General features: G+C 36.0%; 3 protein-coding genes across 11 annotated transcripts; 1 reads left to right on the top strand and 2 right to left on the bottom strand.

Annotated features, from left to right (window-relative positions):
• Positions 1 to 2,088: 2,088 nt before the first annotated feature.
• On the top strand, positions 2,089 to 8,978 carry LOC114314149 (uncharacterized). 5 transcript variants are annotated; one of them, XM_028260608.2, is made up of 5 exons: positions 2,089 to 2,394; positions 2,522 to 2,589; positions 7,342 to 7,445; positions 8,440 to 8,494; positions 8,587 to 8,978. In XM_028260608.2, exons 1-5 carry the CDS (start codon positions 2,290 to 2,292, stop codon positions 8,714 to 8,716), a joined length of 462 nt encoding a protein of 153 aa, XP_028116409.2. In that variant the 5' UTR covers positions 2,089 to 2,289; the 3' UTR covers positions 8,717 to 8,978. The 5 variants fall into 5 exon arrangements, with proteins under 5 accessions (XP_028116409.2, XP_028116408.2, XP_028116410.1 ...); XM_028260607.2 differs by having other exon boundaries at positions 2,108 to 2,394; positions 2,510 to 2,589; XM_028260609.2 differs by having other exon boundaries at positions 2,156 to 2,394; positions 2,510 to 2,589; positions 7,342 to 7,525.
• Positions 8,979 to 15,363: 6,385 nt separating this feature from the next.
• LOC114314148 (uncharacterized) lies at positions 15,364 to 21,108 on the bottom strand. 5 transcript variants are annotated; one of them, XM_028260604.2, is made up of 3 exons: positions 19,643 to 21,108; positions 15,645 to 15,672; positions 15,364 to 15,518 (listed from the first exon to the last, which is right to left on the bottom strand). In XM_028260604.2, exon 1 carries the CDS (start codon positions 20,985 to 20,987, stop codon positions 19,662 to 19,664), a length of 1,326 nt encoding a protein of 441 aa, XP_028116405.2. In that variant the 5' UTR covers positions 20,988 to 21,108; the 3' UTR covers positions 15,364 to 15,518; positions 15,645 to 15,672; positions 19,643 to 19,661. The 5 variants fall into 5 exon arrangements, with proteins under 5 accessions (XP_028116405.2, XP_028116404.2, XP_082722830.1 ...); XM_028260603.2 differs by having other exon boundaries at positions 19,648 to 21,108; XM_082866704.1 differs by having other exon boundaries at positions 15,364 to 15,672.
• A 36,490-nt stretch (positions 21,109 to 57,598) lies between these two features.
• On the bottom strand, positions 57,599 to 64,858 carry LOC114314147 (transducin family protein / WD-40 repeat family protein). Its single transcript, XM_028260602.2, has 12 exons — positions 64,372 to 64,858; positions 61,641 to 62,749; positions 60,854 to 61,030; positions 60,573 to 60,686; positions 60,248 to 60,352; positions 59,777 to 59,911; positions 59,639 to 59,694; positions 59,441 to 59,543; positions 59,223 to 59,339; positions 58,927 to 59,053; positions 58,377 to 58,507; positions 57,599 to 58,257 (listed from the first exon to the last, which is right to left on the bottom strand). Exons 1-12 carry the CDS (start codon positions 64,643 to 64,645, stop codon positions 57,820 to 57,822), a joined length of 2,886 nt encoding a protein of 961 aa, XP_028116403.2. The 5' UTR covers positions 64,646 to 64,858; the 3' UTR covers positions 57,599 to 57,819.
• Between the last annotated feature and the right edge of the window lie 7,231 nt (positions 64,859 to 72,089).

Genomic DNA, 72,089 nt, shown 5'->3' with positions numbered 1-72,089 from the left:
AAACATGTTTTCCACGTCCACGTCAGTACTCATCATGAATTGGTTCTCCGACACGGTAATTTGTAAGATATGGAAATCAATGATGGTGTCACGTCCGCCCACCTCTCATATAAATTATTAACCAACTGTGTGAATGTCAATCCATTAACACCCCTGACAGCAATAGTGGGTGAACTGAACATGCACAATAGCATGATGTCCATATCCCGAGCAACAAAATAAATGAAAATAACCGTGTCACTACATTCTGCAACTAAACAAAAAAATAAGGCATGCAACATATGTAATGTATAATCAAATGTGAGCACAGTAACTTCGACATCATACAACAGGGTTTAACCCACATTCAATCACAAGCCATCATAAGAAAGTTTACAGATAAACAATATAAATTTGAATTGAATAATATATAATGAAAACTAAGAGTAACATTCACATACATTCCAATACTTTCCATGAACCAGCAACATTTTCACATTCAATTGGAAAAATCAAAAACCCAATAAGTTTGCGCAACATAATGTGACACGTATGTCCACACTGAATACAACGTCACAACACAAATTAAATAGAATCGAATGTAACACACACCAAAAAATAACAATATTACAGATGTGGTTTAGCATTACAACCTAAATGTAACATCCTTTGAGACTAACGAAAGTGTGTCAATGTATGGTTGTACCATTTTGCATAACCCAGCAATATTTTCACATTCAAATAAAAATTAATAACCCAGTGCTTTTGCGATACGTAATGTGACAAGTATGTAAACACTGAATATAATAACGTCACAACACAAATTCAAAGACAAATACAACCGAACGTAACATACACAAGACATAACAACATTATAGATGTTGGTTAACATTACAACCTAAGTGTAACTTCAATAGAGGCTAATGAAAGTGTGCCAATAGATGGCTATACCAGATTGTGATCAGATAAGATGACATTGAAAACAGAACAATCGGCAATCACACAACAACACTCACCAATTGCAGAAGCAAATAACCTTATCTCCCCCTCTCAAACACTTGGAGTCCAAATCGGCAAAAGCAAACAACAAAACCCCTAACCTTGATGACAGCATCACCTATATCTACATCCAAACCAACAACATTTTCAAAATCCACTAGAATCCGTGATCAATGTGCAATTCACGCCCATGGACGAAGCCTACACAATACACTTTCCTAGAAGTCTCCAAACCTTAATAGGCTAAATGATAGAATAACCTATAGTATGGAAACATATAAAAGGTATAATAGTATACTAATACCATTTACTCACAACTCATAGGACCTTATGAAACACCTTCTAATCTAAATAGGACTTGAAACTCTATAAAAAACTACAAAGGACTTTACATTAAATAAGTCTCCCTAATAGAACTTATAAATAATTTTCTTAAGAATATAGAATTATGTCATTTTATTATGTAATTATAAGATGCATATTTTTTCTTTTAATTTAAAAAACTTTTGGAAGTGTGATTCTTAACCTTGTAATTTTAGAATAAAATTTGACCACAAACTATTATTTATTTATAAATTTTAAATTTTAAATTAAAAAAAAAAGAAAAAAAAATTAAAGAGTCATTATTCGAATATAGGGGTGAGCATGGTCCGGATTAGTCTGGATTGGTGTAAAATCAGGATCAATCTGTTATCTTCGGTTCTTGAAAAATTAGAACTAATCCAATCCGTAACCAATTCATTTAAACACGGATTTGATCGGTTTAGGATCACAGATTCACATAATTAAATAATATATATATATATATATATATATAGAACATTTTAATTTCATAAAAATATAAATATAGTATCATATTAGTTCCACAATAGTAACATGTCTTTCCACAATAACGATATACTATTCTAAAATTTAAATAATTATAACAAAACTAGTTCCATCATAAGTATTTAGACCATTACAAATTAAAATTAAGAATTAACAAAACAAAACAACAAAAGAAAATACTAAGTAAATTTAAATTTTATATGAAATAAAAGAAAATATTATAAGTGAGGGTATATTATATAAATATAAAATATTTATATATCGTCCTAATCGGTTCAATTCAAAACCACAACGTTCAATTCAAAACCGATCCATAAATTGTAAATTTTTAACTTTCTAATCTAGCATCGAATCACGAGTTTAAAAAATCAATTCAAATCTATCAGATTAAACTAACCGGATCGAATTACGGAATTTACATATTCTTGCTCCGCCCTATTCGAATCTAAACATTTTTCCCCAACTCTCTCAACTCTCACTGCCATGGCGTCGCTCACTTCTTCGTTCTCTCCTTCCTCACCTCCCTCCGCCTCCAACTCCGAGCTTTCCGCTTCCCAACCCACCCCTCCTACTCCATCGCACCACCAGGTTCTCTCTCTCTCTCTCTCTCTCTCTCTCTCTCTCTCTATATATATATATATATGTGTGTGTGTGTGTTTGTATATGTGCTTTGGTTGGTGTTCTGCTAACTAATTCGAGTTAGGGTTCTGTGAAGGATGGTGCAACTGACAATGGCGTCCCTGATGCCCTCCGGCAAAATCCTCTCTCACTCGATCTGTACGCGTGAGTGAGCCTCCTCAATTTCTAATCATTTTTTTTTTTAAAAATCTCATTCGTTTTCTTCATCCAATTCCATGGCTCGGCCTAAATAGTGTTTTATCTGTTTGTTACCTAATTTTTTATGACCTATTACTTGATGCTTGTGTATTGGTCAATTGGTCCCAATTTAATCGAAAACTAACAAAATGTTGATATAAAGAGTTTATTTGTAGCTCTGTTGCCTGTTCTCTAGCATTTTCCTTTTCTTTTTGAAATCCAAGAGGGGTATCCGGTTTTGGTTTTGGCAACCACTTGACTAATCGGGAGGGGGAATTACGAATCATAGTCGAGAGTTGATTTTTGATTGTGCGGGAAACCTGTGTTACATGGATTCTTCTATACCCACACCTATGAAGCATGGATACTCTGAAATAGCCCCCGTACGCGTATCGGATACCTATCGGATACGGATATGCGCCCGATACGGCGGGATACGTATCAGATACAGGAAATGAAGTATCTAATTTTTTTTTAAAATTTTTGAATTTCGGATACGCGAGGATACGGTAAGGATACGGTCAAGATACGGTATGGATACGGCGGGGCAAAAAAATAATTTAAAAACTTTAAGTAAGGGTCAAATTGTAAAATATGAAAAAAATGTAAAATAAAACACAAAAAAGAGAGTTCTTCGTACAACAGCTAGGTCGAACCAAACACAAGAAAAATAATAAACCAAACTCTCTCTTACCTAGGTCGAACAGCAACCGCGAAGGAGGAGGAGAAGGAGTTCTTCGTCGTCGTCTCGGACAGTAGCTCGCCGATCGTCGATCAGGTTCGCGAACAGGAGCTCCACGATCGTCTTTCAGGTTCGTCCCTCTCTCTCTCCCTTTCACTCCCTCTGTCTGCCTCTCACAACACTCGATCTCACGAACTCTCTCTCTCTCCCTCTCCCTCTCCCTCTCGCTCTCGCTCGATCTGTCTGTCTGGTTGGAGATCGCGACTCGATCTCATCCCCCCCCTCTCGACTCGATCTCATCTGTCTTTATTTATTTTTATTTATTTATTTTTTTTAATTTGTTGTATGTATACTCTGCGATTTGCAAATCAAATAAGATATTAAAAAAAAAAAAAAAAACTTATATGTATTATTCGGTTTAAATAAATAAAACAAATAAAACAAATAAATAAATAAACAAATAAGGTAAAAAAACAAATAAATAAAACAAATAAATAAATAAACTTATTAATAAATAAATAAAATAAGGTAAAAAAACTTATTAGTAAATAAATAAATAAATAAACTTATTAAAAATAAAATTTGTCAACTTATAAAATTATAAACTTTGTAAACTTATTAATAAATCAAATAAGGTAAAAAAAACTTATTAATAAATACATAAATAAACTTATTGATAAATAAATGAACTTTGTAAATTTTTTCCCCCTTAATTTGGGATTGAATTGCATTATTGTTGTTATAGGTGATGCTATATTGTTAAAATTGTTGAAATTTAATTGAATTGATGAATTTTTTATTATGGATGATGCATTATGGTTGTTATCAAGTTGTCTTTTGTTTTAAGTTTTATTTTTATGTATGCTACATTACTGAAAATTGTTGAAGTTTTATTTTATGTATGTTACATTACTAAAAATTGTTGAAGTTTTATTTTTGTGTATGCTACATTACTAAAAATTGTGAAAAAAAATATTTTTTATGAACGTATCCCCGCCGTATCCGTATCCTACTTTTTCGAATTTTGCCGTATCGCCGTATCCGTATCGTATCGTACCCGTAAGTTTTATTTTTATGTATGCTACATTACTAAAAATTGTTGAAGTTTTATTTTATGTATGTTACATTACTAAAAATTGTTGAAGTTTTATTTTTGTGTATGCTACATTACTAAAAATTGTGAAAAAAAATATTTTTTATGAACGTATCCCCGCCGTATCCGTATCTTACTTTTTCGAATTTTGCCGTATCTATATCGTATCGTACCCGTATCCCGTATCCGTATCAGTATCCGTGCTTCCTAAACCCCCACACTTCAAGCTTGTTTATTAAGAATTAGTCGAGCTTGCTCCTCAAGTATTTGAACTTGAGCTCGCTTGATTACGTAAATGAGTCGAGTTATAGCTCGAGCTTGAAAAGAAAATTAAACTTAAATTAATTTACTTATTAAGATTAAAAAAAAAATACAAAATTATTAGTAAAATATATAATAATTTTTATATTAATAATAAATTTTATCAATCAAATATGTAAATTTACACAAACATCAAAAATAAATAGAAAAATAAAATAGATTATTGAAAATTTATTTGATGTATTATTAAAAATAAATATTTATTTATTTATTTTTATGTTCACGAGCCTTATGGAGACAAACTTAGGGTTGCTCAAGCTCAGTTCGATTAATAAACAAGCTTAAAAATCGAGCTTGAGCTCGTCCATTTAGTGAACTAGCTGAGCTCAAACTAGTTATAAACAAACTAAGCTCGAATTATTCATGAACAACTTGGTTCGTTTGTAGCCTTAGTGCCCGTGTTCACCGGATATGACATGAGTAAGGGTGTGATATATGTGTCCGACACTCGTATTCAATTTAGACACTCGGATCCTTTAATTTGTTACAATATATGAGAAGAAGAAACCCACACTTGCTAGTAAAACAATATTTTTAACCTCCCACGTGAATTAGATATAAAAAATTTATATTTTTCTTGAATCATATTCAATTTCAATTCCTATATAATTTACAACATTTCATTCAAGAATATTATATGAGGGCTGCTATTAGCACTTACCTCTTTACTTTGAACTCCCCACTCTCCTATGTTTTTTTTTAATTACAATTTTGTCCTAACACCAATTTCCATTTTTGACCCCATCTCTATCCTTTCAACCCCAACCCCAACCCCAACCCCAACCCCCCTAGCTCCACCAACCTCGCAGCACTGTCATGAGTTGCAGCTTTTTTGGATACCAAAAAAGTCCACTCCCATTTTTTCTCTCTCCTCACTCCCCATTTTTTCTTTCTCTAAAACCTCAATCACAGTGACTGAAATCGATCTAGAGAGAGAGAGATTCAGTGACAATCTAGTTTGTTTTACTATGAATGCTCAGTTGGGTATTGAGAATCTCTGTAATTCGGTCAAAATGGCACCAGCAAATCCTCTCTTCATCTCTCTTCTTTTACTTCCAGTTACAACCCAACTCATTTTGAGCTCAAATTCAACTTCAACAATGGCGAAAACCTGCATTGAAGCAAACCCAAAGCTCAGTTTCAGAACAAAGCGTTCTGGGCCTGTTGTAGTGAGAGGAAACGTTTTGATTCTAATTCTAGGTTTGTCACGTCACCATCTCCGCCATAATCACCGTCGCCGTTACCGTCGCCTCACTCTCTCTCTCGCTCGATCTCCGCCTTGCTCTCTCTGAAAACCCTAGGTCTAGGGTTAGGGTTTGGTGAAAATGTCCAGAGACAATGGAGCGGTGAGGAGGATCAATGGTGAGAAAGAGGAGCCGACGGGAGAAGGTGGTTGTTGTAGTTGGCCACAAGAGATAGCGGTGGTGGTTGCCGAAGTTGGTGGGGATGAGATTAGGATTAGGGGCTAGGGTTTCGGTTTAGGTTGGGATTTGGATTTGGGGTTAGAAGTGTAGTTCGTATTACGGTGGGGGTTCAAAAATAAAATGGGAGGGACTCATTTTTCTGGATGGGGGTTCAAAGAAGTGGAGGGGCCAAAGTAAAAAAGTGGAGAAAAATACCAGCCCTTTATTATATATTATTTAATATATGTGTATATAACGCATCCCTACGCCTGTATCTAATTTTGGGTACGCATCCCAAGATCTTAAGATTTAAATTTATGAAAGTTTGATGCTTGGATACACACCCGCACTCGATACTTGTATCCTAGTCCATGTAACATAATGGGAAACACAAAGTACATCTTATAGTTGTTTAATGAATGCAAGTCATGAACTCTATTGTATTGTTAAATTAGTACATATTTTTGTTTGAACCAATTGAAAATCGATGAAGTATGAAAATGAAACCCAAAATTAAATAAGCCAAAGACTCAATGATTGTTTCTCCTAGGAGCACCATGGGAAACAAGTATAACTCTTCTTCATTGGAGTGGGCAGACCATGGGCCCTTATGGGAATCATGGTAGGACTAAGATAATGCCAGACTACTAGAGATGGAGAGGGAGAGAGCTAAGGCAACCGTAGAGTTTTCAAAGCATTTCTGCGATATGCATAGAGGTGAGGCACCCCAACAAATCCACTGATTTGTTGAAATTTAAGTGATGTACCAATTATGCTTATGCATTTTAACCAAGGATCGAACGAAGAATTTTGCCGAGTCTCGTACCCATAAAGTTAATTTTTGATGGGTTCGACTTTTAGATACGTATCCTCCCCCAACATCCGTACCCTAGTCCATGTAACATAGACAAACACATTGCTGATCATCTACAAGCTTATTGTTCTACAATTGAAAAAGGTCATGTGTTTTCCTTCCCTCTTTTCAAATGAAATTCATTTCTTGGTGAAACTTCTTTAAGTACGCTGCTAAGCAAGCTATTGCAATTTCAGCTTTCCCATATACTTGGTATATTCATCACGTTATGGTTAATGCAACTTATTTTTAAGATGCTTACATAACCTCTTTAAATTTGAGATTGATTTCATAGGGTTTACTTGATTAATATTTGTCTCTACTTGCCAGTCAAATCCAACACTTACTTTGTTTTTGGTTTGTCTAGGGATATGAATAGCAAGGAGTACATCGAAAAGCTCAACAAATATGAGGCTGACCACATTTGTCGAGTGATGGCCAAATACTTCTCAGATAAGGATATTTATGGGGGTAAACATTTATTTGGAGTTTCCATACAAGGTCTAAACTTGTGTTTTACGTGTAAAACGGGATACAACCAGTGCCAACAGGTACAAAATGTGTACGAGTTTTTTGGAAAAGAAGTATATCTAGACCTAGTCACCTAGTAATTGTCAAATAATTTAGATGAATGCAGGTAACGTGTAATCTTATTTCTAAAAGTAAAAATCTGGAAGTGTGCTTTTAAACCCGCTCTTGTCAGGATAAATGAATAAAAATTATCACCATGAATCCTGATAGGATATACTTGGGCCTATTGTAAGTTGCCAGCATGGTTTTAAATTGATATCGGTACACGTAGTGGTAACAGTTGTAGTGTAACGTTATTGGGAGTATCGAATGATATGCATTGAAATCCGGTGAAGCGGTCATGAATTTTTCAAAATCATGAACAAGCCTTCTAAAACTCAATGATACACATGTTTGGACTATTTTAATCTTGCCTTGGAACATATCAATTTTAATCACGACATCAATTAGTTGTTTACCAGTGTACCACCAATTTTTTTTGAAACAAAATTGCAATTTTATATTTTACACCCATTCAACACTAGTTCATGAGGCAGGTAGCTGACTTTTTCCAACAAGCGCACTGTTTTCTATTGCACTTGAATGTCTGTGTAATTCTTAGCACTAGTGTAGTATATAAAATGAATTTCATTAGATGATCCCAATATTGTTGTGCCTTTCAATTTTTGTGCTAACGTGATTTTGCAACACTAACTTGCATCCATCAATATCTACATCACCATAAATAGAACAAGTAGATTTTATTTTATTTTTTTATATTCCAATTGAATGTCTTTTTTTATTTATAGAATGGATGTCAATACTATTGTTGATACTATTGTGGTTTTGCGGTAATGTAATGTTGTAGCACAACTTGTGTGCCAAATGCGGACTTCATTCTTTGTAATTTGCATGGAAGTTTTTTCCATTATTTTACATTATTTGTCACTTGTAGGCAACGTATTTGATAAAAGTGTGACAATAGATGGAGAAACTATAAAGGCAAGCAGGTAAAATAAAATTGAAGAACGCATATGTTGATTAACCATGGTCATTATATATCTAATCAGAAGCTAACCTTTATTGTGGAATGTCTTTCTAGGTGGCACTTTTTTCATTCATATGCAGACCCAGTACAATTTCTCGAAGACGAGAGCAGCTTTAGTTCAACTTCTCCTGCAGACTCCTCAACTGTAATTTCAAACGGGACGTTCTTGATGCGTGATGGGTGATCTACCAATACCTTCTTCACTCTTATGAAACCAAAAGCGATGCTGATCGAGATAACAGAGTAAAGGAACCAAAACTTCCCTGCTGTATTTTACATGGTGCTTAGAAATGTTTATTCTATAATTATCAATGTTGTGTGAACATGAAAACAGTATTGAGCCATAGCTAATGTAAATTAAGCTTGAGGCTTACCAATGAAAAATTTAGCCAAGGGACAAACTGGCGTACCCAGTCCACGTGGAATATCAAAATGCCATTTTATTAGTAGTTGGTGCAGAACTCAAATATTTGGGGAAAAGGGACCAGAAACATTTAATATACTCAATTTTTGTCGTAGTTACTTGAACTGATTAATTACTTAGAAGCTCAATTAAGTACTAATCTGGCAACTATGAGCCTAATAAATTGAGGTGAAGTTTGAATCTTAAATTTGTGCAGGGAAAAGAAAAGTAAAAGTAAATGAAGTAGAAAGACTTTTTTCATAAATCATTTCCCCATTTTTTGCTCCACAAACCCAAAACCCAAATGTAGCATAAAGGGTCTTTGGAAACAAAATGGGAGAAAGAATGAGTTGAAAACTACATAAAAATAAATAAATAATTGTTGCTTCTTGTGGATGAATATCTTGCATTATAACTATAAAAAAAAAAAAATGTTTAGAATTTGAATTTATTATGTAGATTGAAACCTACATAATAAATTGGGGAAATGATTGGGGAAAATAAATAAATAATTGTTGCTTCTTGTGGAAAATGTTTAGAATTTGAATTTATTATGTAGATTGAAACCTAATATGGTGCAGGTCATACTCAAAATGAATCTCGTTTTACACATTTCAAAATTTTTAGGTTTTTTTTCCCCTGGTTATGTAGCATTGGTCATCTGTATTACCTATTTTGTCAATTACCCTTTTACATATTCTATGCTTCCTCTTGAAGTATAGTGCCTACATTTCAAGTGATCTCTTCATTGAACACTGTCCTTTCCAATTCTAGTCATTATGTTCATTTCGAGGGCTTTGCACCGTCCACCATTGGATTTAACCACCCTCTTTGTATAGGCATGTTTCTTAATCCTCCTTCACTGGTGACACCAAAGTCTTCTCCTACTTCAACCCTAAACTGTTTATGGGACCCACCCATCTTTTTATGTGAAACCCATCTGAATCATATGGGATTTCATCAAAGCATGAGCACTTTTCAACAAACAAAGTTGCCTGCAAATCAGTCGAAAAAAGGTTTCGTGGTTGCCAAGTAAACAGCATGCTGAACTTTATGAGGAATCTGATCTTTTATTATCCAATCTTTCTTTTAGTGATATTTTTCCAGCAATATTATTATTATATGATGATCGTAACAACTCCTTGAACTCTTGGGTTCTGTTTAGATCTTGAATTTGATTTTTTACAGTTATATATATTCATGCTTTTATTTTCCCATTCCAGCCAAAAGAGAAAACAAATATTTATTAGCTTCTCATTCATTTTCATTTCCACGGACAATTGTGGATCGAAACACAGGCTACCTAAATATAATATCATTGAGTTGCTAGTTGAACATAATTACCAAAGATGCAACATGACATCATCAAGAATACATTCCCTACCGACCAATTAATTTAGGCTTCAGTCCACAAACATCATCAAAGTTTAGAAATGTTTTTGACTACCCACAGGCACCATAATTTCAACAGAGTTGAACCAAGTTCCATTTTTCTTAGATTTTGTTGATGAATTCTCTACTAGTATTTTGGATCTTGGATGTTTTTACGAAATTAAAATTATTTGTTACATATTGCAGACAATTTCTTATATCTTCTCTTTTTTCCCCTTCCCTTTTCCTTGACAAACACCAGACCCAAAATAGTGCAAAAGAAAAAAAAGACTACCCAGAAAAGCCAGCATCATTTTTGTATGCTTCTTGCCCCCAACCCATACATGTAATGAAAAGATAGGATACTAGATATGATATATGCATCGATTTAACTACAAAGATGTTCCATCAAAATCTGTATAAACATCATATTAGAGAGCTAATACTTGATAACATGTTAGAAAATCCCATTATCATTAACACTTTGGAGGAGATTAATATCCTCTTTGAGTTGGGCATTCTCCTGGAAGAGTGAGTTGATGCACTGTGACATATTGATGAGCTGTTCCGTGAGCTTCTGGTTTGCGGCCATGAGCTCGTTTTTCTGCTACTGAAGCTCTTCAATCTTGTTCTTCCTTTGCAGCCGTGTCCTTCTGGCCGATTCTCAGTTTGACACCAACCTCTTACGCCTCAACTCACCGGCCATGCCTTCTTTGCCCAGTGTGGCCACCATGGAATTTGAGTTGTTACTGTAAGACGACGTGTTTGAAGAGGGCTCGTGGGGGAGAGGATATGTATGGTAGTCCGGGAACGATGTGTTTATGTAGAATGTGCTGAAATGGGACGGGTCTTGAGTAGGGTTTGGAGGTGGGAGAGTGGTATGGGTTGTGAAGATTTCAGTTGACTTCATTTTCTGGTGGTTACTTGTGGAGGGATTGTTTTGGTATGCATGAGAGAGAGTGTAGAGAGGTTGTGATGGGTTTGGAGGTAGGCTATAGAGTTCTTCACAATCTTCACCGGAGTGCATGGCTTGAATTTTGGAGAGAGCGAGAGAGAGAGAGACTTGGGGATGAGGTGAAAGAGGAGGGAAGAGAAGGCAGCATGGAAGGGAAGGTGTATATATAGAGATACAGTTGGATATATGAATACATCCATTGAGGTAAATATGGGGGGAGTAAATAAATTGCAACTAGTGTCATAATTTTTATATAATTACATTATATTTTTTTTGGATATATGAATACATCCATTGAGGTAAATATGGGGGGAGTAAATAAATTGCAACTAGTGTCATAATTTTTATATAATTACATTATATTTTTTTAAAAAAAATATAAATTTCATCATATCATTAGTGAAACTAATGAAAAATTATCAAAATTATCAATTTTTACCTAAAAAGTATATTTTACCTTTCATTATTCGTATGTCCAAATGTCACTTAACATCACCAGCAATCAAACACTTGAATTCCATGTTTGAAAAATACACACCATGATGAGGATAATTAGGTAAATTTATTAATTTTATTAAAGAAAATTAGGAAAATGTTACTTGCGCCTATGGTTATTTTATTTTATTTTTAAATTTACCCATTAATGTTTTGTAAAAAAATATTACATTACATATAGTTTTAAATTATCTTTTGATTTGCCACCTCTTGATTTATTTTTTTCCTCTTTTGGAAAATTCCAATTAATTTTACTATTCCTCATAAAAAAATCCTAGCTTGCCCATGTTGTCAATTAATTTTTTACTTATTTATTTATTTTTATTTTTTTTGAGAAAAAACAAACATATAAATATTAACATTAACTTGAAAATTATTTACAGACTAAACCAAGTCATGAGCTGGCTTAACGTTCTCCTATTGACCTTAGAGACTAATATAACTAAAATACTTACAAGACAACCAAATATATGCCACTAAAGATGCGAAAATCCAAAAAGGTTGGACTCGTTTACACAAAACATTAACCAAAAGCTATGAGTCCGTCCATATGTAAATGTTTAGAAGTCTCTATTCCTTTGCCCATTGAATAGCTCGTTGACAAACAGTGACCTCGGCCGCAAAAGCTGGAGGAAGATGAAGTTGAGCAGCTCTTTGAGCTATGGGTTCCTCATTAGCATTGTGGGAGCCAAATAAAATTAACCTATAATCGGCAAACAGGGCCCAACCAAGCTCGTCCTTGATGGGCAAGATTCAGTCAGCCCATTGGACTTTGACAAGTCATTGCCAACTAAATATAAGTGGGCTGAGAAACATGCCGAGTTGAAGGTATCTAGACCGAGCATCAAAGCCGAGTATGTCAGGTAAGTCAGCATGCTCTTATTACATGGACCCAGGCTGTCCCTTACCAAAATAATATAGTAGGAAGGTGAGCCCTGACAGAATGATGATAAAAGGCTAAGTTACAGGAGAAAATATCTAAGCAGAATGACTATAAAATGAGGAAGAGGTTAGAGACAAAGGTATGTTCTAAAAAACTTGTACCCTAAGAAATCAAAAACTATTCTTTCAAGAGAAATCATCTTACTCGTCGGAGTAATAATTCCAACACCACCAACTAGAGCTTTTCTTCCTTTCTGGTGACAACTGAAAAATCTTTCAAGAACTTGTTTGAATTAAAAGAATATTCTAAAATCGCTTCCTCACAAGCATCATAAGCTATGCCTGCACTTCCGTCGTCTTTCCTCCATGATCCATCAATAATCAATCTGTGTTCTTGCAAATCAACATCATGAGGCGCATCATTCGCAAGTACACGTGGCATGTAAAACCCCTGGAGAATATGTTTCATTTTCCTCATTTATCCATCATACCCTCATTCTGCCTCTGTGCCCTGTTTACAAAGGCTGAGGGACGAAATAAATCTTGGGCTACAGCAATAGTTTGTTGACAAGTGAACAAATTTCCTTGCAAAACCACACTATTTCTTTGTTTCCAAATTGCCCGCAACAGTGTAATAAGCCGTCGGTCAGCATCCGAATCATGGATCTCATTCCTCCAGTGAGTTAACCAAGAGAAAAAGGACACATGTTGAAAAATCAAGACCTACTGGACGAATCTGGATCCCTTCCTTAAATTTTTTACTTTTGCTTGTTAGGTTATTGGTACTACTTTTAGGACTAATTTTGATGATTCGAACCGTTCATATTTTAAAATTTATTGAGTATATCATACCTGTAAAAAATCAAGTTGATTGAATATCAGAAAGTATGTGTTCGGATCATCAAACTGAAAACCATTTTTAAAAAAATAATAATAAACAGGTTTCCGAACACATGTTTTCTGATATCCGATCAACTTGATTTTTAATAAGTATCATATACTCAACAAATCTTAAAATGTGAACGGTTTATATTATCAAAATTGAGTCTAAAAATAGACTCAATAATTCAACAAGTCAGAAGTCAAGTAAAAATCTCAAGAAGACTTTTTCATAAAATAATAATAATAACAACAATGATTCATTCCCCCTTTTTCCCCCGCCCCCTTTGACCCCCTCTCTCTCTCATTGGTTACATTTTCTTTTTCTTTTTCTTTTTTTTCCTGCTCCTCCAATCACCACCCGCCACGTGGCAAAGGAGGGTGAAGGAGTTACCCCAAAAAAGGGTCCCAAACATTATTCTAATAATAATAAGCACAACGGCAAAGGAGTGAATTATATTGGTACTAAAAAAAAAAAAAAGGCATAATGGAGATGGTGAGGGACAGCAAATATGTAAAAGTTCATTTGATAAACTTTTTGACACAAAATTCTCTTTTTTTCATTTTTCTCTTATCCTCTTGTTTTATTGTATTTGTAATTATTGAATTACATCTTAAAATTATCATATAATTCAATAATTAAAAATACATTAAGTTAGAAAGATGGAAAAATTAAAGAAAGAAGATCATATTGTTAAGAATAATATCAAAGAACTCGGACTCAAATGTTCAAAAAACAAAAAATGTGATTTGCATTCAATGTGAGTTTCACTGTACAAGTATTGAATTTAGGTCACATATTATTATTTATTTAAAATGTGAAATATTTTAACCCTTAGCATTATTGTGTTTTTTTTTTTTTTTTGAATAAATTATTGTGTTGTTAATCACATTTTTTATCGTGTCAGTTCAAAATTGGAAAATAAAAAAGGATGATGAGTAGGAGGAAAGACAGAACGGAAACAAGAAAGTAAACATCACAAATGTGAACGAGATTATATATTACTAAAGAAATGCACGTAATTCTAACTATAGTTAAAAAAGATTTTACTAGATTCAATTGGCTAAAGAGTGACACCCCTACTAAGTAGGTACTATAATTGAAGCTCATAATAATTTTTTTTTAATTTAAAAAAAGCTACCTATCATAAGGGTAAATTACAATGTATGGCAAAATTATAGATAATCCCATACTTTTGACATAATAGTTAACTTTTGTATTTATTTGATGCATTTGCCACCAAAAATAAAAATAAAATAAAGAAAAAAAAATTTCAATTTTTCATTTTTGTGTTAAATAAGTTTTTTTTTTTTAAAGAAAAGGCGAGTGAATGAGACACATCTTTACCAATCGTGATGCTCAAGTTCGAGTTCTATAGTTGCAAGTATAATTTTGGACTTGTTTGGTACAGTTAAAAACAAAAGTCAAGAGCATATTTTTTCAAATTTTTTTGACTTATTTAAATTATTTTTATTTAATAAGATATAAATAGATATTACACTTAAATAACCTGACACAAATTTTCATAATAAAATAAGTTATAAGCAATTTCCTTTATATCCCTTATATAAAAAATATATATAGAAATACGACTTATCAATCAGTCCTATTAATTAGACTTGTTTACCTACAAGTCCTAACTGATAAATTTATTCATAAAAACAATATAAACTAAAAAATTTAATAGATAATAAGTCCCAAAAGTAAAACCTATTGGTAATTTATCCTCATTTTTATGCATAGTGAATTAACCAATTTGATATGTAGAGGGGGAGGGGGAGAATGAAGTTCAAACTAATTCACAACACACACCCCATTTCTCCTCTATAAATCCAACACCAAACATAACTGAAATGATTGAATTTGGAAATTACTATCCAAAAATCTACAGAAAAATTTACTCTCAGATTCATGATGGAAAAAGACTTTTCACAGCAATTGAGCCATATGTGAAGCCCCCCCTATTTCCCCTCATAAATCCAAGACCAAACACAGCATAACTGAAATGATTGAATTTGGAAATTACTATCCAAAAGTCTACAGAAAAATTTACTCTCAGATTCGTGATGGAAAAAGACTTTTCACAGCAATCGAGCCGTATGTGCTTCACATATAGAACTTCATACCTTTCTCCACAACACACGACATATGTACCTGTTTTATGCATAGTTAGGCTAAGTTTGGGAACTCCCAAATAAGCCAAAAAGCCAAAAAGTTACTCAAAAAGTTAAAAAGTTAACACTATTCACCAAAAGTCAACAATTACGGCTGCACAACTCCCAATTCAAATTTTTCTCTACAAATCAATTTTTACAATTTTTTATTACACATTTTTCAATAAAAAGTCAAAAAGTTAACCCAAACATCCATATTTTCAACCTCAATTTTTTAGTCCAAAAAGACAAAAAGTGCACTTTTTTAGTCTTCCCAAACTTAGCCTTAGTACTCACTAGGACTTCACAGGCATAGAAAACAAACCCAAAAGTGTGTGTGTGTGTTTTGAGAATAAAAAAACCCAGAAGTCATGAGGCCACGAAAATTATAACAATTTGCGTAAACGAAGGCAAAAACCGAAAAAAGTTCTTCTGATAAGCAGTTAAGATAAAAGTTGGACCAGATAACTACTACAAAGATGTTCATCAATTGAAGGATGGAAAATCCAGAGCTCTCTCTGATATCTTTATCAAGGATGGTTCTGGCAATTGCATTTGCTTGAAAATATTTCAATGGCATTTAAAACTCTATAATTCTAAGCATGTGAAATCGAAAACAAACAACAGCATCCATACATGAGGAAAGACACAACACAAATTTAACTAGGAAAAACCGACAGTGGTGGGTGCAAACCCGATGAACATGATGCAATGCTGGTGGCACAACACCTCCCTGAAACCATGTGACTATATATATACATACACACAGAGATTACCTAACCATACACTATAAATTAATCCACAAACACAACCCCCAAAAAAGAGGGAAATCACAAATTATTGCCTCAACCAGTAATGATTCAGACGCCCACAGAACATCACCCCCACTCACTTGTGATTGGTCCAAGTAAGAAAGAGACAAAAAAAACAACAACTTCAACAACAATACAAACACATCATTGGTCCACATCACTGTGGAGGTAGTGGGGGTCTCCCCAAAAAGGGGTCCCAAACATTATTCATAAACCAATTTCGCGCAAGTGCACTTTTATTGAGGAAATCACTTGTCAAGATGCTTATCTATATAAAACGGGTTTTGAACTCTAAAATAAAGCAGTGTTTCTTTAGCATAATATACAATCAAGAATGCTTTCAAAACAGCACAACATAAATGTTGAATTATGATGCATAAACATTTCTGCCTAGTCGCATATAAACTAGGATTTATTATGTTTTAGAAATTTATAGAACTCAACTGAACAAGTTCCTGGACTTCCTTGTTTGACCATGTCCTTCTAGTAACTTCAACTTCTTAATTACTATTGAAAATTAAAAATAAAACTTAAAATAGCTGATATACTATTTAAAAAAATTCCATCAATGATTGTGAGTAATTCCAAAAAGTTCTTACCCAGCTACCTGCTATGTTTTGTGACCACTAAAACCTAAGATTTCATTTACTTACCAATTCGTCACAAAATTAACTTGTACTTGATAAATTACCAGGCTTAACTCAAATGACACACATTCATGTTTCTAAGCTCCACCAGACTAAAACTTACTAGAAGCACCCAACAGTGAAGTGCAAGAGCAAATCAAGATCCATTCGTGCATATTCAAATAAGGAAATAACTAAGCATAAAAAAAAGACAATCCAATGCACAAGGCTCCTGCTAAAACAAGGGTCTAGGGGGGCAAAATGTACACAACCTCACCCCCATTTCTAGAGAGGTTATTTCCGTGACTTAAACTTGTGCCAACAAGACCGCTAATGGCAAGTCTTACCGTTAGGCCCAAGGTTTTAAAAAGCGGCCGCAACCGTTACATAACGGTTTTGGCGGTTACCGCCACCCGTTACGGCCACTGTTGCAGTGTGATTGAGATTCACAGGTGTGTAGGCCGTAGCAGCTGCCGTAGCGGTCATAACGGTGCCGTAACAGCCGTAACGGCCTGTTACGCACCGTTACGTAACGGTTCCAAATTGTTTCTTTCGAAAAAAACACACAAAAAAAAGATGAAAGTGGGGGAAGAAGGATAGAGAGAAGAGGAAAGATAAAGAAAGAAAATGGAGGAGCAAGAGATATAGAGAGAGAGAGAGAAAGAAGAGGGAAGATGAAGAACATGTTATTAATTTGTTGAAACTATAAGACCTATGCTATTTTATTCAGCTGCTATCACGAAACCATTTTGTTTGTATGTGTCTATCTATATATTGTTTGAAAATAATAATAATAATAATAATAATAATAATAATAATAAGTGTGGTCATTATCTATTTGACTTGGTTAAAATATGTATATGTATATATATTTATTTAGGCTCTTATTTATTCTCTTACTTTTGTCATTATTTATCTTATATATAATAGTTAGTGATTGCTTTTTTGTAAAATATAGTCATTAATTATTAAAATAAAATGTAAAAAACTCAATTTATAGTAATTTAAAAATATGAAATATATTGGATCATACTTAAAAAATTATAACAATTGATCAATATTTATTTTTAACCCAATAAATATGATCATGGAAAAAAAATATGTGTATCGGTAAGTTTTTTTCAAATTGTGCGAAAAATAAAAAAATTCACGGTTTCGGTTACCGCAACCGTTACACTACGGCCTTTACACCCCGCAACCGCAACCGCAACCGCGTCACCGTCACCGTTACGGCAACCGCGTCACCGCCACCGTTACGGCGACGGCGACCGCAACCGCTTTTCAGAACCTTGGTTAGGCCAATCCACCATTTAGGAAATAACTAAACATATGAAGAAAAAAAAAAAATCACACATGGAGAACTTGGCACAACTGGTAAAGTTTTACCTCCTCAGAAATTGGAGCCTAAAAATTGGATCTTTATGATAAAAAATGGCATGCATTTTCTAAGTCTCCATTCCCAACAAGATTCCATTTGCATATAATGAGCAACAAGTTTTCATACAAACGAGCTAAGAAGAGGCATTGGTATACCATGCACATTTGAATCAATTCATGAGTGACTTGGAATTGAAAACGTATTATGATAGATAAAACTACTTGTTATGCTAAACTGATACCTCAAAAAAAAATGATGGTAAGAAATTATCTCAAATTAGTAAGTAAGAGCATTAATTGCATAATGATTAATAAAGAGAGTGATCTAAAAAATTAAGAAGAAATTTTTGGGGAATTTTTAGAGTCTTAATGCTTTAGACACACACACACACCCAAAAAAAAACTGTCCGAGGAAATTATAGGCTATTTATCTCCAAATCGTTACAGATTTACAGGATCAACTTATAAATTTCGACAAACTATTTCAAATTGTAGCCAATTATAAAAGGAATTCCCAAATTGAGGGGAGCGGGGTATGGCCCTGCTTGACCTGCTCCTTCCGCCACTGACTGTCCCATTACATCCCTTGAACGTGGTGAATGCTCTCCTCAAGACAGGGAACCAAAGAGGATATAACAAAGCTACTATTTTCTTTGTTTGACCGCAAATAATTTGCATGTAGAAGTACTTAATATTAACAAATATGCCTACAGCCTCCAAGTAGAATAAAGAAGAGAAGACCCAAAAGAATTTATGATGAAGCTGACACAAACTCGCCCTATACTTAATGCAGCGAACAGCTACACGACATTACCCGACATAGTTCTGACAACTCAAACAAATTCAAAAATACTCCTAAACTAATCCATTAGCTGCGGTTTCCACAGTTTATGAGCACAAGGCATTAATGTGAATAAACCTAACATTAAGAGAAAAATGAATTTTAACAAAAAATGATGAGTTATGAATCATAGAAAAGAAATATATGGAAGATCCCACAATTACAACCTAGCAACAAATACATTCATATATAATCTTAACAAATCACGTACAAAATCATTAACAATGTCATCATCCTCGTCGAAATAGACTCTTTCCAACATCATTATCTACAATCAAAACAATCTAATGCTCAAGAAAAACTTCAAGATTATACCTGACCTTAGAATAGCTTCTCAGCGAACATGGCCAGCTCTTTGGGTCCTCCTCCGCTCATACTCAGGATCGTCTGTGGGCAATTCATAGCGACAAACAGGACAAGTATTTCGAATGCCAAGCCATGGCACAATGCAATCCCCATGGTACCGGTGCGAACAAGGTAGCTCCTTTGCTTGTTCCCCAATATTTATCCCATCTTTACAAACCGCGCAAAGTACATTATTATTATCCACATCTTCTTGAGTAAAAACCACTGATCGAAGATTTTCAACGACAGTTTTTGATGCGGGTGGCCTTCCAACCAATGCATTTATATTCTCCGCTAATTGCCCCAACAACATTTCATACTCCGCGATGTAATTGTACTCGTCGAGGTCTCCCAAATACGGTATGTCATCCTGTTCTAGATCCATATTTGTCTCCAAATTATGAACATTCAACAAAACCTCCCACTCCAAATTCCTCATTGTACCCTCTCCTCCCTCAACAAAAAAACCTTCTGGTGACGGAATTATCGAAACATCCAAGTCCTCATCCTCATCCTCATCCTCATCCACATCCAAATCCACATCCACATCTGCATCGGCATCGAAGAAGATGCTCAGAACTTCTCTCTCATCAACCCTACCATCCACTTCCTCCCACTCGAAATCTTCATCGGCGTCCCTATGATCCTCCAATTGGAACGAATCCCAACAAATACGAAGATTCATATCGTCATCACAAGCATTATTATCCAACACACAATCATCCTCTGCATTCAAATCGATCCCCAGACCATCATTCTCATCCTCCGAATCCGACGAAACCCTAACAACCTGTTCTCCTCCGCCGCACAAGGTGGAGGAGTCACCGGAGCTCCTCCGTGAGACAAAGAACTCGTCGCCGGAATCGGCGACCATAAAATCACAATTGTAGTCGTCACTATCATCATCATCAAAACCATGCCTTTCCACACAAAATCCTAACCCTAACCCTAACCCTAGATCTAGCTCCAAATGACTCGAACTCATCTCTTCAATCATGTCCCCGAAACTCAGATCCAAATTGGGATCGTCGTCTCCCATCGACGATTGCTCGACGCGTTGATGGAACAAGTCCATGACGAAGTTAACCTGGTTCTCGCGGTCGAAGAGATCGACGGCGGTGATTGAATCCGGCTCGGAAACTTCGTCCATAGCTCGGATTCGATCTGAGTCGCGTCGATGGACGGTGGTGATTTGGGGACCGAGGGAGAGAGACAGATTGGGCGGCGATAATTCGTCGAAGCAGGCGTCGACACCGCCGGCGTCGTCTCCGCCGTCGTGTTCTCGGAGGTGAAGAAGGCATGAAACGTCCGCCATGAGTGAGGCGAAGAAGTGAAAGCGATTAAAACCAAAAGCTTTTTTTATTTTGGTTTTGAATTTTTGTTTGTGTTCGTGTTTTTGTTTTTCAAATATGTTTTGGAGCTCTAATAAAATCTAATGGGTGTGGTTTTTATCGTAGGAAAATGATTTAGAGCCCTCAAATCTCTCCCCCTAATCCCTCTAATTTCTTTTTCTGGAAACTGTTTTCTTTTTCTTTTCTTTTTTTTCTTTTTTTTTTTTTTTTTTTTTACCTTAAATGGCATTTTCGGGGGATTCGGGGGTCCCCCTTTCGGGGGATGAATCACTTCCCTTTATTGTAATAGAGATATTTGTGTTTTGGATTTTTTTTTTTTTTTTTTTTTGATTTTTTATGTCATTAGAGTTTATTAGAGCTCATTGATTTAAAGGGATGTATCATTCAACTTGTTTAGTTGTATTTTTTCAAAAACACTTTTCAGAAAATTTTATTTTTTTGTTTTCCGTATTTTTTTGTTTTTACTAATTTTTTTTAATATTTTAAGTAATTTTTTTACTTTTTAGACATATATAACATAAATATACCTAAAAAGTAAAAAAAATTGTAAAAAAAAATTTTAAAAATTCACTAAATGCGAAAAATATAAAAAAAAATACGAGAATTCAGGATATTTTTTTATATTTTTATATATTTATTAAATTTTTTAAATATTTTTTCACAATTTTTTTACTTTTTAGATGCATCTAAGTAAGGTGCATCTAAAAAAGTAAAAAAAAATGTTTAAAATTTTAAAAATATTCACTAAAAATAAAAAAATACGAAAATCAAAAAATTGAATTTTCAAAAAATTTAATTCAAAAAACTCAAACCAAACACACTGATTGTTATTTTTTTTATTTTATTTTTTTGGGCACTTTCCCTTTTAGGGATGGTTGAATTAAAAATTTCATTAAATTTAAATAAAAATTTGATTTAATATCATTCATTCTAATGCAAAAACTAAAATTTTTATTAGATTTTATTACATTTTTTATTGTTTGGAAAAATGTTTTGAAAACGTCTAGACATGAAAAAAAAGATTGTCGAAGTTGTTTTTAGATGAATATCTGAAAAGATGTTCAGCCCAATAAAAACAAGGAGAAATTATTGGTAAATCCCGTTTGGAGAGTTTTACTCCAATAAGTCCTGCTTTTAAAATAATTCACGTTGGAGTCCTTTCTTTGTAGATTTGTGTTCGGTAAGATCTCATGTTGCTTTTGTGCGTTTGGTGTTAATGACATTTGTGCCCTTTGTATTTGGTAAATGGAAACGTTTTTGGGAGGGTTCAATAAGAATCTCATTTATTACATTGGTTTCGTTACGGACGATATGGAGTCTCATATATTGCCATATTTATAAGGATGGCAAGGTTCATTAATACTTGAATTTTGCGTAGAAGAATGGGGAAGGTGTTCAAAGACGTGGTTAAGTTTTGTAGGTGATGTGTTTGCTGTGTTGCGGTTTTCGTGGTGCATCATTCTTCAAGTTCGTTCACGGCAATGTATTTGTTGTTTATTTGTTTTGTTTTTTATTGTGGTGAGGGGGTCGAAGGCTGATGTGGGGGCTGTTATTGTCATATTGCTACGTCCACATCATTCTTATCACCGTTTTCGTTTGTTACATTTCGAAATAATGTGTAATAATAGTATACATATATTGCAGACTTGATGAACATGAGTTTCATATGCATTTTACATATTTTTTGGTTTCCGTGTAGGAATGGGTGACAGTATAATGTTGTTGTGTTCGTATGAGAATAAGAACATTGTTGTTATGGTTCGTTCTGATTTTACGTTTAGGAGATTGACCGCTCATGTGTGTGGTTGCTTCATCAAATTGATAACTGATTCAGTTTCCATATCATTCAAGATTCCAGGATACGATAATTTCAAAATGGAAAACGAATCAGACTTTGAAAACATGTTGTGTCTTGTTAGGTCATTTCGGCTGGAGCATATTGATGTCGATGTAGTAAGCTATGGTCAAGAATAGGGTGTCAAATGTGGTGGGAGTCTGGCTCATGGGCACGATGGCACAGTTTGTGATGGCTTGGAAATGGTCACAAATATGTACGAGGATGCTGATTTGTTGCCTAATTTTTGCCAACACACTAGCAAGGTGTTGTTGTCGGCAAATTGGGCAAATGACATAACTAATATTGGGCAATGTTTCGAGGGAGGGGCAGCGGAATTTCGCAAGGTTCTCAGCAAATACGCAATCGAATATGGGTTTCAATTTAGGTTTAGAAAGAATGACTCTGTTCGTATTATGGCTAAATGCATGTTTAGCGAGTCAAGGAAGCATGGTCCATCCATGCAAGGGTGTTGAATGCTAATGGGTATTTTTATCTGAAGAAGTGGAACTGTGACCACACGTGTGGAGTCACTGTGCGTACTGACAGAAACCCGAGGATGGAGTCTGAGCTTGTTGCAGATGTTATTGCAGAACATGTGCATAACAAACCAGTGACTCGCCCTACCGACGTCAAGTACGATTTCAAAAAAGCATACAGTCTGCATATTAGTTATCGAGTAGCTTGGTTGGGTGTTGAAAACGCCAAAGGAGAACTGTATGGTGATCATTCTGTGTCATTCGACCAATTGCATTGGTACAGCAATGCAGTTATGGAATAGAACCCTAAAAGTTGTATTAATCTTGACTTCGATAAACACAACACACGTCGTTTTAATAGGCTGTTCATATCATTCAAAGCATGCATAGATGAGTTTAACCATTGTTGCCTGTTACTATTTCTCGATGGTATGTTTCTCAAAGGTAGGTTTAAAGGTAACCTGTTTGCAGCGATTGCAAAAGATGGCAACCAAGGTAATGTTTTTCGTAATTGTTGTGCTTGTCATGATTATGGGGGATCACCAAAATATGTGATTGATTTCACTCACAATGGAATGTTAATTCCAGTGTGGTATACACTCTAATTTCAGCACTTTTGTGTTATTTTTAAAAAAAAAAATTTATTGTTCCAGGACTGTTCCTGGTGGCTTTTGCAATTGTTGATTCCAAAAATGCAGCGAATTAGGCATGGTTCTTACAAAATTTGGCTAACGTAGTTGTTAGGGACCGGAATCTGACATTTGTTTCGGATCGTCATGTCGGTATTATCGAATCGTTGCCTACCATTTTCCCGTCTGCCCACCACGCTTTTTGCATGCAACATTTACAGAGGAATTTGAAGGACAAGATGAAATATATCAACAAATTATACCGTATTGGAGTAGTAAGTAAATTGCGGGAATGTGCCTACGCACCTACCGTAGTTGACTTCAACGAAAAAATCCAGGTGATCATGCAGTCCGGAAGGCATATCGCTGTCAATTTCTTACAAGATCTACAGCCGCACCACTGGGCCAACGCATATTTCAGGTAACGGAATACGTAAACAATTACATTAAACTTATTCTTACACCATGTTCATGACTTATTTTCCCCGATTTCACCTCACACATTACATATCAAAATCGCACATTTTTTAGAGGCAACCGTTACGATGAGATGTGTTCCAATGCTGCCGAATCATTTAACAATTGGATAAAGGAAGCACGCCATTTACCAATTACCCAAATAATTGAAGCAATTAAGACACAGATTATTAATCAGATGTCTGATCAGAGAAGAGTGTCAAGTTCTTAGGCTGGTGTAATATGTCCGAAGATGGAGTACAAATTGGAAATGGCGTACAAGAAGGAAAGATCATGGACTGTCAGTCAGTCTAATAATGACGTATACGAGGTCCACTCACACCCATCTGTTTTAGTGGACATTCGTAGGCGTACATGCTCATGTTTCCAGTGGTAGATCAATGGGATCCCGTGCGAACATGCAATAGTTGTTCTCCGCAATAGTGGGAAGGATTTGAATGTGTTGGTTGAACCTTATTTCTACGTAACCAACTACCAATCAGCATACTCCCAAGCCATATATCCAATACCAACAGTTGATAAACCACAGGACACTCTCAAACATTATGGTATTCTACCTCCGGTTGTGCAGCGTCCACCTGGCAAACCAAAGAAGAAGAGGATACCATCGAAAGGTGAAGAAGAGCAACAAATTCGGTGTGGCTGTTGCGGACAATTGGGGAACCATAATAGGAAAACATGCAACGAACCAATATAGTGTCACAAGCAGTGCGCGAAGACGTTCAATTCAACCCATTACGCATGGCTTTAATGTTTTCTTTCATTTTTAAATATTTCCAATCATGTCTTAGTTCGTTTTCAATTTGACGTTACAAATAAATTTTCCTAGTACGATTTACCGTTGGTGTTAATGTTGAATTAATTTTTTCGATTGTGCATACTTTTTCACATTTACCTGTTTCTAACTAATTTAAATTCAAGTAACAACCAATTTTTGGTAATACGTTCACATTTTCGGCAACTATTACTTTCCCCACTTGTTAAATAACTTTTATTTACAAAACATTTAACGTTACAAATAAATTTACTTAGTATGAATCATGGTTGGTGTTAATGTGTTAATGTTACAATTCTTTTTCCGTTCGTGCATACTTATTCGCATTGACTTATTTTTAACTAATTTTAATTCAAGAAACAACAAAATTTTGGGAATACGTTCGTATTTTCGGCAACTCTTTTTTTCCTCACTTGTTAATGACTTTTATTTACGAAACATTAATGATTTTGCAGACCACCAATATTGGAGCAACCCCATCCACTGCGTGTCACCCAAACTGCAGCACCCACACGATGGCAAGTGGTAATGGAACAGTACAGTCTCGTACAATGTTCGTGTGAAAACTTTATTTACAACTACTTAGCAATACCCAATCTTTAGGAATACATTCACATTTTTTGTGAATCGTTATTGGTAGTTACATAAATGTTTGTAGCTCTCATTTCAGCAAATGTTAGACGGGGTTAAATGTTACATTCTGGAATTTGATTCTAATGTAACCCACAAACGCTTAACCAACATATATGTTATTTTCGGTTACGCCACATGCATGCCCTGCGTCAACGACTTCTTAACAAAAATGCACACACAATCCCACAACACGTGCATTCCAACCGCATCCCTTCACAACAAACAAAGTCGTAATCATGTTCCCAATGCATTCCCAAGCATGAACTCCACTACGACGCTGCGTAGCCATTGCAAGCGAATTACCAACAATTAATGGACGCAGCACCAAATACCAACATTCGGTCACATACATACACAACATACATTACGGTCAGCTCACACAAAAAAAAAAACACACACACACATCAACATTATATAATCGCACAAAAATATCCCCCGTCTTAGAGGACCACCATGACAGTTAGAGGGACTGCAGAAACATCTGTTTGCAAACCCAACATCACAAACACGACTTTAACTGATTATTTACATGTCAAACATACCCACACAAGCAAAATTGTTTCATAAACAAATAAATTTTTTTAAAAAAAAAATGTCACACACATAAATATTACACCACAATAACTGCATTGTAACACCAAACAATTGACCTTAAACCTTGATATACTAGCCTGGTTACTCAAAAAAATGCCATTATATCATTTTCAAAAACAAGCTAATGTATCATCAAAACATAATCTTACCAAAATTGAGTGGGCAATTCCCATGTGAAACGAAAACATCAGACACAAAACAAAACATAATGATTCCACGCCACACACATTACCCTCGTTCCACGTCTTCCAACCCCTTGCCTGGGTCATTCACAAAAGCTTCCACCATAGTAGCACGTGCACTGACGCAAGTAGTACCTTCCATTGTCCTCCGGATCACCATGTGGTGTACATATTACCGCATTAAGTAACAAACGATGATTGCACAATCGAGCCTGCCGTTTATGTACATAACACACACACAAAACACAAAAACAAATCAGTAACAAACAACAACCAATGTACCCAAATATGTCTTAACTACCAAAAAACTTACATATCCGGTCGCTGCTGCGGACATTCACTAACTAACTCTAGCACCACGTCCTGATCTTCCGTGCAAATAATTTCATCCTCCGTGGCCGCTTGTCGTACTCGCCCAATGTATTCCAACACATTACACTTCTGACACATCAACAAACAGCCAAATAGTATAAAACAAAATGCACAATATCATTCAAACAGTTTCTAGAGAAACATACCAGAACAGACGCTACGTTGTAATGTACGTCTTCTGACCTAGTGCGGACCTTTAGCGAATTGTAATGTTTCCATGTCCCATCTTCTGTATCGTACACCACTAATGTCTAGTGCCCTTTGTGGCATATAGGGAAATGCAAGTACCTACAACCAACGCATGCACGGAGATTGACTTCTAGATATCAATCCCTCGACGTTTCACTTACGTTAACCACCATATACTGCGTTGCATGATACACCCACCATATTCAAACAACAACAATACACCCCAAACCAATTATTGCAACCACAAAGCCACTAAAAAAACATAACACACATACAACCACAAAGTCACAAAGAAATCATACCAGACATATAGCACAAAAAAAATATGACTTCTCTGGGGAAACCACTCCCGCTGCGAGCACATTTTGTTTATTCACCAAAAGTTCTGCACACGCATCAATCACCTGTCACCAACCAAATACACATTCATTACAACAACTCATTACCCTAACAGTATTACGTAACATATGCAACACCACAAATGTGGAAAACAACATGTTCAAGTACAAGAATCAAATACATGGACATAGAATTAATACAATTGTCAGAAGTATACATTTCCCCTAGTTACTGAATGTCGAACTAAATTTTTAATGTCTGAAAAGTAAAAAGATACATCTCCACTGTCTCTCGTCCATATCACAGCCCTGCAAAAATATCACGCATTACACAAATATATTCAGAAAAAAAATACCAAAAAAAAAAAGGAAAAAAAAAACTGTTTTCACATGCAACTGACTTGTCCCCATCACGCTCATACGCTGTGCTAAGTTTACACTTTACAACCTCATTCACTAATTTCCAGACAACAAGACGATTATTCAGTCCAAACCCTAAACTCTTCTTATTAGGCCCACCAATCTCCTTCACAACTATAACTTCATCGCACAAATCAATATCAAAAGTATTTCCACTGTTGCTAACTAGACACTGCCCCTCACTTCCATCCGTACGATGAAGCCGCCTACGAACCATAAGATACTCATATTCCGGTAACTTCCTTTCATGCCACACCTTATCTTTGATTTTTTTTGAACAATGAGTTTTGTAAAGTAATGCCTATCGAGTACTCATCAGGCCTGCCCCTTTCCATTTCCAAACCGTTTCCATTCCCAATGCCATCATCGAGCGTTTCTTCTAGTGCCTCATTCCCACTTGCCGATGTTGTTTCCATCCGCTTTTCGATGCCACCTCCCCACAACCCTTTGCGTAACATCATGAATCATCTTCTCTGCATTTTCCGCATCCCTGAAGGCAAACAAGTCTGTCTCGTCCCACCGGCATCTATGATTGTACCTTCTCCCAAGTGTTTCGCAACAGGAACAAGTTTTGCCTCAAGACCAGTTACGGTACTTTTCAGATTGCTAATAACACCTGTCATCCGTGCAATTACATCATTTTTCACCTTCAAACAACCATTGAACCCAACAAAAAAAATCAATGCTTGATGCTCAAGTGCATTCGTAAGTGTTAATCATATTATTTAATTTTGATGATGTCTAAAATATATTAGTTAATATACATATTATTTGACACAAATTATTATCTTTTTAAAAAATATATATATTTGTTAAATATTATTTAAATAAAATAATATTATCTTTTTAAAATATATATGTTAAATATTATTTTAAATATTTTCAAAAACTTTACTATTCACTTTTTGAAAAATAGGGTTAATTACTATTCATCTTTTGACAAATCGATTAATTATATTATTTTGACAAAAATGATTATTTTAAATATTTTCAAAAAACTTTACTATTCACTCTTTGAAAAATAGGGTTAATTACTATTCATCTTTTGACAAATTGATTAATTATATTATTTTGACAAAAATGATTGATTGGTTGTATTATTTTGACAAATTTGATATTTATGGGTTGTCTTATTTTGACAAAATTAATATGGAGTGGTAAAATACATTTAGTTTAAAATCTTTACAACATATACAATATTTTAAAGATGACATATATTTTCAGATCCATCATAAATATTATTTATAGAGATTTTTCTGTATGCAAAATTTTGATCAGAACTTATATAACATTATATGCAGAATACATCACGTGCGCTATTAAATTTTTTACACTACATTAATTATATCATATTATAATTAAACAAGAAGAACAAGATGGAGTTATGTATATATGTATATATATATATATTATAAACTAGATGGAGAAAATTATTTGTTTGTTTGAAAGTTGTGAACTTTGTATTAAATTGTCTACAAAAACAGTGGCTCCATGTTTGAAAAAAACAAGAAGAAAAAATCAATCTTATTTTTATATTTTTAATTCTTATCATTTGCTGACTATTTAAATTTAAGGAGTGTGCTTATGTAAGCAATGACATCAAGAGCCTGCTTATGTAAGCGATGACATCAGGAGCGTGCTTATGTAAGCCATGACGTCAGGAGCGTGCTTATGTAAGCCATGACGTCAGCAAGGAGTGTCTAACGGGTATATTTTTGTGTATAAATAGAGGTGTTGGATGTGGAGAAAAAATCAAGAACTTGAAGAGAAAATATTTCTGTGAGCTCCAAAATTCTGAGTATTCTGCTCTTTCACTTTCAGATCTAAGTCTAGCTTTTGTTCTTACACTTTCATATCTACTCTTTGTGAGAGAATTATTGTAAAAGTGGGTTCAATTACCACTTATTCTTATTCCTTATTTTTGTGAGAGATTTTGTAAGGGTAAGGCATTTATTGTTGAGTGAGGCTCAATAGATAAGAGTAAGTCCTGTGCCAAATCCACAAGCTTGGTGGTGTATTTATTCAATTGATAGTAAAGAAATTCTCAAGGAGGTTCCTTGGGGAGTGGACGTAGGCCTGGCGTGCCGAACCACTATAAATCGCAGTGTTTGATTTTCTCTCTCTATCTCTTCTACCTTTATATTGATAATTATTATTCTGTTTGTTTTTATTTATTCAAATTCTGAATATTGTGTTATATTTAATATTGTGAAATTTTTAATAACCCAATTCACCCCCCCTCTTGGGTTGCCTAACTGGGATAACAGTAAGCTTCGATACCTGGGCCTCCAACTTAGCAATCACATAATCCTTGCTTTTGTTCTCCAATTACAGAGTTATAATTGTTCTTTGTGCATCCTCAAGTGTGAATCGAATCGATGGCCCCTCACAGTTTGGCAGAACATGCACTTTGCCCTCTGCAGTCTCAGCTACGCTTTTCATTCTATCATTTGACGTCTCATCTGTCAACTGTGCATTAACTTCACTTCCAACTAGAACTCCTCCAACAACCATATTCACAACAGTTTTCCTTCCATCTACTGTACTCTCAGCGGCGTTACGTTCCCTGTGGCTGTCCTCATATATATCAAGCCTATCCACAAAGTCATCATCACTCTGGTCCATCACATCATTTTCCCCAGTAGTTACACTCTTTCATAAGCCGACAGTTACAGTCTACCAGGTAGCACCTGTTTACACAATACAAAATCACAACAATTACACATATGCGTCCACGTTCCAAAATAACACTACACGGGACAACAAATATAAGACCATAACGATGGGAGATTACCTCAAAAGATTCACCATCATCTACAGTCACATCGCGCATCCTCGCTAACAAACTGCTTACGTTTCACTTCAGGAATCTAGGAAAGACCCCAGGACTGTTGGCCTCCACTAACGTTGTGTGTTCACATAGAAGATACTGCATAAAAAAAAAAATAACAAAACAACACATCAACACCACGAGCAGGAAACAGTCCACCCACAAATAACACCAAACCCCAAAACCACCTACATTATAACTTACCAGTAGTATGACAACACATCCAGTAACTTTTTCATGGGTACGATGGAACTCTTTCACTAACCCCAGCAGCGTACTCCGTATCGCACCAGTCCAATTATATAACTTCATCGATTCTAATTTATCTATAATACGAATGAACATCCAGCTCACAGATTCACCAGATGCTGAGAAGAATAATTTAACAACTACATGCAACGTTAGCAACTTAACGGCATCCTCTACATCTTTCGCAGACGTGCCACGTACTGTGTCAAGGAATAGGGTCTTTACAAGGTTCGAACTAATACGGGTAACGAACCCACACCTTCGCTGTATGAAGTCGGATGGTGGCCGAGGCCCGGCAGTCATGACCAACGGCTGATCACCACATTGTAGCCCAAATATCAATCTGATGTCGTTGTCTCTCAGCCTCAGCATGTTATTCCTAACCTGAAAATAACCGGTCTCCGCCACGTACGTCTGAATCAGCTTGAACACTAACTCATCACATTTTCTGAACTCGTGTTGTTTTAGATCATTCTCTAAAATTGCTTCGAACAGCAGCCAAAATGGGGTTCTCCTCAAGTGGACGTAGTAGGCCTCTGTTATACCTGATGTGGATACAATCTTCACGATCCCAGCAATGTTGGACCGATAATTAAATTGTATTTTCTTAGGTTTAGCAATTGCAGGCACACTTGTAATTGGTTTCACTTGTTTGAACAATATACGTCCTTGGATCCTTGGACCAATCTTTTTTTACAGTGACCCGGCAACAACAATGAGACGAGTCCTTTCTTTTGAACGTGTGCATGGGCTCGATGTCCGTATACCTCCTGCAATAAAAACCCATTAATAACTTCATATTTCAAGCACACCTATTTTCAATAACAACCACAATTACATATATGTCAAGCCTATCAACAATAACTTCATATATCATGCAAATAATTCCTACATTCATCATAAACAAATCCATCGCCACACATGTTGCACAGCACATCCACACACAAACACACTATTCAACCCCACATTAATACTCCATTCTACCTACAGTACACAACACACACCACACATCCCCATAACTAAAAAATCAGAAGACACACCCACTCCCCTTGCACACAGGTACATTACGATATACAACTGCCACCATTAAATGGTACCTTAACTTGTTTGTCCATGCAAACAAAGCTAACATACCACATTCCCACAATTACCCATATCTCACAGTTTTGTCGTGTCCCCCCATAAACGTCAACCAACCAAACCTCCACCCTAATAAACACATGAAACCTCTATCCCCTCAACCACATTTCACACCAACACACCCCTAATGTATTCATAACCCCCCATCAAACACCCATTTCGCCCAACCCCCATAAACAACAAACCCACACTTCCACCACCCATTCCAACCCAAAAACCCCAAATATTATGAACACACGCAACATTGTCCTACTGTTACATAATAGTCCGTCAACATTTCAAACACCAAATGGGGCAAACACAACCAAGTTATGGATACCATACAATAAACATGTAAAACAAAAAATAACAACACATTCATAGCTAACATTGTTTCTCATATTCTAAACGTGAAAAGTGGACACTTACTGCGGTGAGGCGTCGTCATCGTATTTGGATTTGCAAACTTTGAACGAAATACCCAACAAACATATCAAAATCACCAACAACAGCAACCCTCACTACTACACCACGGGATTACGTTTGAAAATTGAAATCTAATGGGATTTGGGTCTTTTTTGATGTTTTACAACATTCACGATTGCAGGATTTAATTCCATATTTACATCGTCAAATCTGTTATGCAATCTCACTTACCACGCTATTCAAAAACAAACCTAACCTAATCCCCACACTTACGCCACAAATCTCAAAATTATTTTCCCCACAAAAGGTAATCCAACACTTGGTCCGTAAAGTCGGCAGCCAAACTCGTTGCTCAATCCCCACACAGCAACCACAACAACTTCAGCCCGACGTCTGCAAACCATCGCCATTATGTTAACGGTTGTTGATTTCCTGCAAACGTTGCCGACGCAAAATTTCACGCCGAAGGCCACAGATCACGACCACAAACCGTAGTAACCTTCAAACCCACAGGAAATTTTGTTCATTTCATAATTAAAATCGGTAGCTGAAGAGTTGCTCACGTTAACTAAAATGTCAAAATATGATACTACCAACGTGGGTACCATAACTAAACGTTGGTCATATATGAAATGTGGGTTACCCACAAAACACCACAAATCCAAAAACCCCTATAGTGCGCTTTTTCAAAACGTGCCATTTATCCAAATTATGAAAACAAATTAGCCCAAACCTAATACCCAGCTTATAAGGGGCAACAACATAAACCATCACAAAATGGGACCACTGTGTGTACAAAAAAAAAAATGGGACTGATCAGTTTCTAATTCCACCTTATGCGATTTATAGGTCAGCTCCCCTAAAAACAATTTAAATTTTTTAAAAGATTAAAAATTTCTTTTATTTGATAAAAATTTTAGTTTTGCTTTTATTTAATATTTCCTCCATCCCAAAATAATAGTTCTTTTTGAGAAATTTAACTTTTTTTAGTAATGCAATTATTGCACTTTAAAAAAATTAGTTTTCCAAAATTATCCTTTGATATTACATTTTTTAGAGAATATCAATTGTCATAATTGTACTTTTTATGTTGTTAATGAATTTAAAAAAGGATAAAATAGAAAATTCATATTATTTTTGTCCTTAATTTTTGAAAAATGACTAATATTTTGAGACAATAAAAAATGAAATAAGTAACTAATATTTTGAGACGGATGGAATATGAATTTGATAAAAAAGTTAAAGCGTAAAAATAAGATATTTTTCATTCAATTCAAATTTGGTCAAACATCTTAGACCATCTCCAACGATTTCATCAGGTTTATTACCAAATTTGAATTTGGTGAAAAAAGACACATTTTTGATCTCCAACGGTTTCATCAATTTGATATCAAATTGAGAATGGGCCAAAACTTTCACCAAACTGAGAAGCTATATCAGATTTCACCATTTTACTATGTATTACGTTGGAGGTGGGTGCCACAGGACAACCGGCCAGATGTCCGACCGGTTGTCCCACCAGTCATTCTGCTCCAAACACAAATGGCCACCAGACTCAACTTCAACCCCAACTGGCTTGCATCTTTAGATTCATAATTCTCTGTGATTTCACTCACAGATTTCAATTTTGTTCAAAGAACTCCAGTACAAAGGTGAATGAAGCAAAATCAAATATTACAAAAAGGCTCGTACTCAACTACCATATTCCCAGTCCTTTGAAATTAAAAAAAAAAAATTTAAAAAAAAAATAGTTGTTTCTCTCTCATCCCCATTTTCATGAAGCTTTTCCACAGATGCTATCACAGCTCTCTCATACCTCCCAACCATCAAACCTGTTATACCCACAGTGGTGTGTGTATGTAAATTAAATGTATAAATTAAATAAACAATAAAATAAAATAATTTAGAAAATAATTACATAAATTATTTTTCGAATTAAATGCTTACAGAAAATAATGTTGAGGCTTGTGTTGGGCACAATCTCCTTAAAGTAGATTTCGCCCTCGCTTTGGTGCTTTGAGTTGTAACGGCATCTACTTCCCAAGATGCAACGACTAACATTTGAATTTTGCAGCACTACAAAACCAAGCCTTGCGAACCAAAATATGTTGTAACTCTTTCTCTTTCTTTTCCTAAAAATAAATACAGAAAAGATGTAGAGAAACACAGAGAAGAATGACGAAATTCTAATGGAAAAATTCAATAAAATGAATTATTGGAAGTAGGCTTTAGATAGGCAGAATGGTGGTTGTTCGAATAGGTGCCAACAGACAGGCAACTGTTTGGACAGATTTCAACAGATAAAAAATCTGTTTGAACTGTTTGGACAGTTCCAAATCTGTCCGGGAAAGGATTCAACAGGTTCAAACCTGTTAGGGTAGAAACCAATAGGTATGAAACCTGTTCGGACCTCTTTGGGTGAGAAAAAATCTGGACCAGAGTTATTTTAATTTTTGAAACTGAAATTAAAAAATAAAAATTATTTTTTGGCCCAAAAAGATAAGTGTTGGGCCGGACAAGCCCAACCCAACCTCACACCACGCACCCGCACCCAAGCCAAACCCAACCAGCCCGACCGACTAGACGAACGGACGGACGGCGCGCGCTTGTGGTTTTTGTTTTGGGTCCAATAGGTCTAGCCTACTACACCCATAACCTCACATTCCATAAACTTGGGTACCCCTTGGGGCCCATCCTAAGGGTTCCAAGCTAAGGTATATAAACCCATTCAAATCCATAAGCCTTTCCAATGTGGGACAAGCATATTTCAGAAATGCGTAGGAAACTCACCTAAATACATTTCTACAAACCCAAAAATGCGCGTTGAATTCTCATTCATTCGGAAATGGTTTGAGCAACCAAATACATGGTTTTATTCACTACGCAGCATTAAACATGAACCCATTTAGAAACGTTAAAAATAACGCTTGGGTCCCACCTTAATTAATGCTCAAAGTTAGCAAAAAATAAGGTTATACAAAAGCCATTTTCCAACAATCCCCCACATGAATGGAATTCATGAAAACGGACATGCAACAAGATGTAGACAAACAAAGAGTACATTAAGAAGATACACCACATTGAGATAGATAGCTTTTGGCTTTGAACCTCCTCTAGTGAAAGCCTATCGGACTTATTGGCTAACTAGTGGACGCGATGCCTTGAACTGTTCAGCTGTTTATGTAAGCCAAGACAATAGACTACACATAGTGTATTTGCAGACATAATTTGGTTTTTACGATTGTGTTCATTTTGGCCCTGAACAACGCCTAGTAATTTATGAGTGCTCTAGAGAATTTAGCCTTCTCAATTCTCACAGAACCGGTCCAATTCACACCCATATAGGTGATTTCTTATTAAGAGTATCCTGCTATACCCCACTTGGATGTCCAAGCTATAAAAATCATTAAAAGGAAAGCTTATCCTACTAACGCTACAGGTATCACTCTTCTTATCATAGAAATGGGTAGGAGTAAATCCATAGTGATATGTGAAGTCATCCATAATTCAGTTGTCCCTTTGAACCTAGATCTTAGGATCTCCAGTCAACTAGGTTGGGTTGCCATTATGGCGACTTTCAAGTAATAGGCTTTAATCACATTCCCCTCGATAAATAGTACACTTGCTCTCTGGCTAGCCCTTTAGTCAATGGATCCGCAATATTCTCATTTGACTTTACATATTATATGGAAATTATTCCATGTGAGAGAAAATGCCTAACGGTATTATGTCTTCAACGAATGTGTCAAGACTTACCGTTATACACATGATTCTGTACATGTCCTATTGCTGCTTTACTATCACAGTGTATGCATATAGCTGGCACAGGTTTAGGCTACATTGGAATGTCTTCTAAGAAATTACGAAGCCATTCTACTTCTTCTCCTGTTTTATCTAATGCGATAAACTCAGATTCCATTGTCGACCTAGCTATGCATGTCTGCTTGGAAGATTTCCAAGAGACTGCAGCACCTCCTAGAGTAAAGACATATCCACTAGTGGATTTTGAGTCTTTAGTATCCGATATCTAATTTGCATCATTGTACCCCTCAAGTACTGTTGGATATTTGGTATAATGAAGGCCATAGTTCTGAGTATGTCTTAGATACCTAAGTATCCTAATTATCACTTTCCAATGATCGAACCTTAGATTACTTATGTACCTACTCAATTTGCTTATAGCATAGGCTATATCTGGCCTTGTGCAATTCATTAAGTACATCAAGCTTCCGATTATTCTTGAGTACTCTAATTGTGATATGTCTACACCTATATTTTTTTACAAATGAAGACTAATGTCAACAGGTGTTTTAGCAGGACGGTCGTCATGCTTTCCAAATTTCTCCATAATCTTCTCAACATAGTGAGACTGAGATAAAGCATATCCTTCAGATGTTCTAGTAATTTTTATTCCTAGAATTACATCTACTACTCCCAGATCTTTCATGTCAAACTTTTTGTTCAACAATTTCTTTGTGGATTTAATCATGTTATCATTGCTTCCAATAATGAGTATGTCATCCACATAAAGACAAACTATGACATAGCTTTTGTCTGTGCTTTTGGGCATAAACGCATTTGTCATATTCGTTTATCTTAAAACCATCCGAAAGCATAGTATGATCAAATTTTTCATGCCATTGTTTTGGAGCTTGTTTTAATCCATAAAGGGATTTAACAAGTTTACAAACCTTTTTCTCTTGGCCGGGAACTTGAAACTCTTCCGGTTGTTCTATATAGATTTCCTCATCTAACTTGCCATTCAAAAAAACTGTTTTAACATTCATTTGATGTATTTCCTGATTATACAAAGTTGCAATCGCAATCAACATACAAATGGATGTTATTCTTGTCAATGGTGAATAAGTGTCAAAATAATCAAAGCCTTCTTTTCACCTGCATCATTAACAGCAAGCCTAGCCTTGTATTTATCTATTGAACCATCTGCTTTCATTTTTCTCTTGAATATCCACTTATGTCCAAGAGGTTTACACCCTAGTGGAAGATCCACCAGTTCCCAAGAATGATTTTGCAGTATTTATTCTATTTCACTTTTCACAGCCTCTCTCCACAATGAAGCTTCCGGACTTGACATTGCTTCCTTAAAGTTTTGAGGCTCATTTTCTAATAGGTATGTTAGAAAATTTGGACCAAATGATTTAGAGATTCTAACCCTCTTGCTACGTCTAGGTTCGCCGGATTCGTTATCATTGTGGTCTTCACTGCTACCTATAGTAGTATCAAAAGTTCTTTTATTTGAACTTTTCTCTTCAGTTTCCTTGCATGGAAAAATGTGTTCAAAAAATGATACATTCCTTGGCTTAATAATAGTGTTTACATACATTTCAGAATTTTCAGATCTATGAACTAAAAATCTATATGCACTACTATTATTTGCATAGCCAATAAACACACAATCAATAGTTTTTGGTCCTATCTTAGTCATTTTAGGACTAGGGAGTACCATCTTAGCCAAACACCCCCACACTTTAAGGTAATTATAGGTAGGTCATCGACCTTTCCATAATTCATAAGGTGTTTAATTGAGTTTCTTGTGGGGTACCCTATTACGGATAAAGTTAGCAGACAAAATCGTCTCCCCTGACAAGTTCTGAGGCAAGGCAACATTGAACTAATCAACATAGCATTCATTATCTCTTTCAGAGTTCGATTCTTTCTCTCAGCAACCCCATTTAACTGAGGAGAATAAGGTGCAGTGGTTTGGTGAATGATACCATGTTCAAAACAAAATTCTTCAAATAGTGCATCATACTCACCACCTCTGTCACTCCTCACTATCTTTATAATTTTGCCAAGTTGATTTTCAACCTCAAGTTTATATTGCCTAAAAGCTTCTACAGCTTCATCTTTACTTCTCAATAAGTAAACATAGCAATATCGAGTGCAATCATTAATAAAAGTAATAAAGTTCTTCTTACCTCCTCTAGTTTGAACAAATTTTAAATCACAGATATCTGTATGAATTAAAATTTGAGGTTCAATACTTCTTTCAACTTTATTAAATGATGCCTTAGTGAGTTTTGCCTCAACACAAATCTCACATTTATGATTAGGATCAAATTCTAAGTTTGGTAAACATTCTAAAGCAACAAGTCTACGCAAAGAATTAAAATTAATATGTCATAATCTACCATGCCATAAAAAAGAAGATTCAGCAATATAAATAGAAGATGTGTTCTTATTATTAAAAGCCAAATTAGGTACAACAGTTATTACATTGAGCTTAAAAAGCCCATCACTCATGTAACCTCGCCCCACATACATTCCATTCTTGGAGAGTACAACTTTATCAAATTCAAAGACTAATTTAAACCCATTTTTGATCAACAATGACCTAGAAATCAAATTCTTACAAATTTTTGGCACATAGAGTACATTGTTAAGAGTGAGTCCTTTCTCCAAGGTCATTTTCAACACAATCTTTCCTTGTTCTTCTACAATTGAAGTAGAGGAGTTTTCCATAAAAAGTTGTTCCCCACTTTCTACTACTTTGTGGGTTGTGAACATCTTCTTATCTGCACAGATATGGCGGGTTGCTTCAGTATCCACCCACCACTCCTTGGGATTGCCCACCAAGTTTGCTTCAGAGACTACTGCAACAAGATTGATGTCTGTCACTCCATCGAAAAGATAAAAATTCTCGGCTATGTTGGCTTGTGCTGGCTTTTTGCTCGAACTTTCTCTGTCCTTGTGAACGTGACAATCCTTAGCGCGATGTCCATCTTTGCAGCACATAAAACACTTGCCTTTGAACTTCTTGTTGAACCCGTTGTTGATCCCTGTGTTGATCTTACTAGTGGATCCTTGTTTGGGACCATTGTCATCATGTTTCCACTTTTTGTTGTTGAACTTTGACGCTTGTTCATGTTCCACAACATTTACTTTAGCCTACATGACATGGTTTCCTGACTTCTTGTCAGAACCACGGTTGTCCTCCTCAATTATGAGTCGCATAATCAGTTCCTCCAATTGTATCTCCTCGCGCTTATGCTTTAGATAATTCTTGAATTCTTTCCAAGATGGTGGCAATTTTTCAATGATTGCTGCTACTTGGAAAGATTCACTGAGAATCATCCCTTCCGCATGTATGTCATGGAGAATTAATTGAAGATCTTGAACTTGAATAATAACTGTCTTGGAATCTATCATTTTAAAATCCAGAAAACGGCCGACAACAAATTTCTTTGTATCGGCGTCCTCTGTCTTATACTTATGATCTAGAAATTCCCACAATTCTTTAGCAGTGCTTTTGACACTATATACATTGTACACTATATTGTCCAACCCATTGAGGATATAATTTCGACATAAAAAATCACCATGTTTCCATGCATCGACTGCGGCAACCACTTGCCGGTCAGTTTTTCTCTCGTTCAGTGCCAGTGCCTTTTCATGGGTGAAGTGAGCCAAATTCAATGTCATAAGATAAAACATCATTTTTTGTTATCATCTTTTAAAATCATTGCCATTGAATTTTTCTGGCATCTCCCCATGATTTACCGGTACTGCCAGAGTCATCACTGGCACAAAAGGTGTAGGGGTCGGTGTAGTAACAGTCTCAGTACTGTTAGTTGTCATATTTCTAACGAAATAAAAAAATGTACCAATCACAAATTTATACAAAAAAGAATTTGCACACAAAATATACAAAATAATATTTTGTAACAAAATTTCAATGATAAACAGTATATTACTACTATGTTATCAAAGAAATTATTAAACAGTATATTACTACTATTTAATTTTCCGAAACAAAATATTTGTCTATCTTACATAAATAAATTAAAAATAAAAATAAAAAATAAAAATCTACTTTAAGATTATCATACCCACAGTGGTATGTGTGTGTAAATTAAATGTATAAATTAAATAAACAATGAAATAAAATAATTATATAAATTATTTTCCGAATTAAATGCTTATAGAAAATAACGTCGAGGCTTGTGTTGGACACAATCTCCTTAAAGTAGATTTCGCCCTCACTTCGGTACTTCGAGTTGTAACGGCGTCTACTTCCTAGGATACAACGACTAACACTTGAATTTTGCAGCACTACAAAACCAAGCCTTGCGAACCAAAATATGTTGTAACTCTTTCTCTTTCTTTTCCTAAAAATAAATGAAGAAAAGATGCAGAGAAACACAGAGAAGAAGAACGAAATACTGATGGAAAAATTCAGTGAAATGAATTGCTGGAAGTAGGCTTTATACAGGCAGAATGGTGGCTGTTCGAACAGGTGCCAACAAATAGGCAACTGTTCGGACAGATTTCAACAGATAGAAAATCTGTTTGAACTGTTTGGACAGTTCCAATTCTGTCCGAGAAAGGATTCAACAGGTTCAAACCTGTTCGGGTATAAACCAATAGGTATGAAACCTGTTCGAACCTGTTTGGGTGAGAAAAAATCTGGACCAGAATTATTTTAATTTTTGAAACTGAAATTAAAAAATAAAAATTATTTTTTGGCCCAAAAAGATAAGTGTTGGGCCGGACAAGCCCAATCCAACCTAACCTCACACCACGCACCCCTGTTTGGGTGAGAAAAAATCTAGACCAGAATTATTTTAATTTTTGAAACTGAAATTAAAAAATAAAAATTATTTTTTGGTCTAAAAAGATAAGTGTTGGGCCGGACAAGCCCACCCCAACCTCACACCACGCACTCACGCCTAAGCCTAACTCGCCCGAATGGACGGTGGCACGCGCGTGTGGTTTTTGTTTTTGGTCCAATAGGTGCAGCCCACTGCAGCCATAACCTCACCTTTCCACAAACTTTGGTACCCCTTGGGGCCCATCCCAAGTATCCCAAGCTAAGGTATATAAACCCATTCAAATCTATAAGCCTTTATAATGTAGGACAAGCACATTTTACAAATGTGTAGCAAACCTACCTAAATACATTTCCACGAACCCGAAAATGCGCATTGAATTCTCATTCATCCGAAAATGATTTTGAGCAACCAAATACACGATTTTATTCACTACGCGGCATTAAACATGAACCCATTTAGAAATCTTAAAAATAACGCTTGGGTCCCACCTTAATTAATGCTCAAAGTTAGCAAAAAATAAGATTATACAAAAGCCATTTTCTAACAAAACCACCAAGTACTCATCATTCAAAGAATCCAAAATCTTTTAACTCTGCAAACCCGACTCGTTCTCTCAAGCTTTGAAACTCCTAAACTCTGTTAATTCCTCTGAAATATCTATAAAACCAATCATATATGCTTGTTGATTACAGATCTGTACCAAAGTTCACTCATTTAACCACGAGCTCCAAATCCATTCCCATGTCATCAAATCCAGACTCGAAACTAATCACTTCGTTTGGAATAGTTTACTTGCTCTCTACTTCAAATTGGGTTCGAATTTTTGCGATACAAGAAGGGTGTTTGATCGTCATTTTGTTAAGGATGTTGTTTCTTGGACTTCGATGATTTTGGGTTACAATCGTATGGGAAAACCCAGAAATTCAATCGGTTTATTCTCGGAAATGTTGGATTTTGGGGTTGAGCCAAATGGGTTTATTCTATCTGTTGTGATTAAGGCGTGTTCGGAGCTTGGAGACCTAAAGGTTGGTCGGTGCTTTCATGGAGTTGTTTTTAGACGTGGGTTTGATTCAAATACGCTTTGATTAACATGTATCACGTAAAGGAGAAATTATGAATCTAAAGATGCACGCCAGTTGCTTGATGAATTGCTCGAACTAGGTGAATCTAGGAAACAAATTGGGAAACAGAAATGAAGGGAAAAAAAGAATTAGGAAATAGAAATAAAAGGAAAAAAAAATTCAATTGCCTTGTCCGGTCAACCGGCTGGCCGTCCCACCAAACGTCCCTTGTCTTTTGATGAAAGCAACAGTGCAACCATTGGAGCCGCTCATATCAGATCGAGGAACTTGCCTTTTTTTTACTCAATTTTGGTGAAAAAATAGCTGAATCGTTGGAGATGTTCTTATATTAGTTTGGAGATGCTTCTATGGGTTGGGATTTGATTGGAATGGTAATTGGCTGTTTGGGTACTTAAACTACTAGTGACAAACAAGCAAGTTTCCACTATATCATGTGTATGATTAAATCAATTAGTATATTTATATTATAAATTTTTTTAAAAATAGATAAAATTTTGGATTTTTTATTCACTGGATTAATGGACTTTTAAACTATAAACAAATATTATTTTATTCTCTCATATACAAAGCAATCTAAAATAATCCCCTTATTTTCAATACAAAGGCATTTATATAATTTTTATAATTATGAGGTCAAATATATATATCTGTATAACAATGGAAGGGTTAGTTTGAAAATGCCTTCAGAGTAATGGTCCAGATCTCTCTTATTTAAAAACAATGGCTCAGATTTATTTTTAAAAATATCTCTCTCACAAACTATCTTCAATGGTCCAGATTCGTCTAATTTCAAAATAATGACTAAGATTCAAAAGAGATTTAATGGTCTAGATTATCTAAGAAATACGATTCGATGGTCCAGATTTGCTTAACTATCAACTCATACTGTGGGGATATATTTTCTGAGTACCAACACGTGGCCAAGGTGGCGCCGACGTGTCAGCCGAGGTGCCATGTGTCCAGGTTATAACGCCGAGGTGATCTCCGAAGAAATCGAAATCCGAGATAAGCGGATAAGGGACGAGAGTCCTAGAATGAGGAAGGACTTTATGGATAAGGATAACACTCTTAGGGAGTTTATCTTTATCTATTAGAGAATCCTGGATAAGCACTGAGCAGAAGTCCATTGAAGCTAGGCTTCTATGGGGACTAAGATTGAGTTTGCTATAAAAGAAAGGCACCCACATGGGTCTAAGGTACGCAATTTATATTTTGAACAGTGAGTTTAGCACTATTGATTATCTTTGAGAGATATACTGACTTGATCGTCGGAGTGCCCCCGAGTGGACGAACCACCGCCGGAACCTTCTCTTTCTGTTACAGGTCAGCCAGGTGTCATCTATTCTGCCAGTACTCTCCAGCTGAATAACTAAGTTGGCAGTGTGATCGGAAATTCACTCACACAATTTGGCGCCGTCTGTGGGAAAGAAAGGAGAATAAATAGCCACTGACGGACAGAAGGATAAGGTTAGGGATGAAATCCTTCCTGGGAGTGAAAAACACGTTGACCCAAACGTAGAAGAAGATGGTCGCAATGAGGAGACTCAGAACCAGAATCACGGCAAGAAAGACGTCGGCCAGGATAGAGACGTGCCAAAGAAACCAGATCAAAGCGGATACTACAACGAGGACGACCTCCAGGTATGGAAGGATAGATGCCTGTAGAGGGACGAAGAGGTGAAAGACATGGCAAACAAGTTGGCAGACCTGCAATCGGTCGTTAATTTTATGATGCAAAGTAACGTCATGTAGCCACCATACCCGCTGCAAGACACGCCGGTGCCAACGACCAATGCCCGAAAGGGAGGACAAAAGCCAATCCCAATAGCCGCTCAGCACACCAGAAGCAAAAAGCACTCTCACCGGCCTTCCAGGGAGGTCGGGCGGGAAGAGTCGAAGAAAGAAGAGTCACGAAGGACGCATCGCACTAAAGAAGCAGACCCAAGAGAACATCAGCACATTCAAAGGCAGGAGCTGTGCTTTGACACAACTCATGGAGAAAGGTCGAAAAAGGACCACAACGAAGCTGAGAGTAGTATGCCGAAAAGACTGAAGTTGGGAGATAGCCGAGCTCCTGGGCGGAGCAAGAAAGACTTGAGAAATTACCTCAAGAGGAAATAACATAATGCCGATGTCGAAGTAACTTCACCTGTTAAGCCGAGAACACCTTTCTCGGTAGAATTGGACAAATTTGAGGCGCCAAAGAGATTCAATATGCCGAGGTTCCAAATTTACGACGATAAGTCGGACCCCAACTTCCACATTAGATTATACTTGAACTCGATGGCATTATATAGTGGGAACGAGCCGTTGCTCTGCAAAGTGTTCCCCTCGTCCTTCGGGGAGATTGCATCAGATTGGTTTCACAAACTATCGAAGGGAAGTGTGAAAACCTGGGAAGGCCTGGCCAAGATGTTTGTGGCCAAGTTCGTGACAAACAAGCTGCAGCCATTAAGGGTGGACGCATTGATGGCTCTAAAGATCAGTAAGGATTAAGGCCTTAGGGCCTATGCAAAAAGGTACTATGAGGTGTTCAACCGAATACCAGAGTGTAATCAAGAGGTGGCGGTCATATCTTTTAAGAACGGCCTAAAAGACGACTGTCCACTACGAAAATCTTTGGCAAAGACATTGCCAAAAAGTATGGAAGAGCTCATGGCGAGAATCGAGAAGTATGCCAGAGCCGAAGAAGATACATCGGGAACCAAGGAGGCAAAGCAAGAGAAAGGAAACGGCTCGCCAAAGCGAGGTCGAAGTAATAATGGATCAAGTAAGCAAGAAACAGAACTGAGGCCTACACAGGCAGTGACAACTGTGTTCCGAATCCCAATTCACAAAGTCCTGGACCAAATTCGGAATCAACCCTATTTCAGAACACCAGCAAGGACGCCAGGAGAGTTTATGGGAAGAAACCTTGGCAGACATTGTGCTTACCACAATGAAAATGGGCATATGACTCAGGGCTGCAGAGCCCTAAAAACACACTTGGAAGACCTAGTGAGGGAAGGCCATCTGAGAGACCTTGTCGATGAGGCCAGAACAAGGAAAGAATAGGCAAGATTGCCTCAGGCGACAGCAGCTCCACCTCCCCCAGTACAGCAACCTCAAGTAGGAGGACCTCGGGTAATTAATGTAATTCACTCGAAGGTTGACGAGAACAAAATTAGGGGGGAGACCCAGAAGGTAAAGCACTTGCAGCATATCTACCAAGTCAGGGAAAAGAGACATCGGGCAGAGGAGTGCCAAGGACTAGTAGTGTCCTTTTCTGAAACCGACCTTGAGATGGTGCAGCATCCGCATAATGATCCCTTGGTAGTATCCCTCCAGGTTGGGGAATGCCAAGTAAAACGCATCCTGATTGACCAAGGCAGCTCTTGTGACATCATGTACGTCCGATGTTACAAGGAGCTTGGCCTTCACCCAGACGATATGGAGCAATCCAATAGCCCAATGGTCGGGTTCAATGGAACGCCAACATGGCCACTGGAAACAACCAGCTTGGAGGTATAGGTATGCACCAGGAAGATAACAACAAAGTTCACCGTAATTGACACACCTTCCCCTTACAACATCATTTTGGGAAGACCATGGTTACACACAATAGGGGCAGTTCCCTCAACATTGCATCAACTATTGCGATTCCCAACAGAGCATAGGATTGAAGAGGTCAGAGGAGATCAGCTGCAGGCAAAAAATTGCTCCATGGTAGCAATGAAATCCACCTGCAGCATTCAAGAACCAAAGAAGGCAGAGATCAAAAGCAAGGACATGGAGGTCCTAGAGGATATCGGCAAGGAATCAACCGAGAAGAATGAAGAAACACTGAAAAAAATCCTTAGGAAGGGAATGAAGAACGCTTCTTTGTTCTCGGCTCGGGCTTAGCCGAAGGAGAGGGAAAAGAGTTGGAAGCATTTTTAAGAGCAAATATTGAGATGTTTGCCGAAGTAAATAATTGAAATTTTGCTCTTTTAACACTTGCCGAAATAAATAAATAAAGATTTAGCTTGATTTATTCGTTTATACACTTGTGACTGACAAAGATACATAACGTTGTTTCTGGAATACATGCATAATGAGACCCCAAGTGGAACTTAGGTTCACATTAGGGGGCAGAGAGAAGAGATTATGTTTAACACTTGTTGAAACTTGAGAAAAGTTTATAAGTTGAAGTTAAACCGAGATGATGTTTAACACTTGTTGAAACTTGAGAAAAGTTTACAAGTTGAAGTTAAACCGAAATGATGTTTAACACTTGTTAAAACTGGAGAAAAGTTTACAAGTTGAAGTTAAACCGAGATGATGTTTAACACTTGTTGAAACTCGAGAAAAGTTTACAAGTTGAAGTTAAACCAAGATGATGTTTAACACTTGTTAAAACTTGAGAAAAGTTTACAAGTTGAAGTTAAACCGAAATGATGTTTAACACTTGTTGAAACTTGAGAAAAGTTTACAAGTTGAAGTTAAACCGAGATGATATTTAACACTTGGTAAAACTGGAGAAAAGTTTACAAGTTGAAGTTAAATCGAGATGATGTTTAACACTTGTTGAAACTCGAGAAAAGTTTACAAGTTGAAGTTAAACCGAGATGATGTTTAGCACTTATTGAAACTCGAGAAAAGTTTACAAGTTGAAGTTCAACCGAGATGATGTTTAGCACTTGTTGAAACTCGAGAAAAGTTTACAAGTTGAAGTTAACCGAGATTATGTTTAACACTTGTTGAAACTTGAGAAAAGTTTACAAGTTGAAGTTAAACCGAGATTATGTTTAACACTTGTTGAAACTTGAGAAAAGTTTACAAGTTGAAGTTAAACCGACATGATGTTTAACACTTGTTGAAACTTAAGAAAAGTTTACAAGTTGAAGTTAAACCGAGATTATGTTTAACACTTGTTGAAACTTGAGAAAAGTTTACAAGTTGAAGTTAAACCGAGGCTAAGGTTAAACACTTGTTGAAATTTTTTGAAAAAATTTACAAGCTGAAACCAAGGTTATGCTAAGAAAGGTACTTGGGTACTTGCCGAGGTAAATCATCGGTTTGTGTTACCGAGGTGTTTTATCCCGAGAAGGTTGCACAAGACTAAGGAGCATTTTGAAGACACAAAATTATTCTAAGTATAAAAGTCATACAAGAGCAATAAAAGACAAGCATACAAACATTCAAGAAAGAAGGAAATTGTATTCACGAGAAAGCATATCGGCCATACAAAGAGTTTTCATTGTCCCAAAAACAGAGAAATACAAAGGGCAAAAAACAAAGGAAAAAGACACCAAAGTTAAGATTCTTCAGGCTCCTTGGCAAGCTGGGTCTGGACCTCAAAAGACTGCTGGGAGGACATCTCGCCCGCCTTCTCGCCCGCAAGTGCAGCATCAATTTCTTGAAGAGTTTGATCAAGGCTCTTGTCGGCAAGAAGCACGTCCAATGATGCCTGCTCAGCGGTAGCTTCCTTGGGCACCTCATTACTCTCCTCATCTTGAGTCAAGTTCAGGACCTGCTCATTCAAAGAAGGGGACTTGATCCCAGTAGTCTCCTTTGGTTTCCTCACCAAAGTCTCCTCCTCAGATTCTGATTCGTCATCGGGTTGACTTGGAGTTGGGAGGAATGGAAGAGGAATGACGTCGACATTTCTGAGGGGCAAGTCCATGGGGACTTCAAGCTTTTTTAGAAGAGACATCTAACCAAGGGTGAAACCCTTGTTTCATGCCTGCTTCACTTGCTTTTCATAATCCGCCGTGACATCGGGCACCCCTTTGTTGTAGCCTTTCTCATCGGCTACCTTGACTTCGGCCTCTTTTGTGGCCAAAGCGTCTTGCAGTTCTTTTTGGGCCTGGGCCATTTTCTCCTCGGCATCCTTCTTTTCGGCCTCAAGCACCTTTTCGATGGCCTCAGCAGAGTCCGTTTTTTCTTCGGCGTCGTTTTGGGCCTTGATGGCAGCCTCGGCCTGGTCTTCCAACTTCTTCATTTTTTATTGCAAGCCTTTGTTGGCCTTTTGCAGACTAGCAACTTCTCTCTTTTTGTCGGCCAGTTCTTTCCAGTTCTCAAAGGATTGTATTGAGAAGGAATGAGCATGTTGAATGGCCTGAAAGTAGACAAAACAAAAGTTATTAGAAAATTTTCCAAGTACAAAAAAGAAAGAAAAATGACCAAATAAAGACACTTACTTGGACAGAACGCTGGAGTATTAGAGCGTAGTTTTCGTATTCACTCAACTCGGCGTTCCGATCAAGATCACCAAGAAGGAGGAGAGCGGTACTAAGGGCAACGCCGACGTTTATGTCGTCAGCACTATCTCTAGCCTTGACTGGCTTATCTTCCAGTGTGATTTGAGGGGCCCAAGGGGCATCATGCTTCAAAGACCCCGAGGTGGTTGTATTAGATGACCTCGGCTTCTTTGATTTTGGGGAATCAGATGGTTGGGCCTCGGCATGCCTCTTCTCGGTAACAGATTGGGACTTATCGCTCTCAGCCAATTTAGAAATTGGCAAAATATCCTCAGTATCAACCTGAGACACCTTTGCCTTTGGTTGAGCCTTCTTTATTCTTTTCGACTTCGCAGGGGGCTGAGATTGTGCTGGTAGAGTATCAATGGTTGATGGGATACTGGCCAAGAGATCTTTGGCAACTGCTTTTTGACTACCCATCTCAGCAGAAAAAATGGTACGTCGCCGGTGCTGGCGTTGGGATATCGGGATCAGATATGGAGCCGATGTTGACGGCTGCTCGGCTGGATCAGAGGTCGATCCTTGATCTTGCGGAGATGTGGAGGTAGTCTGAGGAGTTGTGGCAGAAGGAGGAGACAGACTCTTCTTCTTCCTCTTCTTAGGGACATCGAGAAGAGCTGACTTGTATGTAGGAATGAAATTAAGCAGAAGAGGGCCTTACGTTTAAGGACTGGAAAATCCAAAAGTTTCCTCGAGTCTTTGCTGGGAAAAAAAGACTAGCGGAAGCCCTTTGGTGGCTGAGGAAGAGCTGCAAGAAAAACAGAGGTTAGAAGCAGATAAAGTATTGAAGACTTTGAAAAACAATTAAGTATGAACGCAGGGCTCTTACCATTGCCCTCTACAAAAACTGTTCGAGGAAGAGGATAGAGATGGAGGTCCTCGTCTGGAGCAAACTCCCAGTTCCCCGAGTAATGAAATAGTCATCCCCAGCTCCCTTGTTGGAGTCTGGGAGGTCGGCTACGATTTTGTACTCCGTGGACCTCGGCTTAAGGTAGTAAATATAGTCTGTGTCTTTTTTGAGGCCACACATAGTGTAGTAGTACTGGATATTGGCTAAGGTAATCCTAGCATTTTCTTGTTTGGCTAAGGCTATGATGCCATTAATAACTCAGTAGGAGTTGATGGCAAGCTGCATTGGGTTCAACTTATAGTAGTGAATGATTTCACGAAAAAGGATATTGAGTGGGAGCCGAAGTCCGCACTCAATACAAGTTACAACAAGATGGGGCATGGAATCAGCTGTGGGCATGATAGAGTCTTCCTCCCTAGCCAACCTCAGATGGACATCGGCTGGGATGTCAAACTCCAGCCTAAAGTGTTCTAGTTTAGTCGGGGTGTCGACCCTATGTTTCCACACACCCATGATGTCGGCTTGACTAGGAGAAGATGAATTTCAAAAGAAAATGTTTTCAAGGGTTATTAAGACCTCAGCAAAAATTTAAGTAAGTACTGGGGTAAGAATGTGTGGGAATCGTTTCAGTTTTTCCTAAAAATTCGTGGGTTCTACAAACAAATCCCAAACCTAGATCTATGGAAGCAAGGATTGCAGACGAGAATCTGGAAAAACACGGCAAACAGAAACAAGAATATGATTTAGATTCAAGAACAAAGATGGACTACCAAGAACATCGCAAGTACAAAAGGTATGAAATCAAGAACAGTGGCAAAGGTGTAAAAAAGTTATGAACACTGCGTGCGTTCAAGGCGTGAGCAAGAGCAAAGTCATGGAATAATCACATTCAGATATATGATTCGCAAAAACGAATGTTTGAACAAAGCAGTAATGGTAACAAGTAATGAAGAATATCAAAAATTGAAAATAAGAGAAACAGTAAACTCACCGAAGAGAGGAAGCCGGTGTTGAGTTCGCAGAAGTCCGACGAACGGGAGCTACAGAAAGTATTAGCAAGAACCCTCCTGAGGAGGTCAACGGAGCAAATTGCAGAGCTTTAGAAGCTTGAACAATTGGGCGTTTGGAAGAAAAAGCTAGAGAGAGAAAGCTTCAGAGACGATGGAGAAAAGTGAGAAAATAAGGAAAGGGGGAAAAAGTTTTGTTAAAACTTGAAACGGCGGCAAAACAAAATTAATGCGCCTAAAACAACGTGAGCGTCAGACGGCGCACGCATGCGCAAGATGATTTGGAAGCACGTACCAGGTATGATCTAGTGAGGGAAGGACACTTGGCTAAAACAGTTGAATTGTGATGCATGACAGCTCATACGCGTGAAGGAGATCTTGGAAAATTTTAAAAAATCTTAAGGAGGCATGTCGGCCTATAATGATGATCTCGGCTGAAGCCGATGTACTGGCAGGAAGTACCGATATAGGTTCCATCACCTCAGAATACCGAGGTAATAGAACCTAGGGGGCAGTTGTGGGGATATATTTTCTAAGTACCAACACGTGGCCAAGGTGACGCCGACGTGTTAGCCGAGGTGCCACATGTCCAGGTTATGACGCCGAGGTGATCTCGGCTAGGCCGAGGTTATCTCCGAATAAATCAGAATCCGAGATAAGCGGATAAGGGACAAGAGTCCTAGAATGAGGAAGGACTTATGGATAAGGATAACACTCTTAGGGAGTTTATCTTTATCTATTGGAGAATCCTGGATAAGCACTGAGCAGAAGTCCATTGAAGCTAGGCTTCTATGGGGACTAGGATTGAGTTTTCTATAAAAAAGAGGCACCCCCATTGGTCTAAGGTACGCAATTTATATTCTGAACAGTGAGTTTAGCACTATTGATTATCTTTGAGAGATATACTGACTTGATCGTCGGAGTGCCCCCGGGTGGACGAACCACCACCGGAATCTTCTCTTTCTGTTGCAAGTCAGTCAGGTGTCATCTATTTTGCCAGTACTCTCCAGCTGAATAACTAAGTTGGCAGTGTGATCGGAAATTCACTCACACACTTACCAACCCACTACCCTTTCCATCATCACTGTGAAGAACAAAGCTCTGAAGAAAGAGGGAAGCTCTAAAAGAACAATCAAAAACTCTTTCAATAAGGAAGAACAAAACTCTTTGTATTCCTTTTCATTTTTTTCTCCACCATCATCAGGTAAGGCACTCTTATCTCCTTACTTTTTTAGTTTTTTTTTTCCATTCATTTTTTTTTACCTATATATCACGTGTATGATTAAATCAATCGGTATATTTATATTATAAATTTTAAAAAAAAATAGATAAAAATTTGGATTTTTTATTCACTGGATTAATGGACTTTTTTAATTATAAACAAATATTATTTTATTCTCTCATATACAAAACAATCTAAAATAATCCCCTCATTTTCAAAACAGAGGCATTTATATAATTTTTATAATTACGAGGTCAAATCTATATATCTGTATAACAATGGAAGGGTTAGTTTGAAAATGTCTTTCAAATTAATGGTCCAGATCTGTCTTATTTAAAAACAATGGCTCATATTTATTTTTAAAAATATCTCTCTCACAAACTATCTTCAATGGTCCAGATTTATCTAATTTCAAAACAATGACTGAAATTCAAAAGAGATTCAATGGTCTAGATTTATCTAAGAAATAAGATTCAATGGTCTAGATTTGCTTAACTATCAACTTTTACCAATCCATTGCCCTTTGCATCATCACTGTGAAGAACAAAGCTCTGAAAAAGGAAGCTCTGAAAAAAGAAGGAAGCTCTGAAGAACAATCAAAAGCTCTCTCAATAAAGAAGAACAAAACTCTTTGTATTCCTTTTCATTTTTTTCTCCACCATCATCAGGTAAAGCACTCTTATCTCCTCACTTTCTTTTTATTTTTCCGTTCATTTTTTTACCTCTGTGCCACATGTATGATTAAATCAATTAGTATATTTATATTATAACTTTAAAAAAAAATAGATGAAATTTTGGATGTTTTATTCACTGGACTAATGGACTTTTTTAATTATAAACAAATATTATTTTATTCTCTCATATACAAAACAATCTAAAAAAATCCTCTGTAGCCTAACTTTCCGCACTCCTTTCTGAAGGCGAATAGCCCTACAGTTCGGACTCCACTTGTGGTTCTGAATCTGATTTCACAAGTGCAATGGGAAACAGTGAAAACACAAAAAGAGTCCAAATCCGGCAATTCTTTTGAAAAATCGATTTGAATCAAAAATGCCAAAAATGAACTGCTTTGCCAGATTACAGAGTTGCCATCTAAATATTTATTTTGGAAAAATTAAGAAACCCGTGACTCGTGCCAAAGGCCACTTATCCGTCAGCACCAAAGTGTCTTGGCTCAAGAACTTAGGTACGAGAGGGGAAGGTCATGAAATTAAGCACCCCACTCGCCCGATCAAAAATCGGCCTCTACTAATCATGATGTGATTTTTATTTGCATTATATGTTCTTGTTCGATTATTTAATAAATCCTAAAATTTACTATGTAAAGCATACAAGTATAGACTATGCCATTCATTTTGGAATAATTTGATTTCATGTATTTTGAAAAAGTTTTAAAGATGTACAACCCAAATAAATTGAGTTATAAACATGAAAATCAACATCATTCCAAATTAAGCAACACAACCTCCATCCACTGGCATTCACATTCATACAGTTATATTAAATAAGCAAGTAGCCACATGATAGGATGCTTAAACATAATAAAAAACACACACACAAGCGGGATACTAAAGTATAAAAACTTACATATTTACTGACATCCCACGAATAGCTACAAAATAAAGTTAGTAAAACATGCATGATCTTATATACAAAAAAAATCCTAATGCAATTCACTCATGAGATGCAACTAAAGATTCGGCTTCTAAGATATGACATGTGAATCATCTCAAAAATATGAGGTAGCGCACATAATCACATAGGAATTGATTAAATCCACAAATGCAAACTTAGCCGAAGCAAGATACATGAAACATGGATACAAAGCATGGATATAATGAAAAACAAAATATGATACATATTTACAAATAAAGAAAGCAAGTAAAAAAACGGGATAGAAAGAAACGGGGTGGAGAATTGTTACAACATTTTAAATATTACCAATTCGAAAGAGATAACACAATATAAAAATCCTCACAAATACTCAGAATAAAATAAACATAAGAAAATGGCAGCTTCAAGTGCCTCAAAGGCCATTGGAGGTTGATCTTCTTAACGTCGAAAGGCAGCCCAGTTTTGCCTAGAGGTTGCAGGCACGGTCATGAAGGTTGCGGGCGCGATGATGTACTTTTAGGTAGCTACCCGACCAACTAACGGGCTGGGTAGCCCGGTAAACTCGGCCAAACTCTGTTTTCTTAGATTTCAACAATGAAAACAAAACTAAAAACAATATCTATGAGAGTCTCAACTCACCACTTTCAGTTGGATTACAACAATATATAATATGACAAGAAATCAAAGCAAAAGAGCAAAATAAGTAAAAAAAAAAAAAGACAATGGATTCAATATGACATCTAATTGAACCTAACTCAATTTTATTATCTTGTGTCTCTTTTAGTCCAATTTTATTAGCCCTTTTAATTACCTTGCCATTCTTTAGTCATTTTAATCCAAAAATGAGAGTTATGTCCACTAAAATAAGAGAAATGTCAAATAAGGAGTTGTTCTTGGCATGAGAGAGATGTAATGCCCTGGTAATGAACCTCTGAATAGATTAAACCATTTAGCATAGAAGGTCTCTTTCTCATACTAAAAACAACATATATGGGACTTCAATTCACCACTTTCAATTAGATTACAACAATATACAATATAACAAAAAAAAAAAAACAAAGCAAAAGAGCAAAATAAGTAAGAAATGCAAGAAAATAAAAAGTTTGTAAAATTCACCTTCCAAGGAAATGATGAAATCCTTAGTTCACAAACTCCCTCTTGATCACCCTTAAGTGTAAGAAGCGTATTCTCAAATCCTCAATTCGAAATTATGAGTTTATGGTATGGAAATTTGCTAACTCTCTAATTTTTCTCACTTTCAATCACTAAACACTCTTCCTTATGATCAAGGCAATTGATCTTTGGCTATATCAGAATTTTTGGGGTGGTTTTGGTGTATGGAAATGAGGAATTTCAGTAGCTATGACAACTTGGAAGTGTTTTGGAAGATAGGAATGTATTTAGCTCAAAAACTCAACTTTTCTCTCTTTCCTTCCTCTTTTCTCTAGCTCAAATGTTTTCTCCTTAATCTATCCTCTTACTTCTCTCAACAATCTGATGTATCTATATAGGCTAAGCAAGTAGAGAAATAGTAGAAGACAAGGTGAAAGACAAAAGGAAGATATTTGAAGTTAATGGAGCACTAATAGAGCTAATGGGAGACAAAAGTGGAGCATTATCTCTAATGGATCAAGCCTTAGATAATGGAGGCTAAGTGTATATATATTCGGTGATGAATATATCAGAAATTGAGTTAATGAGGTGTCCCAACCAAACCAAAACCCCAAAAAAACAGGTTTTATGCTATTTCGGGCCGGTTCAACAAAATCTACTCTTAAAACCCAACTTCAAACGAACATCTCTCCCTTATCTGGACTCGATTTTAGGTGATTCTTGGGTCTAAATTGAAACCCCAGAAGTCTACTTTCCAATGGTGTAGTCTCACATTTAAATTCTAAATATACAAAAAGATATGCCTAATTTAGTGAAAGCTATTCATTTCCAAGTCAACAAAATCTGCTCTTAAGCCCAACTTCAAACGGGCATATCTCCATTATCCGAACTCGGTTTTAGGTGATTCTTGGGTCTAAATTGAAGCCCTAGAAGTCTACTTTCCAACGGTAGTGGTCTCACATTTAAATTCCAAGGGTACAAATAGATATACCTAATTTATTAAAAGTTGTTCATTTCCTTCTTAATGATTTGATGCTCATTCTTTTCCTAAACTAGTTTTCTTTCATCCCCTCATATTTCCTTCAAATCCAAACCTATCCAAACCTATAAAAAATATCGTTTTTAAATGTTTTTTTAAAGAGTTCACCTCTCTTCCATTTATTTCCACTTTGTCCTTACTTGGTTTACTGAAAAGTGCAATATTTTAATTAAAATGGGAGCCTCAGAACATCGTAGAAATGTTTGGAAAAATATTTTGAAAAAAGGGTTTTAGGTCTAAAATAGTTTGGCCAAAAATGTGTGAAGATTGGGATTAAAGCTCAAATTTCATCTCTCTTATTGAGGATTCTGTGAGAAACACATTCTAATTGTCATTATCGAGTAATCAAAAGAAAGCGCCCAAGTCTTAGGGCCGGTCAAAATGAGGTGTCTACACCCTTCATTTTCAAAACAGAGGCATTTATATAATTTTTATAATTTTGAGGTCAAATATATATATTTGTATAACAATGGAAGGGTTAGTTTGAAAATCTCTTTCAAATTAATTGTCCAAATCTGTCTTATTTAAAAATAATGGCTCATTTATTTTTAAAAATATCTCTCTTACAAACTATCTTCAATGTTCCAGATTTGTCTAATTTCAAAACAATGACTCTAGATTTATCTAAGAAATAAGATTCAATGGCTTAGATTTGCTTAACTATCAACTCTTACCAACCCACTGCCCTTTACATTATCATTGTGAAGAACAAAGCTCTAAAGAAGGAAGCTCTAAAGAAAAAAGGACGCTCTGAAGAACAATCAAAAACTCTCTCAATAAGGAAGAACAAAACTCTTTGTATTTTTTTTTTTTTTTTCTCCACCATCATCAGATAAGACACTCTTATTTCCTCAATTTCTTTTTATTTTTCTATTCATTTTTTTACCTCTGTATCACGTGTATGATTAAATCAATTAGTATGTTTATATTATAAATTTTATAAAAAAAAATAGATGAAATTTTAGATTTTTTATTCACTGGGCTAATAGACTTTTTTAATTATAAACAAATATTATTTTATTCTCTCGTATACAAAACAATCTAAAATAATCCCTCATTTTCAAAACAAAGGGGTTTATACAATTTTTATAATTATGAGGTTATATATATATATATATATATATATATATATATATATATATATATATATATATATATATATATTAGTGATAAAATAATATTTATTTTAATAATTAAAAAATCATAGTATAAATAACTTAAAAATTATTAACATAATATTATTTAGTGTTGACGGTACCTTGTTTGGTTATGTAACCTAATTAATTTCAAATATTTCAATAGTTTGGGAGTAACACAGTGTGTATAACTTCTTTTTCTTTGTTTTGTTTTTGTGAACACCAAACCAAAACTTTACCTTACATTGAGGAGAAAAGGTTACATCAGAAACTAGCAAAGAAACAAGCATAGCAGGAGGAGAGAATCCAATTAGAGGGTAAGGATCTGGCTGTTAGAGCTTTTGCAACCCAGTGGGCTGCCATGTTATTGCGTCTGCTCGTCCAAGAAAAGGAGAGGTGATGTTGTGCTGCAAATTCAGGAATATCCAAAAGCACTGCACTACTTTCCCAAGGAGGAACGTTCTCTGAAACGCAAAGATTAACAACCATCTGACTATCACTCTCAATCTCAACACATGAAAGATTGTAGGAGTGCGCCATAACACAAGCCATAAGCATCAATTGCCCTTGCTATTCCACTCAACCCAAGTGCCCATGTGAGTCCATCATAACTGCTGCCATGGAAACAGGAGTGCTGGTTGCAAAAAGAGGCATCACAATTGATCTTGAGTTTTCCAAGAGGAAATGGTCGCCAACCTGAGACTGTTCTGCTGCGACACTCTAGGGAGCTGACCAGGTCCATGATTACTACTCAAGAAATTGCTGAGCAACCCTCAAGATGTTGGCTTTGGACTTGCCCCAAGAAGAAGGGAGGCCTAGATACTTGGCCTGAACAACCCCCAAGATGTTACAAATAGAGTTTCGGAGTTCCACCGATGCATATGCATTTGCTGAGAACAAGACTTCAGACTTGTCAAAGTCTAAAGATCTGGCCAGATGCTTCGCTATAAACCCTCAAAAACTTTTAACATATTCTCACATTCCACAGGGTCTGCTCTAAATAAAAACTCTCCCTATATTTCCTTTTTCTTGCCCAGATACTTTAAATTAAACCATTCCATCATACCCAATTCAACAATGCCAGTAATACGCTTATCCATTTTCTCTTTCTAAATTAATATTATAGTCCTCATATTATATTATGCTTTCATAAAGCTTCATGGACTTCCACTTCATAAGTAAGTCTATATTAATCTATTCATTTAACCAATTAAATATTAAAATGCACTAATATACACTAATAACCATTGTACATCTTGGCCAAAAAACAATTGAGTCATTTCGACAAACTAAAGGATTGGCCGAGTAAATGAGGTGCTCCTTTACCAAACGTAAATGTGCAAGCTCGAGTCTTCTTATCAACTTCCCAACATTCCCCCTCCTGTGGATTTCTCATTTTTTACCTGTGCTATCATTCTTCATCTTCTTGAGAGATTCAAATAAAGAAGTTTTTTCTTGCTTGTTTGATGACTTTGCAAAAGGATTAGATGGGCGTATTTGTGCCTGATTCGCCTCGCTTACCTTCTTCACCTCTCCACTTTTAGCCTCCCCGTCGTTCTTTACCTCCCCTGTGTTCTCCGACTTTGCACTTTTCTTCTGCTCCATTTTCATCTTCCCAGCTTTAGCTGCTTCTTCTGATATCCCTTTTTTCATAAAGGGAGGGGAAGACAAGTTTTGTGATGATGACAGAATAGCGGGTTCTGAAGTTCTAATATTTTCCATTGAGGCAAAGGATTTGCTGGCCACAAAATCAGCTTTGACCGATGTATCTGTATTCAAATTTGTGAGCGGGAAGGCTGTAGCTGTTGTGATTTCATTTAGCATCCTTTCCTGAAGAAAGGAATATGGTATTCAGATGATATAAAATAAAAATTGGTAGAGAGGCGTTCAATAGGAATGAATTTCTGATGAAGAATAACCAAGACCGTGTTTGGATATTGATGGATTACCTCTAGTATGGTGCTGAAACGCTCTGCCAAATTTGGAAGCTTGAGAGCAGTTACAAGCTTTATTGCACCTTTGACTGATTTTTCGAGTGATAGAAGTTTCACGAGTTCAATAGCCCTCACAAGCTTGTCACCTAAAAATAACCATCACAAGCAAGCAAAGCTCAGTCATGTCTTCCATTTTAAAGAAATTTTATACACAGAAAAAGGAAAGAACAGATTCCATAACCCACTGCACACCAGCATCACCCAACTCAACTAAAGTGCCTGACATAGGAGGGAAAAGCTAGAGTCTGTTTGGAATTAGTTTTGTTTTGTGTTTTCAAAAACAAAATAATAAAAAGTTCAAAAGCACTCATTGTTTTATTATCGTTTTCATTTTTTGTGCAAAAAGTGGGGTCTTTAAGAAAATTTTCTTGGAAACATATTTGGAAACAAGTACTCTGTTTTCCAAAAAAAATGTAAACAGAAAACCAAAAATGAAAATGACCCCAAACTGACACTGTTATTTGAAATCAGTTACAAAAGGTATAGCTAACTTGCACAAACTCACCATTGCAGCAGGACGCAATAAGCTTCAAGATGCATCTATCAAGAGATGCTTCCATATTGAAAGCCTCGTCATCAAGTGAAGTGGTGTCCTGACCGATAGCCACCATTTCTTCAATTCTTTTGTTAATCTACAAGGAGTATCATATAAATAATTCAGTTGTTGAAGTAATAGCATTCTGTTTAACTTCCTAAGAGAAGGGCAAATAGGTAAATACAATATTGTTAATCATCAACAGCAATGCTGATAATCTTTACGATAATGAAGCCAAAATGCCACAACGGGAAAGCAAGGTATACCTGGGAGAGATACAGGTTGTTCAATATAAACTCATTCTCAAGGTTATCGGCTCCCAGATCAGAAGATGCGAGAGGAAATGAAAGATCCAATAGAGTGAGCATTGGTTTCGGGATGACCTGAATAAGAAATTTTAAAAAAAAAACATCAATGTGGATGAACTTCTTGATATTAATAGTAAAGAAACAATAATAATAGCAGAGGTGATGAGATATTCTACCTGTGGGAATGAATCAGGAGATTTGCAAACAACACAAAACAACTTGGTTGCATTCAATCCAACAACCCAATAGTTTTCCTCCAACTTCTTTATTTTCGTAGAACTGCATATTAGATCTTTTTATTTGGCAACTATATAAAAAGAATATTTCAATTACTAGAATCATAACTCAAAATTAGACAAGAAGAATTTTCATACCTGAAGAGTGGAAGCCAGCTGCCTCCATATTGATCGTTGAAAACTCTAAGCACGCCCTACAAATTTACATAAACTTACATCAACTTTCAAAGGAGGAAATACAGGAATATTTTAGTGGCATGACGGAGATGAACAAACCTTGGAATCAAAAGAACATAATTGGCCTTCTTCACTGAAACCAAACCATGTTAGATGTGAACCAGGAGTCAGTGGAAGTTGACCTCTGAGGGTTTGGGTCCCAATATGAATATTGAACACTCTAAACTCTAGCATCTGCATCTCAGGGGAAAAAAAGACTATTTAACATTTCTCCAAGAAGTATGATATGCTCTTGAACTCAAACTATTCACTAAACAATCTATGTTTTGCTAACAAAGCCTTATATTGTGTATACTTGGTTACAAAAACACATCTCATCAGCCATCTCTAACTAGCAGAATTTCACTAATTAAATTCATATGCCATTAGTTAATTCAGCAAGAAAAATAAAGTTCATTACACCTTGGATCAACTAGAAAGTGATACGGGCTCGGCCTTGGATCAACTAGAAGATGCAGAAAAAAACATTAATTTATCTAGGGGATTGTCGAGCAAAATTTGAAAGAATACCTGATCATTTGATGGAAGAGAAGGAGAACCACGTGTGACAACTGCAAGTTCATCCCTGAAGCCTGATGCAGTCACGACTGGCCCATCAAGAGAGAGAACATTTCTCTACAATGTATTGCAAAGTGGCAACAAAGATAAGTGCAGATAACAAGCATACAATTATGAAATATTTAGAAAATGTAACTTGAAATTACATATTACTTTGTAAATAAATAACTAGCATAGTTTACACATCTGTGATAAGGACAATAATTTACTTGTCATGACAAAATGATCATGGATTCGTTTCAAAAAAACGTGAGATAAATAATTTTATATGACAAACCTGCAAGCCACCCTCACTGAAGATGCGAAGAAAATTAAGACTTGTAACAGCAGCTACCCAAGCAGTACCAAGTGCCACAACCTTCACTTCTTCTTCTTCAAAACGCATAGACCACTGGAATTGCATTAGTTAACAATCAGCAATGGTGAAGCTCCCTCATAGTTTTTTCAAGAAGGTAATTTTACATTTGTAGATGTTGCGTCTAGTTATGAGGATGCAGATATTGAAGCATGAGAGTAAACCACAAACACAAGAAATACTATAAAAAAAAACTAGCCAACCTCGCTGTTATTTGCCCAGCTGCTGAAGGGACGATACATGAGAGTACTCATGCCCTTTTCACCCTTGCATGGATTTGCAAACACACTTCCGTTTTCATTTAGTGCAGCCATTGTAAAACCAAAGTAATCAGTCATTGACGGAACTCGAGGGCCTCTTCCAGTGTCGTGAAAATCTATCTGTTCCGTGTTATATGATAATATTAGTAATTAATATGGGTTGTTTTGATTTGGAACACTGAAAATTTAAGTGTGATACATCAATTCATTGCCAGCAATCTTAAAGCCATCTCATAAATAGGGAAGTGAAATGGTAAATTGTCATAGTGACAGTGAAATATAAATTATAATGTACTCCTAGCACATAATATAGAATTTTTTATTAGTAGCATTGCATGAATGTGAGTGGCCTACAACAATCCATCATCCGTGTCTTATGTATAGGACAAACGTTTCACTGAATTAAAATTGAATTCATCAGGTGCACGCTTGATTCAGTTTAAGATTATGTCAAATGGGATCTGATTTGATTCGATTATGAACTTAGTATATTTTAGTACATATGGTTTCTATTTGAATCCTAAAGGGTATATCACAACTGACAAGCATCAACGGAGTTATCAATACAGCTTCTTCATGCTTTCAATTTTCTCTTTACATAATACAGACTGGTTAAAATTACCTAGCTTTTTTCTTGCTTCACTCATTAAGCAACAAAAGCACCATAGCATCATTATTATTTATTAAAATTACAAAGACAAATGATAAAATGAAACAACAATTTGGATACCTCAATATGGGAGTATCCATCGTGTTCAATGGTGGTTATGCTTCCGAGCATGTTGTAACAGAGAAAGCGCCTTTTTCCAGGCTGCACGGGAGTAGAACCTGGTTGAAAAGCCTCCTGCATTTTTGACCCTGCTGAGATAATTGTGCTCTTTTGTACCTCCTTCCCCTTTTCCATTGTTTCCTTTCGACTACGAGAGGCTTTTTTCTGGGATTTTGGAAGCAAGCTCAAATCATCATTAATCTCTTCATCAAAATCGTCACTATATACAGACTGTTTTCGCAATCTTTTTCTGCTAGGTGGTTCAGATTCATCATGGCTATCTTCACCAAGATCACTTAAACTACCAGATATATTAGGTTCCTCTTCCTCTTCCTCTTCATCAAACAAGAGGAGACCATTATTGTTCTTTGATTGTAAACTAGGAATACCTTCTGTAGGAGATTTCATTGACGATGGAACGGCCGATTCCCAAATACCATACTTCCCCATAGCATCAATAACAGCCAATGCATTTCCAGTTGGCTTCCATGACATACAGCATATTACATCATCAAATTTCTGCCTGTCAATGTCCAGCCTCTGATCCACATCCCAGATCAAGACCTGTCTGTCTAAACCAGAAGTGGCCATATATTTCCCATTAGGTGACCAAGACAGGAAACAAATTCGTTCCACATGATCACCTCTTAAGGAGAATAGCTTTTCAGCTGTGTCTCTATCATACATCACAACATCATTTTTCAAACCAGGGACAGCTAACACCTCACCATCTGGACTCCAGCAAAGTATATTCATGACAGAAAAATCCAAACCAGTGTCAGGAACAATGCCTTTGAGAGTGTGTAATGCTATTCCAGATTGGAGTTCCCAATATATGACTGTCCCAACTGAATCAAGTGAACCCAGGTACTCACTTTTAGGATCAAAAGCTAAACCAGTGACTGACCCTTTATGTCCTTTCAGAACCCTTGCAATTGAACCATCTATAGTATTGATAAGTTTAATGCCCTCATCATCACCAGCGGCTGCCAACATGCTACCAGATTTATTAAATGCAAGCACACGAATTGGCAATGTAAATCTGGTGATGTTGGTCTGAAACTCTCCACCTGACAATATTATTTATAAAAAGAAAAATTAATCGAATTAAAAACTTAAAACAACTATTTGTAAAACTGTAACATGATTAAAATTATCTCAAACATTTGTGTTGGAAAGCTTGATATATACATTGTTGGACACATTTCCTAATAACTTTAGCTTTTGAGACAATAAGTGACTTAATATAGAATCAAAGCTCAAGTTGGGAGAGGTATTTGGGTTCAAGTCTCTTAACACCAAGTACCACTTGATAGACAACTAAGGCCCCGTTTGTTTTCAGAGGTAAAATGAAAGGGATTCATAGTGAGGGGATTCATAGTGAGGGGATTAAGTAAAATTGTGTTTGTTTTGATGATAATTGTTAGTGTAGGAATTGTTAAATTATTTTTATATAAAATAATAAAACAAATAAAAAATATATAAAAAATTAAATATTAATATTTAAAAAAAAAAAATTCCCATTATATAAAAAATAAAAAAAAATTCTAATCCCCTCACTATTTTTCTAATACCATCTTCACCTCCTCCATCTCAATCCCCCTTCCAACCTCCATCTATATCACCTCCTCCATCCTAATCCCCTTCCCAACTCTACAAACAAACACAACACTAAATAACCCCATCTCCATCCTAATCTCCTCCCATCTATTTAACCCCAAAACAAACGGGGCCTAAGTGGCTATCTAAATAAATAAAAACCCTTTCATTTTGTCCTCTAGTATATTTGCTTATATTAAATATTTTGTCCAATGTACTTTAATGCATTGCAAATTAGGGACTAAATCGTCTAAATTTTTTAACATAATGTTTGGCATAAAATACTGGATATCCCTGGGCATGATAGATACAGTGACATTCAACTTGCTTATGGCTATGAGTTTACAAGTGGTGGGAGCCAGAAGAGCTGACTTTAAAATGTGGGGGAAAAAAAAATTCTATAATTCAAGAGCTGCTTGAATTTAGCAGGGGTTTACCTAACACCTCTTTTATTATTTTAAGACCTTAATCAAGCTTTTACAATCTTCTTAACAAACTGGCTCTTAACCATCCCCCAAGGACTTCTACATGTACCTAAGCGTTTAACCAACAAAGGACTCACTCAAGACCATTCTCCAGAATTAAACTTCAATTTGCTTATCCAACGCAATTCTCCGACATTGACAAACAAATTTTAACAGGCAACACTCTTTTGCCCGTCTTGCCATTCAATTTCAGCTCATGTAGGAAACTTCCAACATTACCTAATTGGATCCTCTGCTAATTTTTATAATTTTTTTGGAAAAGAAATGCATCTTAATATGCTTTATTTAAATCGTTATCATATTGCACTACAATCTCTTGCACAGAGTCAATGACCAAAAAGATGCACATAGATCTAAGAGTTCCACCAATGAATTAAAGGCAAAACCGAAGTGAGATAAAAGAGGTTTCAAGCAAATTAAACAATACTAGGCAAATAAACCTGATTTGAAACAATAAATCACATCCAATCCTTCGATGTCGCAGAAATTTTAAAGCAAACCAACTGATTCACACACATATTTTCCATCGTAATTCAACATTTGCTGATTAAATTGACATTTCTAAAACACTTTTACGCAAGAGATCGAGAAAATCAAACAAGAATCACCTGGAAATTTGTAGAGCTTCACGGAATGATCCATAGATCCAGATGCAAGGCAAGTCGAGTTGGGGCTGAGAGCCAAGCTAGTGACTCCATCGCGGTGATTGCGGAGAATACTCGGCGGGCTCGAAAGCAAAAGCGGATCGTGAATGAAGATCGAGGAGTCGGAAGAAGACGAAGTGACGATGTGCTGAGCTTGGAGGTCCCACAGGATCGAACAGTATGTGGCGGCGCCATTGTTCTTGTGAGCTTCTCGAAGCTTCACTGTTCTGATTTTCATGGCTAATTGTTGATCTTCTTCTTCTTCTTCTGCCGTGGAAAATGGTGGTGTTAGGGTTTGATAAAGGGGGTCGAAAATGTGAAGTTAGATTTTGATTTGGGCGGGAATTTGGGGTTTGGATTTCGCGGGAGGGTACTATCCCGTTTTTGGAGTTGAATCACCCAAACAGGTCCTTTTGATTTTGGGTAAATTACACTCACCACTTATGAATTTTCATAAAAATAATACATGGATAAATTATAAATATAACTTTTGAGGTTGGCTTAAAATATAATTTGTTTTTTATAATTTTGAAAATTATGTCTCATCTTTTGAAGTTTATAATTTTATAATAAATTATCTATTTTATTAATAAATCATCAAGTCAATTAACAGTTTTAAATTATGTCAACAAATTATTTCAATTAATAATTCAGATAATTTTAGCATTGTATTAGAAAGTAGTTATAAATTTTATTTTTTCAATTAATTTAGTTAAATAAAAAAATTGACAATGAGATATCTGTAATTTTTCAACCTATAAGGGCCAATTCATATTTTAAACAAATTTCAAAAAATATATATTCAAAATACAATTAGTCTTACACTTTTGACATAATTACACTAGTCTCTCTTGAGGTTTTGTTTGGTACGATAAAATGGGCTGGAATGGAATGTTCATCTTAGCTTTGCATTTTCTTTCCTTTGTTTGGTACACCTTATTTAAATGGGAATAGTCATTTCATTGGAATGGTCATTCTAACAAAATAAGGGAATGTCTATTCTTTATTCTAACCTAAGAATTGCCCATTTCATTCCATTCTATCATGGAATGACCATACAATTTTATTATTATTTTTGTTGGCACTTAAAAAAAATATATATTAGTTAACAACTACCACTATTATGTTCTCCTACCACCATATTGCCGCTGCCACCCTATTGGCACCCCAACCACCACACCCTCCTATTACCAATGTTGCCATTACTATAGCGATTCCAATTTTGACCCGTTGTCTATTGTATTCCGGACTCGGGTTGGTATATTTAGGATGGTTATTCATATCTTATTTCCCTTATCTCCCCTTTTATTTTGGTTATTGGGTTGTAATTGTGCGTTTGGAATAGATTGGTTACTTGTATTTCCAAACCTTTGATACTTAGATTTTGGCTCTTCCGCTCGAACGGGCATTCTTGCGCTCGAGCGAGCTTTCACAAATTTTGCTCCTCCGCTCGAGCGGGACTTGTAAACTCTTAGTATTTTTGACAGACCTACAAATACTGGAATAGTGCATTGGACGCTCAAGCGTCCAGTCTCACACTCAAGCGGAACTTTGTGTTTGACGCTCGAACGTCACTTTCCACGCTCGAGCGAACTGTATGTATAACAATCCGTAAAGATGTCATCTTGAATCACTTTTTATTCTCTCTCTCTTTAAAACTCCCCAAATATCTAGATCTTAAGTTTCTCTCTCTAAAACTCGCATTCTCTCTTCGATTTCATCTAGATCCGTTAGGATTTCCACCCTAGTGCCTTTGAGAAAAAAGGTAGAGCGCTTCAAGATCTTCATTTTGATCTAAATATAAGTGGGTTTCGGTGTTCTCGGTGTTTCACTCTTGCTTGGCTCGTTTTCACTCTTTGAGGTAGGGATTTTCTACAATTTCATATAGTTTTTAGCTTAGTTATTTGTGATTGTGTAAAAATTGTGGGATTTGGGAGTAGTTTGATCAAACCTAGGGTTTGGGGGTAAAATGAAAAAATGAGAGGTTCTGGTAAATATGAAATAAATGAGTTTGGGAATTGAAAATATGTTCGTGTTGTGTCAAAATGGTGGATTTTGGTACTTGGGTTGATATTTGGAAAAAGAGGTTCTTGCCTTAATTGGATCAAATTGTTATTTTGTATAAATAATTGAATTTGTCATTGAAAATGTGAAATTTGATGATCTCTGATATAATGGTGGAATTGAATACATATTATCTGTTTGAGATTGAATATATGTTTAGAGATAACTGTATTTGGGCTATCGGTGGAAAATAGCTTTGACTGTTGTAGAAATTACATATAGATTATGTGAATTGAAACTAATTTGTTGATGATTGTCATTGAATATGACCGTGTCTAAATACATTGTATATGTATAATTGTTTGGGAGGAGAAATGGGATGGACTCCATTGTTTGAGAGGAGAAAGGGGATGAACTCCATTATAATTAAGTTGGGCGGAATGTCTTGGGTGAAAGTCCCGAAATTATACATGGATGCCTAGCCTGCAGACGAAATATCCATAAAATGGCAATTGTAGTGCTTGTATAACCTACGTTTACATGGGTCCCGTTTGGTGGTTGCCCGCGGACGAAATATCTGTGAAATGGAAGTTTGAAGTGTTTACATATAGGTATTGTATGATTTGAAAACCATTAAGTTGTAGCCTCAGTTTGGGTGTTGATAAATAACGAAATTGACTCATGAACTGAGAAAGATAAGTGAACAAAATATGAATTGAAGGAAAATGGGTTAAGATTTGAATTTAGTATATTTCAAATATATAAATTTGTGGATGTTTTATCCCAAAGCATTGTATATGCACTTTGTACTTATATCTCTGCTAAACCCCATATATTGTGTTAGATGATTCCTATTGGACTGTGGCTCACCCTATTTGGGAAAAACATTTTTAGGTAATGATGGAATGCTTCTACCAAAGCAATAGCGTTGGAGGGATTTCCCGGAGCAAGAGCTTTTTATTTTGATTGTATATTTTTGTAAAGCCAAGGGCTTAAGATGTAATCAGTGAAACTCACTTTTGTTGTAACGAAGTCAAAGCTTGGAAAAGTGTAAGCCGATAGGGCATTTACTTATGTTAAACTCTTTTGTATCTATATCTTTCATGTAATGAAATGACTAATTACTCTGATTTATGCAGTTATTAACATATGATTGGGTTGTATTTACTATATTATTTTGGGGGCGTGACAACTACTACCGCTGGCTGCCATAACAGCCGTTGCCACCATTATCATTGCAACCACAATACCACCTTACCACTACCACCAAGGCCACAACAATCTACTACTACCATCCTACTAGCATTGCTATCAATACCACCGATGCCACCACCGTCGCCGCCGCTGCTGCCGCTGCCGCCACCACTACTATGACTCAAATAATTACTTTCACAACTATTAATATTATCATGATCTATATAAATTTTTAATTTATTTGTTACTAGCTTGTTAAAAAAAGTAAAAAGATCAAAAAATTTATTCAAGTCCATGAGTTTAATAGGTATAACCAAACATGTGAATGAGAATTATTATCATATTCCTATGTCATTCCATGTTGGCAACCAAACAATGGAATGAGAATGAACATTCTATTCCATTCAATTCAACCGTGTATTCCATTCTTACTCTTATTCCATTCTCACTTGATTTCATTCCATCGTACCAAACATGCCCATAACAATTAGATCATTTTTTATCAATAATTTATTAGTTGTATAAATAAATATTATTTATTGTCATTTTTTTATTTTAATACTTACCCACTATTTATATTAATTTCAATCACTTTAATTTTAGGGGGAATTTCTTTTAAGGTCCCTGGTATTATGATTTTACAGCATAAAGGACATTTAATATTTTCATAATGTCTAAGGTCCCTCAAGTTGGTCTAGAGAAAATTGGTCCAGAGAAAATTCACGTCACAGAGAAATTTCCCACTGTAAATTTCTCTGCCCTCACATTCTCCAAATTTCTCTGCCTTCCATATACTTCCTACTCTCTCAGAGAAATTTCTCTGCCTTTCCACAAAATTACATCTCCAGAGAAATTTTAAATTTCTCTGCCTTCCCTGCCTCTCCTGGACTCAACACTCCAGAGAAATTTGAAAATTTCTCTGACTTTACCGGCCTTCAATTGATCAAAATGAATCTAGAGAAATTTAAAAACCCAGAGAAAATTGGTCAAAATGAACCTAGAGAAATTTGAATTTTCTTTGGGTTTGATGTGTATATAAGAACCAGTTTTGATATGTATGTATATATAAGAACCTGTTTGGTCAAACACTGGTTTGATATGTACATAAGAACCAGTTTGATGTGTATATAAGAACCTGTTTGGGCACTGAGATATGAGTATATTTTGAGCTAATTCTTGAGCTCTTTAATTAGAAGAAGGCTTGGTCTTGGACCTGTAAAGCAGCTTCGTCTTCTTTGAGGTTTGGTTGTTAAATGTGAGCACAACTTTCCCACTTTCCCCAATCTTGAAGCTTTTAGAGACCACGGTTTCATCGGCTGGTACAATTTTCCTCGACTTCTGTATAATCACCGTGTATCCACTTTCAGAACCAGGCACAAATTCAACTCCATAGCACACATCCCATCCAATCACTCTCACTTCCCAAACCAAAGTACAAGTCTGCAAATCCAAGAAACAAATTACAATTGCAATTACAAAACACATTTATATATTTTCTAATGATACCTAGAAAAATTAAAGCTCATTTGCACTAATATTGATTGAAATCGGAAAGGCATGGCGCCTCGGCGACCTTTGCTTCTTCTACCACTCCGGTCCCAAAGCCCGCCGCATCGTCGGCGTAGAATCCATCGTCCGAGAATGGTACGAAGATGATGGTGGTGCGGTGGATGTGAGGGCGGTGGGAGTGTAGAGGCGGAACTAGAGATTAAGAGAAGAGTCGATTGTGGTGTCGCAGGTGGTGATACCGTGGATGGGTTTAGTGCCGGAGGGAGGAGATTTGAGGTCGAGGAAAGTGGTGAGGCGGCGGTTGACGGTGCTGTTGGGACGGCAATAGGTGTTGACGGTAAAGGTGTAGGCGGGGAGTAAGAGTTTGATCTTCCATGGGGTGAGTAATGGAAGAGGTGAGACGTGAGTCTGAGAGAGAGAGAGGTGAAGGTTTGAAGCTTATACCAAATTTCTCTGTAATACATGGGTGTGGGGTTGAGGGACCTTAGACATTATAAAATAATATTGTGGATCTATTCCATTACTAAAATTGGGAGAGGGACCGTAAACTAATTTTCCCTTAATTTTACTAATGAGAAGTCAATATAATTTTGTCAAAAACTTATTTTAACTTACCCTTAGACCATCTCCAACGTTGCATCAGATTTAGTGTCAAATTTGAATTTGATGAAAAAGGTCATTTTTTTTTGCTCCAATGGTTTCACCAAACTGATATCAAACTGAGAACGAAGCAAATTTTTCACCAAACTGAAAATCTGCGTGAGCCTTCACCAATTCACTGTGCTATAATGTTGTAAGTGGGTCTACCGGTCAACCTACTGGACATACGGCTGGTCGATCGAAAAAGGTTCAAACAGTTCAAATAAGTAGGTTCAAACAAGTTCAAAAAGGTAAAAAAAAATGTTTTTTAGCCTTACCATTGGAGTAGCTCATATCAGATTGAGAAAATTGTCATTTTTTTACTCCAATTTGATGAAAAAAAAAAGTGAACCATTAGAGATGCTCTTACAAAAATTTAAATATAACTCTTAAATTTTTTAAGTGAATTAGAAATTCACAGCTACTCCAAGTATTGTTGCATAATCTCACATCTCATTGAAACACTTTTGTTTGGTTTACAAGGTTTTTTTTTTTTTTTAAATAAAAATAAAATTGAGCTTTTTATTTTTTTGTATTTTGTTATTTTATTTTTAGTGGTTTTTTTTAATATTTTACATATTTTTTTATTTTTTATTTTAAATATACCCAATATAGAATACACTTAAAAAGTATAATATTTGTGATAGAAAAATTTATTGAATATAACAAAATATAAAAATATATTGATTTTTTGTAATTTTTATATTTTGCTGTATTCAATAATTTTTTTTAAAATTTTTTGTACAAATTTTATACTTTTTAAGAATATCAAGACTAAATGGATATAAAAGGTTAAAAAATAATAATAATTAAAATATTTTTAAAAATACAAATATACAAATTCAAAATTTAAATATATATATATATTTTAAAATTCCAAACCAAACTGTTATTTGAATTTGTGTCACTTGAAATTGGATAATTGTTTAATTGATATCACTTTTCTCATTACATGACCTAAGAAGTCTCAACATGAATAAGAACTTTCTGACCTTTGATCCAATTAAAATAACCTTCATTGTTGTGCCATCCATGTGACCATGTCTATTAAAACCAAACAAAACTCACCCTTTTTGAGGACTCCAAAGTTTGAAAAACGAAATTCTCAAAACCAAAAAACCTTTCAATTTACAGCACATTTTCATACCTCATATGTTGGGTATACATCTTTAGTAAAGTATGAGATCCAATTAATTTATTAAAAATATTTAATTTAATTTGATATTAATTATAATATATTTTTTATATATTATATTTAATTTTTAAAGGCTCAATGAATATTTAATAATTTATTTGGTAGCAGTTAAGATTTTAATAAAAAATTCAAGAATCACCAATATTTCTGAATATTGTTTTTGTTTTTCCAAAGAGAGGGCAGTGGCTGATTAATATATTCGCGGGTGTGAGCTTGGTGTTGAAAAGCTTAGGGTCTTTTGGAAAGAGGGTAAAAAGTTAATTTTTAATTTTTTACCTATATTGGGTCAGATTACCTCTTATATTTTTTTACTCATAAAAAGATAAAATAGACCAAAAAAATAAAAAAATTAATTTTTTATCAATTTTCCAAAACACTCCTCAGTGTCTCTGTGATTAGGTGAACACTTTTTGCAATATTTGTTTATTTGCGTGGAAGACTATTGCTGGGTGTATTTCAAGTTCAAGATGCGCGCTTGGCCGTTGCTTTTGCTGTCTCTCATTGGAAGTTGATTTAGGTTTATTATTGGATTATTTATCAATAAATCCTACTTCACAAACTGTTATACCAAATAGTTCCACTTTTATTCTATTATACCAAATAGTCCTGTTGGTGGTTTGATTTGGTCCTTTTTGATTTTTTTTTTTTTGATTTTTGTTTTATTGCGTGGACGAGAGTGCACTGTGTGTGTCTCCCCGATCAAGGCTCTGTGCTATCCGCTTATACTCCACCCGAAACACACACCATGTGAAGCACACACTGCAACGCATATCCAACAATCCAAAGCCTCAAAGGCTTCGTCGGAGACTCCTTCCGACTCACCACCAACACCAACAAAGCAACGAACACGAACGCGAAGTTCCACAACAGATCCAGAATCACGATCGGCTTCGAGTACGCCCAATCGCTCTGCCTCTCTTCAATCTGCTCCGCCGCCGCCTCTCTTACCCTCAACTCTGGCTCGTGCATCATTCTCCGACTACCGCGGAGGCTCGGCGGGCGGTGCACGAACCGGCGGCTCAGGAAGATCTGATCGGTCAGCAACGACGTCGCATCGATTAGCTAGTGTGTGTGTGTTTGCCCCTCGTAATGTATGTGTGTATCTGTGTGTGTGTATCTGTGTGTGTGTGTCTGTCTGTGT

The sequence above is a fragment of the Camellia sinensis genome, chromosome 4 (genome assembly GCF_055761805.1).
Source record: "Camellia sinensis isolate YWXY chromosome 4, ASM5576180v1, whole genome shotgun sequence".
NCBI classification, from domain to species: Eukaryota; Viridiplantae; Streptophyta; class Magnoliopsida; order Ericales; family Theaceae; genus Camellia; species Camellia sinensis.
This window is presented reverse-complemented; position numbering and strand designations above follow the sequence as displayed.

What these genes read in the sequence shown, in the direction of transcription:
- LOC114314149 (XM_028260607.2), top strand. Translation starts at nt 2,290, where the DNA reads ATGGCGTCGCTCACTTCTTCGTTCTCTCCTTCCTCACCTCCCTCCGCC. An exon ending in CTACTCCATCGCACCACCAG is followed by an intron (nt 2,395 to 2,509) that starts GTTCTCTCTCTC and finishes AATTCGAGTTAG; the next exon opens with GGTTCTGTGAAGGATGGTGC. An exon ending in GAAACTATAAAGGCAAGCAG is followed by an intron (nt 8,495 to 8,586) that starts GTAAAATAAAAT and finishes ATGTCTTTCTAG; the next exon opens with GTGGCACTTTTTTCATTCAT.
- LOC114314148 (XM_082866704.1), bottom strand. Translation starts at nt 20,987, where the DNA reads ATGGCGGACGTTTCATGCCTTCTTCACCTCCGAGAACACGACGGCGGA.
- LOC114314147 (XM_028260602.2), bottom strand. Translation starts at nt 64,645, where the DNA reads ATGAAAATCAGAACAGTGAAGCTTCGAGAAGCTCACAAGAACAATGGC. An exon ending in GAAGCTCTACAAATTTCCAG is followed by an intron (nt 62,750 to 64,371) that starts GTGATTCTTGTT and finishes TAATATTGTCAG; the next exon opens with GTGGAGAGTTTCAGACCAAC. An exon ending in ACAACCTGTATCTCTCCCAG is followed by an intron (nt 59,054 to 59,222) that starts GTATACCTTGCT and finishes TACTCCTTGTAG; the next exon opens with ATTAACAAAAGAATTGAAGA.